At 33.8% G+C, this 72089-nt stretch overlaps 7 protein-coding genes, 2 long non-coding RNA genes and 1 pseudogene across 14 annotated transcripts in view; 1 reads left to right on the forward strand and 9 right to left on the reverse strand.

The window, feature by feature from the left end:
- Positions 1 to 4910: 4910 nt before the first annotated feature.
- On the reverse strand, positions 4911 to 12074 carry LOC131632399 (uncharacterized). Its single transcript, XR_009292997.1, has 3 exons — positions 10951 to 12074; positions 9059 to 10044; positions 4911 to 6507 (listed from the first exon to the last, which is right to left on the reverse strand). It is a non-coding gene; the product is annotated as an uncharacterized LOC131632399 (long non-coding RNA).
- A 1979-nt stretch (positions 12075 to 14053) lies between these two features.
- LOC131603469 (F-box/kelch-repeat protein At3g23880-like) lies at positions 14054 to 18213 on the reverse strand. The gene has a single exon (XM_058875785.1). It carries the CDS (start codon positions 18178 to 18180, stop codon positions 17071 to 17073), a length of 1110 nt encoding a protein of 369 aa, XP_058731768.1. The 5' UTR covers positions 18181 to 18213; the 3' UTR covers positions 14054 to 17070.
- Positions 18214 to 23628: 5415 nt separating this feature from the next.
- Positions 23629 to 25307, reverse strand: LOC131603478 (F-box/kelch-repeat protein At3g06240-like). The gene is made up of 2 exons (XM_058875796.1): positions 24081 to 25307; positions 23629 to 23999 (listed from the first exon to the last, which is right to left on the reverse strand). The coding sequence occupies exon 1, from the start codon at positions 25177 to 25179 to the stop codon at positions 24115 to 24117; it is 1065 nt and encodes a 354-aa protein (XP_058731779.1). The 5' UTR covers positions 25180 to 25307; the 3' UTR covers positions 23629 to 23999; positions 24081 to 24114.
- A 5584-nt stretch (positions 25308 to 30891) lies between these two features.
- On the reverse strand, positions 30892 to 36463 carry LOC131632406 (F-box/kelch-repeat protein At3g06240-like). Of its 6 annotated transcripts, none has more exons than XR_009293000.1 (4): positions 35192 to 36463; positions 34219 to 34366; positions 33508 to 33940; positions 30892 to 31994 (listed from the first exon to the last, which is right to left on the reverse strand). XR_009293000.1 is itself a non-coding variant. In XM_058903162.1 (2 exons), the coding sequence occupies exon 1, from the start codon at positions 36365 to 36367 to the stop codon at positions 35219 to 35221; it is 1149 nt and encodes a 382-aa protein (XP_058759145.1). In that variant the 5' UTR covers positions 36368 to 36463; the 3' UTR covers positions 33961 to 34366; positions 35192 to 35218. The 6 variants fall into 6 exon arrangements, 1 of the variants encoding a protein (XP_058759145.1); XR_009293005.1 differs by having other exon boundaries at positions 30895 to 31994; positions 33508 to 33586; XR_009293003.1 differs by lacking the exon at positions 30892 to 31994 and having other exon boundaries at positions 32017 to 33940; positions 34219 to 34342.
- Positions 36464 to 39209: 2746 nt separating this feature from the next.
- Positions 39210 to 40588, reverse strand: LOC131603489 (F-box/kelch-repeat protein At3g06240-like). The gene has a single exon (XM_058875807.1). The coding sequence runs from the start codon at positions 40544 to 40546 to the stop codon at positions 39458 to 39460; it is 1089 nt and encodes a 362-aa protein (XP_058731790.1). The 5' UTR covers positions 40547 to 40588; the 3' UTR covers positions 39210 to 39457.
- Positions 40589 to 51340: 10752 nt separating this feature from the next.
- On the reverse strand, positions 51341 to 56208 carry LOC131632428 (F-box/kelch-repeat protein At3g06240-like; annotated as a pseudogene).
- Positions 56209 to 56784: 576 nt separating this feature from the next.
- Positions 56785 to 57880, forward strand: LOC131603499 (uncharacterized). The gene is made up of 2 exons (XR_009284403.1): positions 56785 to 57559; positions 57638 to 57880. It is a non-coding gene; the product is annotated as an uncharacterized LOC131603499 (long non-coding RNA).
- A 4431-nt stretch (positions 57881 to 62311) lies between these two features.
- LOC131632435 (F-box/kelch-repeat protein At3g06240-like) lies at positions 62312 to 65637 on the reverse strand. The gene has a single exon (XM_058903181.1). The coding sequence runs from the start codon at positions 65512 to 65514 to the stop codon at positions 64357 to 64359; it is 1158 nt and encodes a 385-aa protein (XP_058759164.1). The 5' UTR covers positions 65515 to 65637; the 3' UTR covers positions 62312 to 64356.
- A 3256-nt stretch (positions 65638 to 68893) lies between these two features.
- On the reverse strand, positions 68894 to 71094 carry LOC131632441 (F-box/kelch-repeat protein At3g23880-like). Its single transcript, XM_058903191.1, has one exon. The coding sequence runs from the start codon at positions 70137 to 70139 to the stop codon at positions 69054 to 69056; it is 1086 nt and encodes a 361-aa protein (XP_058759174.1). The 5' UTR covers positions 70140 to 71094; the 3' UTR covers positions 68894 to 69053.
- Positions 71095 to 71213: 119 nt separating this feature from the next.
- Positions 71214 to 72089, reverse strand: part of LOC131632451 (F-box/kelch-repeat protein At3g06240-like) — a 1454-nt gene continuing 578 nt past the window's right edge. Inside the window, exon 1 of the mRNA XM_058903197.1 lies at positions 71214 to 72089. This exon is cut by the window's right edge and continues 578 nt beyond it. Within this exon, the coding sequence (XP_058759180.1) occupies positions 71432 to 72089 (658 nt within the window). The 3' untranslated portion in view covers positions 71214 to 71431.

The raw sequence follows: 72089 nt of genomic DNA on the forward strand, positions 1-72089 counted from the left end.
TAGGAAGTAAGGCTTGTAAACAAAAGGTCACGGGTTCAATTTCCGCTTGGTGCATTTGCTTTTATTTATTTAGTTTTTATCTTTTTTGCACTTGGACGTCCATGTTCTTAATCTTGGGGATCAAGAAGGTCCATGGGCTTTTGTATTGGATCATTTCCTTATCTGGGATTGGTCTTGACCTAATTCCACTCTAGAGAAATGCTAGCAACACTCTCTTTTGAACACTCTCTCAAACACTCACTTTTTTATTGGTTGAAACATGTGTAGGTCCTACTACTTTATGTGGGATCTATTTTTAAAATGAGGGGCCCACACATGTTTTAACCAATAAAAAAGTGAGTGCTTGAGAGAGTGTTCAAAAGAGAGTGTTGCTAGCACTCCTCTTCCACTCCATAAGTAGAGCACTCCACATTCACATTTGGCACCAACAATCACCCAACAATTCTCACAATTTTCAATTCACACTTCTACCAATATTTTTTCCAACTTTTTTTTTCAAAACTTTATTTACTACGCTTTGTCGATAACAATTTTTGGCCGATGATTAATATATGAGGCCCCAAATGTATTTTTTTATACTAACTTTGATTTTTGGCTTTTGGCCATTGGCCGATGATTTTCATATGAGACCCCCAATTTATTTTCAGTTTATTTTTTAAGCCATATGATGAATCGTGATGTTTTTTTTTAATTTATAAGTTTTCTTCTTATTAAATGTTATTCTATATTCCACGTACAAAAACCTGCGTTTTTTACGTTGTCAAAATAATAACAATTTTTGATTTTTTTTTGAATAACCACTTTTTAAAAAAAAATCAGAAATAACCAATATTTCAAAATAATTACACAAATAGCCACTTTTTAAAAAAAACACGTTGTCGCTAGGGGGTGGCGACAACACCTATTTTCCATTTATGTCGCCAATGGGCCTGGCGACTATGTACAAAAACTGAGTGTTGTCGCCACCCCCTGGTGACAACACCTCCCCTTTATTTTTTTTTCAAATTTTTTATATAATTTTTTTTACCTGCATGCAGTGGTCCCGGTCGCCTCCTTGGGTGACGACAACACTTATTTGTGTGCAAATTTTTGCCTATATATAGCAGCACATTCAGCAATCAAGAATCATTATTTTCTCCTCCAATTTTTCCATTTTCACTTCACATTATTGTTCATGTCTCGCATAAGGCCAGAGTCATGGCAACGAACATCATTCAGCCGTCCTGTGCCGGCACCGGAATACAAAAGATGTTATGGGCATGTTATTTTTTCTCCGGTCAAACCCCCTATGTCGGTTACGTTTTGGAACATCCGTACCTCTAACTACCTGAAGCGGACTCTGATGTCACTGTTAGAAGGGGAGTACAGTCCCAGGGAAGAAATCAAAAGGATCCAGAGGCTTAGAACAAGGGTGTCGCTTATGACCGGAGAGACGATACGTTGGTGGGTTGATGTGAAAACCGACCTTGATACTGAACAAATAATGGATGGAACAGATGACATTGTTTTAACCGTTGTAATTTCCTAGATTTTAATTGTTTGTTGTGTTGTTGTTTTAGTCATTGTGTTGTCTTTTCAAATGTTGCCTTTAGGTAAAATTTTATTTCTAGTCCTAGTTTATGTTGTTTGTCATGTGTGTTGTAACTCATCTGATTAATGAAAAAAAAGTCCATTTCATTGATAAAATAAATTACAAACATCATTGAACCTTGCAAGAGGTTTGTTTGTTTGAAGTCGGCCTATCAAGTTGTCAACAATGGGATCCAGGGAGATGGAAAAGCTACAATAATGTTGTTGTGTTTAAAGAAAATGAACTCCAAGTATGGTCGAGGTTTGCGGAAGTGCATATATGGTCTTGTTTTAGACCCACCATTACCTTGCAAGGGAAGTTTTTGGCATGTCATTGTTATATGTTGGACATTTTCTCATCTCAACCTTGAGGACAAGGTTGGATTTCTGATTGCCGGTAGTGTTAGGATATTGGGTTGGGCCTTAGTCCAAATCAAATAATTAGGAGTGGCTCTGTTAGTAAGTTTTTATTCTCCTAATAAATAGGAATTCTCCAAATAAATAGGAATTCTCCAAATAAATAGGAGTGGTCTCAGTTAGTATTCCCCTTAAAAATAGCAGTGTATAGGGCAGTAGCTGGTATGATTATTATTTTCTGTTTTCCCTATTAGGGTTTAGGCAGTGAGAGAATTGTTTCTCTGACCGAGGAGCAGCAACTCTGGAATTCTTTTCTATTTTCATATTCAGTAATAAAATAATTTTCTCCATTTTATTCTAGATCCACGATTGGGACATTTGTTCTTATTATGTCCTACCTCACGACATATACAACACTTTCTCTGCATTTTTTCAGTGGCATCCATTTCGGTTCTAATACGCTTGCTGCTGTTTGGTCGACCGCTTTTATTACGGCGCATTACCTCATTGTGCCAAACTGTTCCCCCCTCGTACACAGGCCAATATGCCTCCATCGCTACCACCGGAAAGTAATTGTCGTATACGTTGAGCAACATTTATACCTTGTAAATTTCTGATACCAATGATAATGCATCAAAGTGAGTATGTGAACATACTGCAATGACATGGGAGCAAGGCATGCGATAGGCTTGAAATTGGCCACAGTCGCACCAACGATTTGGGATTGAGACACGATACTATTGTCGTGGCAGCCCCTGGTTGTGGTCAATTGTTTCTTTGACACTGAAGGTGTGGCCATGACGGTCGAACTCTGTAACTCGATGAGTGTTCCCCTTGACAGATTCTTGTTGTACATATTTCATGCAGACATCGTTGTATACCTGTTGTGTTTGTAACACTGAATTCCACCGCTTACCTCTTGTGGCGAACAAAGTTGCCATCTGAAAATATGTTGCACTAACCAAAGCAGTTACAGGTAGGTTTCGTATGCCTTTGAAAATGATGTTCATTGATTCTACAAGATTTGTAGTCATGTGTCCCCACCTAGCCCCATCGTCGTATGACCTAGTCCATCTCGCTCTATCAATGCTGTCAATCCACCTCCTCGCATATGGATTTGACAACGCTATTTCACGGCGGTAGTATTAAAATCCAGGTTGGTTTAAGGCATACCCCGCGTTCACCAAATGGTTCTTCAAAAATTTATCTTTGATCTCTCGCATAAAATTGTGTGCGATATGCCTAATACAGTAGACATGCTTAGACGGGGGGTCGTGCCAACCATTTTCCGGATTGTTGTATGCGCTGTCAATAGAAGCGTGCCTGTCCGAAATCAAACAAAGATCAGATTGTGGAGCAACTCTAGCTCGGAGATTCTTCAGAAAGAAACTCCAAGCAGCAGCTGTTTCGCCTTCTACCAGAGCAAAGGCTATGGAAAAATATTATTGTTTCCATCTTGCGCGACCGCCATCAGCAATGTTCCTTTGTATTTCCCATACAACCAGGTTCCATCAATTTGAATAATCGGCTTGCAAAAACCAAATCCGATGATGCATGGTCGAAATGCCAAGAAAAGTCCAAGGAAGATTCCATTACCTTCGAGAGGGGTTCCGTCTTGGGATTGTGCCAGCAGTGTCTCCAATATAGTAACAATCCCAGGTGAATACAATTGAAGTGCATCCAGGTAGCGAGGAAGTTGTTGGTAGGATTTCTCCTAGTTGCCGTAGACTATTTCAATTGCCTTCTGCTTCACTAACCAAGCCTTTCTGTACGACGGTCTATATTTGAACACAGAAACGCAATGGGAAATAATCGTCTTCACCTTCAGTGATGGGTCAGCTTCGACGAGAAGTATTATGGTATGACATATCATGTCATGACTTAGTTTCCGACGATCTTGCGCCATATTTGTGTTAACGCAAGCGTGGGCTTGAGAAATCGAACGTATCACCCAAGCATTAACTTTCTTCCTAAATGATGCCTTCATATGTTGCAGCTCCAGTTGTTCGTCCACCTGTTGCAGCGCCGTTTGTTCCATCTGTTGCAACGCCGGTTGTTACTCCATCTGTTGTTGCGCCAGTTGCTTCCTCGAGTTCGGCTCCGATTTCCATCGAGAGCCTAACTGCCGAAGTTTAACAGAAGGCTACTCTAGAGTCGGCTCCGTCGTCCCAGAAAGCGGTTAGGTTCCCTAACCGACCTGATTACGGTCAATTGGGAAGGAAAATTCAAGTTCGTGCTAATCATTTTCAGTTGCGAGTGGCTGATAAGGATCTACACCACTATGATGTAAGTATAGTTTGCTCATAAGTTTTTTGAACTTTAAGTGTATAGTTTTCGTTGTTGTTTATTATGTTGGTAAGTTACAATGTGGTATCAGGACTTTCTAACCTGTTGCAGCGTCTCCTCCATCGTCTTTCTAACCTCATTCTTTTATCATCAAGATCAGGACTTTTCAAATTCCCACTTATATGAGAATCAATTGGGTTAAACTTGACTAAAGCACGCTTCATATATATGAATGTACTAGTACTCATTGACTGTGCTCATACAGTATCCTACAAGATATTGTACAACATGTTTAAATGATAACACCTATGTTAACAAATGGGCAATAATTTCTACACCTCTTGGAAAAAACATTGGATGAATAATCGAAACAAACCCTAAATTAGGTGTATTTTCCCATTAGGGTTTCATGATCATGAGAGTAATGTGAGTGGAATGTAATAACAGAAAAACAGTAAAAGTAAAGAAAGTGTAATTACCGGGAATATGAAAAGGAGGAGGTAGGTGAACAAGGGTTGGGTTTGGTTTAGTGATGTTGAGTTCACTCCGTTGAGTTCAAGAACGAAGAAGATTTAGCGGTTTTGTGGACAACTTTCGACCGATTTTCTTCGAAGGGTCCGATCGAGTTGGATGCAAAACTTCAAAGATCGGGGTTAACATCTTTGACTCATTTGCCAAGTGAAGTTCGCAACCTTTGACAGTATGAATTTATGCTACAACTTAACATTCCCAAGCATCATTAGTGGAGGTTAACATCTTATAAGATGATTTAACAATATAATAATTTGACAGATGTTTTGAACATAGAATAGCATCCTTCCGAAAAAAGGAAACCTTATTAAATTCTTCTTTCAAACATTGTTCCAATTCTAATTAGCAATTGTCTTCACTAGTCAAGATTCCAAACAGTGTTTTCTTCAATCTGGTTTCTTAATTTACCCATGTTTACATCCTCTCTAGTGTTGATAACGAGAAGAGTCTTTGATACAACACTGCAATAGCTATGATCATTTTCCATGCTTCTATTTCTGCATGCTCATGAATCATAACTCTTGCCTCTGCAGTGTCTAATTGATATCAAATCATTGTGACACTTGGCATTATTATCAATTAAACTGGCACTCATGATCAAACTATTATCACATAGCTAACACTTCACAGACATGTTTCTTCATTCAATCTATTATCAAACTATTGTTTTGCCTTGTTTTCACTGCGCAAATCACAGTTTCTTTAAAGTATGTATGCAAAGCTATCATGTATGCTTTGATTCTAGTTTTAAAAATAAAATGCTTCCAGTAGTAATTTTCCTTCTTATCGATGTAACTCATTAATTGGAGTTTTTATTTCTAGCTTGTAATAGATAAATGACAAGAGCCAAAGTTACTAGAGTCCACTGAAATTAGAGAACATAACCTTAGATTTCCTTCAAATACAAATGTGGCCATGATAAAATTTCTAATAAAGTGCTTTGAGTCAGAGTCATGTAATGCATAAACTCATCAAATAAATTATAAATACAATACAAAACCATTTTAAACATGGACCTCAACATACATTAGAACTTAATATGTTACACACATGCATAAATAACAAAAACAGTTAACCACACAAACAACACAGGCAATTAAAGGTTTCAACATTTTAAACAAACATATTACAAACAATTGACAAATAAATATTCCATGACATATTACATGAGCTCAGGTAGCATACTAGCTCATCATATTACCCTCCAATACCTTACTGATTGGAGCATTCCTATAGTTCATACTATAGTACAAGATAAATAAGATGAATATAGTATACCTCATTCTTCTTGATTGTGTCATCTTCTTAAGCTTGTTCTAACAGCTTGTTCATTGTTAGAAGGTAGTGAAAGCAGAGACTATATACACAACATGAGATCCTTCTCGGTCATTAGAATATGAACGATGCTCTAACAATTGTCCTTTGTCATCGTATTTAACCAATTCAGTACCACCATCTGTTCCAATAATTTCACTATTTCTTGTACAACATATTGGATAAAAGTACCGAGTCGGAACGACAACAATAGACAAAACAAAGAGTCTTAGTCCAGGACGAATGCAGTCCGTATTCTTTCATAACTCATATATTAACAAAAGAACGGTGCTCCATAGCCCCATAGATTAAGGAATTCACCAAATACCCACAAATCACAATTAGTTGATTCTTGGTCAAAAACATTTGGAAAATACATCTCAAAACTTCTCTTTCCATTAAAATGAAATGCAAAAATAACATAGTCGTTTAAACCATCATGACAAGTCCCTGTAAAACAATACAAACATAATACATTAATACAAGTCTCAAATAAAAGCACATGAACTATAAAAACACAATATAACAGGCTCTATATCTTTTGTTGGTCAGAGATGAAAACATATTGCCTATTATTTATGGCTTGCAAGTCCTTAATCAGAAGCTTTATGAACCACTCCCAAGATTCCTGTCTCAGCCTCTACAACAGCATAGGCAATTGGAAATATTTGATTATTCTCATCCCTTCTAACAACAACCACCAATTGTCCCCCATAGTCTCCTTTCAAAAAATATGCATCAAATCTTATTAATGGTCTACAACTTCTTACAAATCCAGCTTTACATGTTTGTCTATTATGTACAGTCTTTGACAAGCTCATCAAATAAAGTTGCAACTGGCCAATATTTGTTTTCAACCCTCTTATTGAACCTCATGTAAAACAACTTTGTGAAAAAGTTGAAGTCTTGGGATCCTACTTAAATTTTGGGAACCTCTTGTGAAATTATACCCGAGCCTACATAAGTAGTCTACATGATATAATTCTCACAGCTCCTATTTCTATAATATCCAACACTTGGGTACAATCTAGGGATGTCAACGGGGCAGATATTGTTCGGAGGATGTTTCTCCGCTCCCCGCCCCGCCCCCAAATTTAGTCCCCATCCCCATCTCCAATCCCCGCCACGGGGGAATATTTCCCCCCATCTCCATCCCCACAGATCCCCACAGATATCCACGGAGATCGAATCTTAAGAAAATTTCTACACTTTTTGATCAAAAATATGACACTAGTATTTTGTTATTTTTTTCCGTATTTTTTAAAACGCATATATTTGCATCTTTATTTTATAAAAAAAATAAAAATACATCTTGCATCAATAATAAATAAAAAAAAGCAAAAGAACTTGATGTTGCTAATATTTTTTATGTAAAAATAAATAAATAAATAGTAACATAACTTGCTACTGTGCTTCCACTAATTTACTACAACAATACCGATGTCGTCCAACGCAAGTGGTTGATTATTTGTGACAAATTTATAACTTCTAATGACTCTTCATTTTCTAATACATTGATATTTTTCATGTAAAATTATATAATTATATAATATATAAAATATATAAATTAAAATATATCGTCGGAGTCGGGGAATCCACGGGGACGGAGGATACTTTTCCAATCCCCGCCCCAAAGTGTTATTGGGGGAACTTTTCCCTCCATCCCCATCCCCACGGGGAAAAAAATCCCCAACTTCGGATCTCCGCACAGATATTCCCCACAGGATCCCCATTAACAGATGCAATTGACATCCCTAGTACAATCTACTATCATGAATCTCTTTCTCTTCACTTGTTTCTCGGCTTAGCTTCACTTTCTTCCCCAATCAAATTTAGATTTCACCTCTTCTTTATGAGGTTCATCCCTACTCCACTGAATTTCTTGTTCAAATTTCACACCCCTGCACATAGTATTTGCATTTGCGTGCATATAAAGCTTTGATATCACTGAATGATTGAGTCAATCAAATAGTTATCTCTATTGTTTTCTTTGAAGCATTCTCCTATGCAGTGGCGGAGCCAGAAAAATGCTTAAGCCCGGGCAAAAATTTAAAAATTAAAAGAAACATGTTGGTGATTCTGATTGTGGACAGTGTGTGAAAAACGTTGTTCAGAGAGCTCAAGATGAATATATGACAGGGAAGTAAAATAGTATTAACACAATTTTAAATTCCTTAAATTTTCACATCAACCTAAAACTCCCCTTTGTAACTTTTGAAAGTCACGCTAATTGAGTATTGAAAACGTTCCTGACATGCGTAATGACACACAACAAACACCTTCAGTTTAGTTTGGCCTCATTGAAGATAAAAAAGTTAGCTTCTAAAGTCACGTTATTATTTAACTAACACTCATTCTTGTACTTTTTAAAGCAAAACAGTAAAGAATTACAACTTTTTATGTACACACCATTTATAAAACCTAAACTTTTTCTATCTTCATCTGTACATTATTTGTTCTCATTCTAAATACACATAAATAGCACTCCTTACTATAGTGAGTATATGCAACTCATTCATCTCCACATCTACTCATGTTTTAAGGCAATCCACAAAAATTGCCATGATTTGGTCCATTAGTACTACACACAACCCAAATTGAAAAAAAGCTATAATTCTTTCTTTGAGTATATCTTTGTTTACAAATCTAAACACAACACATTTTGCAGAATTTTCGTCTAGTTACACTACATTGATCTATAAAGGTTGTTCAAAAGAAACTTTCACGGATCCAAGTGGATTATACTCCCAAACACTTTCCACTCTCTTTGGTCCACTAGTTTAACAATCTACCAAAACAAAATTCTACAAAACCATTTCTGGCAGTAGCCAAAACAGTATAACATGTTTGTTTCAATGTAGAGGAGATCTCAACAATTCAGAATGCTACAACTGTGCAAACAAGCTTCCAATTTTGTCCAACAAATCAAGGTTCAATTATAAAAAATCATGCAAAGCAAAAACAAAATAACGGAAGAAGAATCTCGGTTCAGAACTTTTACCGAACACTTGGTGGGCATAGCGCAAAACGACAAATTGTACCCCAATTCTTCATCAATTCGTCGACCACAGCCTGCAACAACAACAAATAACAACACCACAACAATGTTATAGTGAAAATTGAATTGAAACAGAAGAAAAAGAAGAAAGAGTGGAGTCGTGAAATTGAAAGAACAACTAAGTTCTTTGTTTCTAAGTGTGTAGTTTCATCTCCCTCCTTGTATCAATATGGAGCAGGTGGTCAGTTTATTAACGGCGAATTCAACATTACTCCTCTTTCTTTTTGAAACCGCCGACAACTTTCTCGTTTAGGGGACGGCGAGAATGGCAGATCTCCGGCATATGATGGTGAAGCATGGCCGGCGGAGCCTGGGCAGCTGCCCTACCTAGCCGGGCGCTGGCTCCGCCACTGCTCCTATGCAAAATTCAACCAATCATGAACGGTATAAAAAATGTTTGTTTTGACAATGGCATCTAAATAAGAAACAAAGCTATCACTGTAAATAAGCTTATTGCAAATAGTTAACCTATAACCATTTCATAACGATATGTTAACAATAAGCCGATTGCATATAGTTAACCAATAAACATTTCATAACATATTACGTTAGCTAGTGTGGCATTCTGACTCATAAAAAATGTCCTCAAACTCAGTAACCTACAAATCCATTCAAACTCATATTACTCTATCAGCACCTTACAAATGCATTCATACCATATGATTTCAGAACCTCATTCCTCTTGTTTGTGTCGATTATCTTCTTAAGCTTTTCTAACATTATCATGAACCTCATCAGTACAATCTACTCCATTCTCTTATTTCTACTATCATGAACCTCATCCCTCGTTTCACCACTTGCTTCACATTTTCCTCATTAAGTTCTACACAACTTTCATGACCACCCTAATCAATTTTAATTTCCACCTCTTCCTTATGACTTCTATTCTATCCCAATTCAACCAAGTTTCTTGTTTAAATTTCAAACCCCTGCACATATATTGGCAAGCATATAAAACTTCAATATCATTGTATAATACAGTCAATCAAATGGTTATCGCTTTTGGTTGTTATCTTTGAGGTATTTTCCTCTGTAAAATATGTAAATATTTTCACTTGTCTTTTTCAGACTTAAAATCAAATATGCATGCTTTGTGAAACAGAATTTCACTCAAACCGTGCAGGGGAAAAGCAACTACTTTGGATACAACGGCAAAGACAGTATAAAAATCCAATAAGAAATTTTCACTTCAAAATAAGTATACAACAACTCTAATCAAATTTCAATAAAAAAACTCCAAGTTGTAATTCTAGCACTACTTAGTGTGTGTTTGGAAACATGGTGGGCCACCACCGCCTCACGTTTCACACCCTTTCACCGTGATATTTAAGAAGCTACAAGTAGTATCTTTTACCAAACGTGCGGCTTTACCGTGATTTTACCATAATTCCAAACATAGGCTTAGGATCACGAGGTGGTTTACTTTTGATGATTCTTATGATCTAAAGTACTACAATTCACTTCAGCGGTCATGTATAGATCATTAGTTTGAAATTAGTTATTTTTTCTGGTTTGAAACACATAGAGGACAACCGTAATTAGAGAAGAAAACCTTCTATTCTATTCAAATACATATGTAGTTATGATCAAATTTTTAATGAATTGCTTTGGGTCAAAGTCATATAGTTGTGATCTTGATCAACATGCATAAACTCATTAGAATAATTTACCTTTAAGCATTAACAAAAACATATATTAGAATAAAATCCAACTACATACATAAATAACAGTGAATCATACATAGTCATTTAGGATCAACCTGCATTGTTACATTATGAACTATGCTCTAGTTCATTATAAATATCAAGAAAATAATGAAGGAGAATACTTCAAACCTTATTCTTCTTAATCTTGCTTGTTGTCACCATCACTCGGGAGTGAAAGTAGAGAATCTATATACATAATCACTTGCAATCTAAGATCATGATTAGAATAATAATGTTGCTCTATAAACTGTCCATTTTTCATAACACTTCACCAATCCAACGCCATCTTCAGTCCCAATCCCAATAATATCACCACTCTTTGTATAGCACAATAGGGAAAAGTCCTCGGTTGGGATGAGATCAATAGGAAGAACAAGAGTCATAATCCAAGAGGAATCCACTTTGTATTCTTTCATCACCCATATTTCAAGAGTATCATTAGAATAATTCATAATATATACACTGAGAAATTCTCCATATACCCACAAATCACAGTGGGAGGGATTAAAACATGGCAAATGCATATATGAAAGTTTCCTTTCCATTAAATTAAAGGCAACGATCACTTCACATGCATAATCATTATTAAAACCCAACCAATGAATAACTCCCTTATAGAGAGACCCGCCTTTGGACTCTTTGGGCTCATACTGGAAGGTACAAGGGAAATGAGGACCCTCAACTTGTTTCCATGTATTAGCTTTCAATGAGAAATACTCCAAGTGTAATGTTGGATCATCTAAATTATCATGCTGAGACAACGAAACAACCAAATAATCATCGGTCGAATCGTCATACGCAAAACCATATAAATATTTAGCATCTAAATTGAAACCAAAAGGAGATAAAGGTATTTGTTTGTGAACTCCAGTGGATGGATTCCATATGTAGATGTTAAAGATCCAACAGCAGATAAGTATGAAGCCTCTACACGACCCTTTAATTGCATAACTTGTAAAATCCTCTGGAAACATAAAATTAAGGTTGAGTGAAACAGAAGCACTGTCATCGTGAAGCGATGCTTCTATGGAACGAGCTTGGTGAGTTGATTTTGATATGAATAGAATTCTACGATTGGCAAATGTGAATTATGAGAGATAAGAGAAAACCACAACTTACAAACACACTTGAAACGTGTAAGAGACTTTACCGGCAACCTCAACAAGATTTCAATAATCAATTCATGTGGCAGAAACATGACTGACCCCTCTAGGTTAGAGATGAAAGAATAATTGACCTCCAAGCCTCCAACCCAAGAGCCGATTTATAATTTACTAACAAAATTTCTTCACCCACCTCCTAACCTTCTTGCCCATCCCTGGTGAATTTACTACAATATCCCTTGTTTCGGAAGTTCATTTTCGAAAAGGTACTTTTTTTTGTAAAAAAAAAGGTGTTTTCGGAAATGTATCTCCGAAAACGTGTTTTTTTTAATATAAAATATTGTCATCTCCGAAATAAAGTTACTTTTCAGAAAATATGGTGTTTTCGGAAGTTCATCTCCGAACGCACCCCCCTTGGAGGAATTCGGAAATGAACTTCCGAAATTATGTCTGGACAGAAGAAAAATGCAAAACAAGAACGATTCGCTTTATTTAATCGGGTGAAGATTACAACGATAATATTACATAAGATTAAAGTTACATATTGTTAAACACGGGTAGGTGGGGATGAGTCAACATTTTGATAACATCGTCCGCAGATCTTTGAAGTTTCGCGTCCAACTCGATCGGGCCCTTCGAAGAAAATCGGTCGAACGTTGTCCACAAAACCGCTAAATCTTCGTCGTTCTTGATCTCAAAAGGTGTGAACTTAATGCCTCTCTCGTCGTTAAGCGATGGCGAGCGGTACTCGAGCTTGACAACCTTTCGATTCTCGGGATAGTGCAAAAGCGTGTTGAGCGACGGTATCAACTCCGCAAACGGCGTATCGCGCGAGAAGCGAAATTGGAACGGCATCGGGTAGCCGGTTTCAAAGTACACGAATGCTAGGTGGGGGTAGGTTTGTGTCATTTGTGTTTTGTGGTGTGAAGAGGATGAAGAAGACTGTGTAGTATTTATAGACTTATTGGAGCAATGATGGTCCAACAAACCTTATCCTGCCTCAAGGGACTTTTCGGAAATGAATTTCCGAAAATGGGAGGCAGAGATGTATATTTCGGAAGTTCATTTCCGAATTATGCAGAAACAGACATAAATTTTGCATTTTGTTGATTGCTTAGTGTGTTGTGTAAATTGAACAAATGAAATTCACATTAACCATAAATTAGACAAAGATGACATAAAACATACTTATATTAATAGTGAAGGAGGGAAATTTGTATATGGAGATTGATTGGGTTTTGGAGAGGGTTTGGAAAAGTTTTGGAGAAAAATGATGAAATAGTGAAGGAGGGAAATTTGTATATGCAGAAATATTTTCGGAAATGAACTTCCGAAAATATTCACGGTTTTGAATTTTTTATGCCTTCGGAAATGCTTCTCCGAAAACACCACTTTTTTGGTGTTTTCGGAGATGCATTTCCGAAGTCAAAAAAAATTCAAAAAAAAAATAACTTCGGAAGTTCATTTCCGAAGCAGGGGTAGTTTTGGTTTTTCGCTGGGGGTGACCCCCATAGGGAGGTGGGTAAAGAAATTTTCTTTACTAATACATACATTATACACATACAATTCATTCGTTTTTTGAGCTATGCACAAATTTTAAGAATAAATTGATTTTAAAAACGTATTTCTGAAATAATTCCAAAAATACATTTTCTGAACTTATTGAATGAATGTTGTGCCTAACTCATCAAAAAAGTTAATTATTAAAATAAAAGTTAGTACAATAATATGGTTAATTATTAGTGTTAGAGTTAATCATCTAATTCGGGACAAATTTAACGCTATGTTAAACAATCGTAAGTGAACTTATATAGAAGTTGTTTCTATCGGAGACTGGTCAATAACAATTTATGTGTTTAAGAACAAGTTAGAGAAATGATATAGAAAATCATTCTCCTAAAACTTGCAACACATGTAAAACAAGTAAAGATAATCGAGACTAAGTCACCGAACTATGAGATCATTACATCAATCTAAACTTTCTTAGTGCTTAGGACAAACTTATCATCAATCCAAAGTACTTAATGTAATCTCATGATTACTTTAAAGTAGATTTGAAATGATAAAAGTTCATCAATACTAATCAAACCTTAATTGAACAAGATGAATTCTCAAGTCCAATTGATCAAAAGATAAAAATAGAAAGTTGAGTTGAAGAAGGATGAGGTTGAATAAGAGATGAAATCAAGGTAGATTTTGAAAAGGCATATGACATAGTGGATTGAAAATTTCTAGAGGATGTGATGGCTAAAATGGGATTTCATGAGAAATGGAGGAGATGGATTTTAGAATGTTTCCAATCTTCATCGGTTTCAGTTTTAGTGAATGGAGGCCCCACCAAAGAATTCAAGGTAGGTAGAGGGTCGAGGCAAGGGGATCCATTGCCCCCTTTCCTATTCTTATTAGTAGCAGAAGGTTTTAACAGACTCATGAAAAAAGCAGTTGAACAGGAAAAAATTTCAAGATATAAATTTGAAAAAGGAAAGGAAAGCTTATCTGATCTCCAATACGCAGATGACACAATAATTTTTTTCGAGAAAACTCAAAGGTGTATTCTGTGAAGGAGAATTATAAGGTGCGGCGAGCGGAAAATAGAATTGAGGCTTCTAAAGATTGGTTTGAGATTTGGCTTAAGTCGGTTTCGTCAAAAGTATTATGCCTATTCTGGCGATTATTTCACAATAGACTATCAACTAAAGATAATTTAGTTATAAGAGGCGTCATAGTCCAAGATAGTAGCAAGTGTAAGGGAGGTTGCGATGCGGTTGAAACGAGCTCTCACCTTTTCTTTGAGTGTCTTATTTTTGGAGGTTTATGGTATCATGCCATCAGGTGGTTTGGATTGTTAGTGGTTCTCCCAAATGATGGTTGGGAGCATTTTGATCAGTTTGGTGCACTCGTTGCAAATGTTAGAAGTACAGTTTTAAGAGTTAGAACAATATGGTTCGTCTGCATATGAATTATTTGGAAAGCAACAAATACATATATTTTCAAGAACAAGGCAACAATAGTGAATCAAATGTTTGAAGGAGTTCAAAGGTTGTCCTGGTTCTGGTTAAGCAACGAGCATAAATCTCTTCGATGCAATGTACAGTAGTGGCATTTGGATCCATTGAGAATTCTTATATCTTCTTATGTTATTGGATCCAAGGGTGGATGTAGTGTCTCAGGAGAATTTGTAGCAGGCATTATGTGAAAAGTAGTGTAATATAGTATGTTGCCTGGTGGATCTCTTGCAATGATGCATTTGAGACACATCGTTTCATGGCGGGTTTGGAGAATATGATTCGAGAAGAGTTGCTCTTTTGGTATTGCCCTTGGGATGCTGCTGCCAAAGTTGTGGTGTCGTGTTTTCGAAGTCTTTGGCTTGTGTGCATCAGAAATTTGCGGCAATATGAGAATTAAAGATATTTGTTTAGATTGTTTTAGTATGTAATCACGTGGTGTCAGTTAAGAGTGGAGATTTTTGCAGAATCATCATCTCGGCACCGGATTGAAGTTGTCAGGAAATTGTCAAAATGTTTCTGAAGTGAATGTTGTTCTTCAGGTAATCTCTGGATCTGGGATTGGCGGCTCTCGCTATTGAGGAGGTGAAGTATCCATATTTCTTTCTTGGATTTGCAGTTGTTTTTTGTTTGGTGTTAGTTTTGATATCAGTGGTATTGAAGGTGTGGATGCAATTCTGAAAATGCAATATAGAGTCATTGGTGTTGTCTGCATAATTTTGCTGTTGGTTTAATGCAGTGCTAGTTTTAAGGATTTCGATTTGAATGTGCCTTGTAATAGAAAAATGATCTGTAATAGACTTTTATGTAATAGTGGTGGTGGGTTTCTAAGAGAGAGTTTGTTTAGGGGGGATTTTCTTTTGTGGTGGCATATATATTGCCCTTTAATGGGAAGGGACAAACTCTAATGTTGTTGAATTACCTGTGCACAGCTTGTGCCGGGCTAATTCCTTTAATATAATTCCTTTAAATCTTTCACCCATTCAACTTTGGAGGTCTTGTAAAATAACTTTTGCCCAGCACCTATAATGGAATCACAGATAGATAATTTCCATCCATTTTAACATGTAACATGTAACTGTGATTTTGATCTTTATCGACATGCACAAACTCATCAGATTTATTGATTTCAATATGTGACTACTAGTACATTAGAACACAATCTATTTACACATGCATAAATAGCTGAAACAACAATCAAATAGCTATCACTCTTTGTTGTTTTCTTTGATACATTTTCCTCCATGAAGAACCAGTCATGAACAGATATAAAAATCGTTAAGTTAATTGTTTATTTTGTCAGTGACACCTAATAAGAAACAAGCCTTTAGTGCATTTTAAAGTTTTGATTTTCATTATTAGAACGGAAAATACTTTAAAAACATCTCTTGAACACAATATAATATCTCCCACATGCATGTTTACATAATTTCTGCTTTTCTTTCATCTTATCCCTAGTAAAAACAGGTAAGTTAAAATGAAATATACACTCTTTTTGTGAAACAGAATTTCAATCAAACCATGCAAGGAAAAGAAACTACTTCAATACAACAACGACAGAGACATTATAAAATTCCAATGGGAGGCCAAAGATATTTTCACTTCAAAAGAAGATATACAACAACTCTAATCAAACTTGATTAAAAAAACTCCAATTGTAAGCTAGCACTATTTAGGTTCACGAGGTCCTTTAGGTTTGATGTTTCTTATGATCTAAAAAATTAAAATTCATTAAAGTGGTCATGTATAGATCATTAGTTTGAAACACAAAGGACAACAACGAAAATTATTACTTTCCATTGAAATTAGCGACCAAAATCTTCAATATCATTCAAATACATATGTAGTTATGCTCAAATTTTTAATAAATTGCAGAGTCAAAATCATGGTTGTGATCTTGACACATATTAGAATAAATCCAACTACATACATAAATAACAGTGAATCACACAAAGCTGTCAATGTTACCAATAAACAAATAGTTACCCATTCAAACATATGATTTAGAAGAACTTCATTGCAAAGACTATACACACATAGCCATTATTACATTATCAATTATGCTCTAGTTCATTATAAATATCAAGAAAATAGTGAAGGAGAATATTTCAAACCTCATTCTTCTTGTTTGTGTCATCTTCTCAAGCTTGCTTGTTATCTCCATCACCAGGAAGTGAAAGCAGAGAATCTATATACACAGTCACTTTGCATCTAAGATCATAATTAGGATAAGAATGTAGATCTAGAAATTGTCCAATTTTATCATACTTGAACATTCCATCTTCTTCATCTACCCCAATAATATCACCACTTTTTGTACAGCACAATGGAAAAAAGAGCGCTTTTGGGCAAACGATGAGATCAACGGAAAGAACAAGAGCCATAGTCCAAGAGGAGCTCACTTTGTATTCTTTCATCACCCATATTTCAACTGTATGATTTCTAAAATCCGTAGTATATAAGCTGAGAAATTCTCCATATACCCACAAAACACCACATTGCAAAGGATGTGGCAAAGGCATATATGAAAGTTTCCTTTCAATTAAATCAAACGCAACAATAGCATTATTGCATAAATCATAACAATAAGCCAACCAATGAATAGCTCCCTTATAGAGAGACCCACCTCTGGGCTCATGCAGTAAATTATACCTATTGGCAAAAGGGAAGTGAGGAGCCTCAACTTGTTTCCAAGTATTAGCTTTCAATGAGAAGTACTCAAAGTGAGGATCTTCTAAATAATCATGCTGATACGTTGAAACAACCAAGTAATCATCTGTTGATTCGTCATACCCAAAACCAAAGGAATATTCGGCATCCAAATTGGAACCAAAAGGTGAAAAAGGTATTTGTTTGTGAAGTCCAGTGGATGGATTCCATAGGTAGATGTTTAAGGAACCGCATAAAAGTATAAAGCCTCTACATGAGCCGTTAATTTCATAACATGTAAAATCCTCTGGAAAGATAGAATCGAGGTTGAGTGAAACAGAAGCACTGTCATTGTGAAGCGATGCTTCACAATCGATGGATAGAGATTCATGAGTTGAGGTTGATATTAATAGAATTCTATGATTTTGTGTTTCAGAGTTAAGTTGAAAATGTGAATTAGCAAAGTGGGAATCATGAGAAATAAGAGAAAACCATAACTTACAAACAGATTTGAAACGAATAAGAGACTTTACTGGCGATCTCAGTAAGATTAGAATGATCAATTCGTGAGGCACAAACATGATTGGTTTTCTGAGTTGCATCGCTATTAGGTTAGAGATGAAATATAAAACAAGAATTGGGCTTTCACCAAAGAGCCCACTTATATTCTGGTGTAATAAACAATGTCTATTTTTAGGTAAAAAACTAAAAGAATATTTGTTGATTAATCTTAATAAAGGTTTAAATATATATACTGTCAAAATATATATATATATATATATATATATATATATATATATATATATATATATATATATATATATATATATATATATATATATATATATATATATATATATATATATATATATATATATATATATATATATATATATTTGACAATGGTTTAAATATATTTTTGAGCCATTTATTTTAATCAAATTTATTTTTCACATCTTATTTTTAAATTTGGTTTTCTGTTAGCTCTAGTAGAGCTGTCAAAATAGGTTAGCCTATAGGGGTCGGCCCGTCAAGCCTGAAAAATCACAGGGCTTGGATCTTAAAATTAGAGCACTTATTTTTCAGGGTCTTTTTAGTCCATCCCTAAAAACCCGCTACCCATTAGGGTTAGCGCATATGGGTCGTGGGTAGCCCATTAGGCCCGCATAATTATAAATTTTTAAAAAATATATTAATATTTATATTATCTTACTCCAAAATAGCATATCGATTTTTCTCACCTCACTAAATTTTATCTCTATTTTATCCAATCTTTCTCTTTTAAATATTATACATTAATATAATCAATATTTTTTCTTCGCATTATATTAGTTTTTCTCTTTTAATAAATATTCAAGTATTATTTTATACAATTTAGACATATATTGTATTTAGAAACACATTATAGTATTTATAAGAGATAATATAGTACTTAAAATTATTATGTTTAAAATAACATAATTTAAAATTTTATTTATAATAAATATTATGTATTTTTAATTTTTAATTTTTTTTAAATAAAAAAGCTCATTTAAGGCCGGGTAGCCCGAAGCCCATCTAGGGCCGGGCTCGGGTAGTAAATTTCGAGTCCATATTACATCAGACCTTTTTGGTCCAGCTCTAAAAAGCCCACGGTCCGTCAGGGCCGGCCCGTTTAGAGCCGGGTAGTTCATATTGGCAGCTCTAAGCTCTACGACACAATTGAAATCTGGAATTCCTCTATGTAATTAGTGAGTCGCACATTAATATATCTATGTTATTATATAATTTACATATCATATTTTTGCAATTATATTATGAAACTTTTTATTTATTTAATTTATTAAAAGTATATTTAAATAATAACATTAATAATTAATCGGTGGTAGACATTCTTCCTATAAATATTGTTGTTCACTAAAGTTTGTGTTTTTCTTTTAATTTTAAATGAGCTCTTAATTGATTTAAAAATGATATCGTCCTTTCTAATTAGCAGAAAAATATTCAAGAATTACACTAGTTTAATAGTTTGATAAAGAATCTCACACCATGTATATTAAACATCAATTTAGATTTTTTTTTTTTTAATTTTATTAAGTTACGATCATCTAAAAACAACTCATTTAATTTTAGCTTTAATGATATAATTCTAAAGAACTTATATTGAGTTTTCTTGCTCTTCAAATAATAAGGGTAAGAGAAATAATGAAAGAGAATTGAGAGATATCAAAGTGAGAATTATAGTCAATTATAATGAGTTGTTTGTACAAATATGAATTACATCACTTATATATGACCATATTATTATTTGACTAATTGAAGTTAGTAATAGAAAATCCGATAGAGAGATTATGGCTTCCTCACTATCAACAAGTTTCCACAGGCGATGAATTACTTCCGACTTCTTCGATTTATAGCCATACGGTATAGAGTGCAAAATACATTTGTTTGGGAGTAGCTAGATTAAGATAGTTGCCGAAAGGGACAGTCTTTACTATACTAGCTGTGATTTCTTTTCATATCCCGCTTTAAAGTAATTACACTCACTCGTTAGCCTGTTTGGCTCTCGACCTGCTTCAGTATCTAAAACACTTTTTCTTTTTACTCTTGCATTTGCTATAACACTTTTTCTTTTACTCTTGCATTTGCTATACTTCGTTCTGCTACCTTCCGATGTACTACCAAACCGACATAAAGTTAATAGTAGTGGTAATCACATGAACAACCAATAATAACCGTGTACATAACTATTGTTAATCACATATGAAGGTAGTTGTAACTACCTAACCACAGTATAACTAACTTCTAAAAAAGTCTAGGAATTATAAACTAACAATACATTTCTCTATTATCACTTGCCTTGATAAGTATGTGAAGAAGGATCTAGCACTGACCAAGAAAATGACACGTGAAAATTATTTTTATTAAGGATTAAATATGTTTTTGGTCCTTATAAAATTACTAAAATTTATTTTTGGTCCCTATTAAAAAATAACATATTTTGGTCTCTGTAAAATTATTATGCACGCAGTCAGTGGCGGAGCCAGCGCCCGGCGAGGTAGGGCAGCTGCCCAGGCTCCGCCGCCACACTTCAAGGTAGTAATTGCATTTCTGTCGAATCCGGTGAGTCAAGTATTGCATGTTTTTGTATTTCTCTTCTTCTCTTCTGTTTGATTCTGGTTGTTGAATGGTAGTTGTGCTATTGTTGAAGATTGATGCTTAGTTCTTGCTACCAAATGATTTCTGACTTAAGAGTTTTTCATCTTGCACACAAGGCGTTTGATGAAAAGTTTCAACCAAATTTTTTTCACTTTTTCTGTTTCAGTTTGTGGATACACAGTGTATCTTAATTTTGTTGTTATCGTGAAACCGAGAGCGTCGCGAGAGAGTAAATTCAGCGAGAGAGAGCTATCCGAGAGAGTTTGGTGAGAGATCGAGATTGAGAGTGAGGTTGGAGAGGAGATAATTTCAGTTTTGCTAGTGTTTTGTTTGTTCGATTGAAACAAGCTGCGAGAAAGATTAAGAACGGTTGAGAGAGTGAGGGAGCTCAAGCACAGAAGTTGAGTGTGAAACAGAGTATCAAGAAGAAGCAGAGAGAGTACCGAAGAAGCAGAGGATAACTTTGAGTGGGTAAGTGCTTCTGTGCTTGTGCTTTTCACGTGAAGAAACAAGGAAGGAACCGATTGTTGATGAAGATGGAGGCGGGTCGGTTTCATGTTGGTTTTAGGGTTTTAGTTGTTGTTTCAATATTGGGTTTAGATGGATTCAATAGGCCCAACGTGAGAGATTACCCGATCCACCCTTCTCTTACAGCCCAGTGAATTCTATTCACACCCACTGCCAGCCTTGTTCTTCAATTTGACCATGGGCCTTTCTCCTATCAGCCCAATATTTTCTTTTGTTTGATACTCCATTTGTTTTTATTTCTTTAGCCCATTTGTTTGTGTTTTTTTTTATATATATTTTAGTTTTAATATTTTGTTTATGTTTTTAATTATATTTTTGTTTCATTTCAAAAATACAAAAACATGTTTTTATTTTAAATTTAGGCCTTATTTTCATTTTCATATCAAAAATAAAAAACATGCTTTTGTCAAATGTTGTTTTGGTCGAAAATTATGAAGTCAGTGGCGGAACTAGTGAAAACTTGCCGGAACTAGTGAAAATTTGCCCAGGCTTCATAATTTTTCTGGCTCCGCCACTGCACGCAGTTTTAGTCTTTGTTGTTAAGTTAGTGTGTATTTTTGAATGATTATTTTACAGATATGTTGAGAACGTTTTAAAAAGTTCTTTGAAAAAAAACTCAAAATTTGATTTCTAAGTCGAGATTTTCATTACTTTTATCATTATCTTTTAAAATTTTAAAAATTCACATTTAAATCTTCTCATTTTAAAAAATTCTAAACTTTGGTAAATAAATATTTTACAGTATTTTAAACATGTACGAAAAAAATTATTCAAAAATTTAAAAATTAAAGGGTAATTGACTTTTTCAAAATTTTAGAAAATAGCAAGGACTAAAGCTACATGCATAAAAACTTTATAGAGACTAATATATATCATTTTTTTAATAGGGACTAAAAATAAAGTTTAAGATATTTATAAGGACCAAAAATATATTTGGTGTTATACCTCATTTTTGCCTCTTATATTTTTCATTCTCTTATATTTTTCATTCATCTGAAACATTTTAAAGTCAAATAAAAAGTCAACCGATTTATTTTGTTCCTCATCAACAAGTCAATACAAGGTCAAAGTTTGGATTTTCCTTTAAAAAGTCTTTTTTAAAATCAACTTTCAAATTTAAATAAATGGTTGATTCATTGTTTTCAAACTTTGTTAAAACTATTTTTTTATTGGATTTTTATTTTAAGACAAAATGACAAAATGACACTTTCATGTGAGTTTTTTTTAGCCATATATTCAAAAGCCATTTCAAATTCTTAGCCATTTTTCTTATAACAATCTCAAGTCAATTTTCAAGTGTTTTGTGAGCTAAACTCCTAAGCCAAAATTTTGAGCCTTTTTAGTCAAATTCAAGTACTCAAGTTCAAGACTTTTTAGTTATTTTGAGCCAAACCCTAAGCATTTGAGCCTTTTTAGTCAAAGTCAAGTACTCAAGTTCAAGACTTTTTAGTTATTTTGAAATGATTTTGAGCCAAACTCTAAGCATTTGAGCCATTTTAGTCAAAGTCAAGTACTCAAGTTCAAGACTTTTTAGTTATTTTGAAATGATTTTGAGCCAAGCTCTAAGCATTTGAGCCAAGTTTATTGGAACCACATTCATGCATCATCAGCCACGTTTTTCAACAAACCAAATTACACTTCCATTCATCTACATTCACAATAAGACAAAACTCATATGTGCACACACTAAACTCATTCAAATTACATTTCATTTGAATTTTCCTTTACATTACAACAAGCTCAAAATATGAATTGCAATTGAGATCAAATCCTAATCAATGGCTATAATACCAAGTTCACAACGATTATTCCACATCACAGTAAATACAAAATTGAGAAACACACGGTTTCACTGTCTCTTTTCTTCGATTAAACTGTGCATTCTAGTTTGATTAAGAAGAAAATTACGTCATCCTTGCAATCCTCTCTCACTAATGAAAAGAAGATTTTGGTTTTATTTATTCGAATGGAAAATGCTTTAAAACCATCTCATGAAAAATATAATATCTCCTATCTCTGCCTGTTTATATAGTTTATGCTTTCCTTTCATCCCTAATAGAAAGAGGCCAAAATTAAAATCAAATATGCACTCTTTTTGGACATCTATAAAAGCATTTTGGTTTGTGAAACAAAATGTCAATCAAACTATGCGGAGAAAATAAACAACTCTTTATACAACGGCAAAGACAGTATAAGGTTTCAATGGAAAGTATTAATAAAAAACTTTTTAAGTTGTAATTCTACCACTATTTAGGTTCAAGAGGTAGTTTACTTCTGATGTTTCTTATGATCTAAAGTATTAAAATTCATTTAATTGGTCATGTATAGATCATTATTTTGAAATTAGTTTTTTTCTTTCTTTCTGGTTTGAAACAGAGAAAGCATAACAATCAATATTATTACATTCCACTGAAATTAGAGAAGAAAACCTTCTATGTCATTCAAATACATATGTAGTTACTATGTCATATAGTTGTAATCTTGACCAACACGCTCATCAATGAATCCAGCATATTAGAATAAATACAGCTACATACAGTGAATCACACAACCAAAGGTGTGAATGTTACCAATAAGCATATCACAAATAGTTAACCAATAAACATTTCATGACATACTAGTATTAGATTAGCTAATGTGGCACACTTACTCATATTATCTTAACCATTTCTCACTTTACTGCAAGGATTCTACATACACAGTCAATTGGGATCAACCTGCAAAGATTCTACATACACAGTCAATTGGGATCAACCTGCATTGTTATAGTTATGTTAGGGGCTAGGATCTAGTTCAATAAATATCAAGAAAATAATGAGGCTGAATATTTCATAACCTCATTCTTCTTGCTTGTTGCTTGTTTCATCTTCTTAAGCTTGTTGGTTGTCATCATCACTAGGGAGTGAAAGCAGAGAATCTATATACACAGTCAAATCGCAGCTTAGATCGTAATTAGGATAAGAATGTTGCTCCAGACACTGTCCACTTTTATCATACTTCACCAATCCATCTTCACCGTCAGTCCCAATAATATCATCACTTTTTGTACAACACAAAGGAAAAAAGAAATGAATAGGAAGAACAAGAGTCATAGTCCAAGAGGAGTTCACTTTGTATTCTTTCATCACCCATATTTCAACCCTATCATTAAAGTGATACTTGGTATATACACTGAGAAATCCTCCATAAACCCATAAACAACACTCCAAACGACTACTGGGCAAAAGCATATATGAAAGTTTCCTTTCCATTAAATCAAATGCAACAATAACATAAGCTTGTAAATCATAACGAAAAGCCATCCAATGAATAGCTCCCTTATAGAGCAAACCACCTTTGGGCTCTTCCTCTCGAAATCCATAAGGGAAGTAAGGACCCTCAACTTCTTTCCATGTATTAGATTTCAATGAGAAGTACTCCAAGCGTATTGGAGGATCTCCTGAATCAATGCGAGACAATGAAACAACCAAATAATCATCGGTTGAATGGTCGTACCCAAAACCATAGAAATATTCAGCATCCAAATTGGAACCAAAAGGAGATAAAGGAATTTGTTTATGAAGTCCAGTGGATGGATTCCAAAGGTAGATGATGTTTAAGGAACTGCAGAAAAGTATGAAACCTCTGCATGACCCTCTAATTTCAAAATCTGTAAAATCCTCTGGAAAGATAGAATCAAGGTTGAGTGAAAAAGAAGCCTTGTCATCGTCAAGCGATGCTTCAAAATCTATGGATCGAGATTGATGAGTTGAAGTTGATACTAATAGAACTCTACGAGTGTGTGTTGCAGAGTTAAGATGAAAATGTGAATTAGCAAAGTGAGGATCATGAGAAATAAGAGAAAACCACAACTTACAAACAGACTTGAAACGTATAAGAGACTTTACCGGCAACCTCAGTAAGATTTGGATGGTCAATTCATGAGGAAGATACATGATCGATCTTCTTTTACGCAACTTTTCTTTTTGTGAGTTGCAGCGGCTCTATGTTAGGTTAGAGATGAAAGGTGAAAGAGGAATTGGGCTCCAACCCAACACTCCACTTATATTTTACTAATACAGCCCAAAGAAACATTTCATCACAAAACTAACATTCTCTTCTTGGTGGTAACTTAAACCATACAAACCTATTTTTAAATTTTTATTGAACTTCAGGAATTTCTTATAAAAATCTATTTTTAAATTTTTATTGAACTTCAGGAATTTCTTATAAAAATCTTATAAAATTTTTAAAAATACTTGTGTCTAAAAGTTATCTATTATCATCAATTATTGGTGAATGTTAACATGGTGAAGTTGATATATTAGTCCATCATGGTGAACTTGAAAAGTAACAATTGATTTAATAATAAAAAAGTACAATGATGAGTGACCTATTAAACAAGTGTGATATGTAAAGAAACATGTATTTACAATTATATCTCACCATATATTTTTATTAAAACAAGGTTATGCATGTAAAATTGCAATAAAATTGTAATTTAAGTTTTAAAATTGTAAGACAATAAAAATAAATAAGCATTATGAATATACATATAAATAATTTAAACACGTAGTTATTATAATAACTGCAGTTCAGTCGTTGTGGGCTTGTGACATTATTTATTTATTTGAGTGATTATATGTAATATAATAGTTAATTAAATTTGTAAATAATTTTTTATGATAAATTAAAATTTAAGAAGAAAGAATATGGTTTTTATGCTCCAAGTGTGTTGTCCATTTTGCTCTTCATTCATGCTTCTTATTCAAAATCAAATTCATTTTATTTTTGGAAGCTATAGACAATCCAATTTAATTTTAGAACAAAAAAAAAAATAATTAAGAAAAAGCAAAATACATTGAACAAAAATGTAAATCTTTTATAAATTTATCATTTTAATATTGCTCTGAATTGAGATATAATAAGCAATTCATTTATTTTTTAACTTTTTAGTTTAAAACAATTGTTCTCGATAAATTTATAACATTTTTTAATTATTAGTATTTCAATAATTTAGTTAGAAAAAGATAAGCAAACAAAGAATATGATAAACAAATAATTATTATATTTATTATGTTTATTTTTTTAATATCCAATGAATAATCGAAATACATTAACCATACCATAAGGTTAGGTGACTCAAAGTATTTTTAACAAAAATTATCTTTTAATGATTTATGATTTTATGACAACAATTAGTCATTTTGTATTTTAAAAGAATATTAATTTGGAAAAATAGGTCATTTGTAATTTGTTGAGAAAATATAAAAGTGATTAAATATTTTTATGAGTATTGGTACAAAATGTGAAAAACTTGTTTAACCCATGATAGCAGGTTATTCTTGAGTACACCATAATGGTCCAATATATCTACTTCACCATGTTATCCTCCACCTCAATTATTAATTTGATCTTACTCAATAAAAGTTAAAATGTATCCGAAAAATAACTTCAGAGTAATGTTCGAAAGTTATCTTTCGGACACACTCATTATCATATATTGCATATTTGGTATCCGTAGTAAAAGTTAAAGAAGTTCATCCAAATGGATAACTTTTGGATGCACCCATTACAATATATTGTGTAGTTGGCATTACTAAATAAAAGTAAAAGGAGTGTAGCATGAATATAAATGAAAAGTATACTTTACACGCGTTAATGCAAATAAAAGTGCAGACATATGGGCGCATGAGAAATTATGTATGTGTAGAGCACAAATTTTAATTATTGTTATAAATATATATTTTATACGGTTATATTAATTTTATACCACAATTACTACATGTTTTAGAAAATTTTAATATACATACAAATACATATCAAATGAATAAGAAAAGTGGAACTTGAAAGCGTGTGGATGAATGAATATTAGGGTGTTATCTAGAATCACACTTATATAGGGGTGACAGTAAGATCTATCACCAGTTGTTCCAGCACGAGACACCGGGAGTTGTTGGATGAATATTAATGGTTGAGATGGTGATGAGGTCATGCTTTTGTGCGATGCCTCCAAGCGGCTGCCCACTTGTTAACCAATTGAATGGATGTTTATGGATATATTGGGCCTTTAGACCGGGAAGGTCTTATCGATTCTTTAGCCATCGCAAAAAAATTTCCCCCAGGTCCTTACTATAAGCCATGAAGCAAGGAATTTTGATGTAAAATCCTCTCGATCGATCCTTGTGTGAGCCTCGTTGAAGTAGTATAATTTGTTGGAAGAATGCTCTAGGGAGAGGAAGAACTCCAATGAAAAGATAAGTGGGAGTTTATGGCATTAGAAACACACGCATTTAATGTCCATCGTGTCATGGAAACTTCACCCAGGAGAGAGCCAACACATATCTCCACACACCTAGGGTAGTGAATCAGTGCACCAAGATTACTTGAGTTAATTATGAGATTGTGGTTTCATCCTAAGCGATGATGGTGACTCTTTGAGCTCCTTTGAATCTCAGTCGTAAATCAAGTATACACGTGTGATCAGACCCCTTAGGGAAGAAACCAGCGGCAATGTCTGTCTGTGTCATGTCAAGTATCTCACGACAGCGAGGAAGGACATCGTCAGTGTGGTCCAACTGAGACTGATGAGTCTGCAAAATCTCCTTGTGGGCCGGTCTGGGTGGTGATCCCGGTATAGTGGGAATCATGTATGCGTGTGATACCCTACTGTAGTACCAGGTGATGTACCCGTCGACGCAGCTCCAGTCTACCTCTGATCTGGTCGCCCAAAGCCTCGTCAAGAACCATGTGATGCTCAAAGTCTGCAAATACATCATCTAGCTGCCGACGAGTCATGATGATATATGCGGAGACAGAAGGGTGGCGATGTATCATATGCTGGTAGCCGAACTGCTGCATGACGCATTCTCGAAGATAACGAACAATGATGGTTAAATTGGCAGCCAACCATCCTGAATATAGGGCAACGCCATTCCACGTAACCGTCTTACGGTGAACAACATTGAAGTCGTACTGGATGTCCCCTGCAGCCATGCAGTCAAGATAGCGCCTGTAAGGATCCGACACCTGGTTCCCTCTTAGGGGGACGAAGGCTCTAGCACGCGTCATGACCTCAATGTAGTTCGAAACCTCTCCCCAACCAAAAATATCAGGGAAGTGCTGTAATATCCAACCTGAAAAAAAAAGAATTGGGATCAAACATATTATCACAAATATATAATAAACTTTGAGAAAAAATAGAATGATATAAAACTGTTACCACTAAGAGGGTATATATGCCAGCCACAGTCCTTGCCTTCTACAGGCATCCCTCCTCGAGCTCCTCAATCAGCATCTCTCTCGCTTCCTCCTTCGTCAGCCTACCGTGACCAAGAACCCCTATTAGGTATACACAGGAGGCATACGATGTCGTTAAGAGTGATGGTAACCTCACCATGAGGAAGATGTATCGTGTGGAATCCAAGCTGACAGAGGTCCTTTAGCCCAGAAGTTGAGAGGAAATCCTAGAGCCACGCCTCGTCAGGCTTCACTAGAGCGGCAATCTTTTGGCCATGGTTGTATGAAATTTTTCAAAAAAAACACGGTTAATAATAACCAAAGTTAGAAATAATTAATAAGAAAAGTCTACGAGTTTTTACCTCCCTGTCCCAGATATGTCTGGATGAATGATTTGCATACCCTGTCAGCAGGGAAACATCTATAGGACCCCCTCGGGTAGAAGACAGACCCCTCAGTCGCACTCGCATCAACCTCCTCGTGCAGCTCAGGAGGTGGCACCGGAGAATCATCATCGACCATCACTAGCACAAGAGTAGAAGAACTGGCCCGACAATGTCTGCGGGCGGAGGACGTCTGTGAGGAACCCTCACCATTATCACGAGGTCTCCAGGATGAGGTAGTAGATGTGGAAGCCCCTCGCCTGGAACGGATGGAGAAGGCTCTGCTGGAACGGATGGAGAAGGCCCTGCTGGAATGGGTGTAGTAGGTATATCTATTGGAACCACATCTCCACCAGTCACTTGTGACATTACCTGCATCCGTTCACGCCGCACGGAGGCATGTTGTGCAACCCTCCCACGTATAAGTCTGTCTGGATGGTCGGCCATAATGTCTGCATTTAAATAAAATCGAGTTAAATTCAATTTATCTATAACAATAAAATGAAAAAAAACAAATTTACTTCCGTATGTGCACATGCGGAACTCTTCTATAGATGCATCTACGAAAGTACCTTGCATTTCAAAAAAATGATATTATTCTGTAGATGCATCTACAGAAAGACCTAACGTTTTATATGTTCCGTAGTTGCATTTACGGAACATTCTGAAACCTTTAAAACGCAACAATGGTGTCTGATCACTATTGTAGAGGGTTAAAACCCCCATTTTGGTGGCTTAATTGTCCATTTAACATATCAAACAATATCTACATTGTCTCTAAACTATGTTTCTAAAAGTAAATAATGATTTTTACACCTAAAAATCGATTCAAACTCTACTACGGGAAATACTCTAAAATAACTCGAAAACTTACCAATTAAATTGAGTATTGAAGTTGTTGGAATGTGTTGATCGTTGATGTTGACGTTAACAACCGAACTCGAGAGGAAAAAATAACTTCGGTTGAAGTTTGATTTTTAAGGTTGAGAGAGTTTTGAAATGAGAAATGTGAAGAATGAGGGAGGAGAAGAATCTGACGCGAATATAACATAAAATGCTTCCATATATACATCTACGAAAGCTTCTGTATGTGCATCTACGGATCAAAACAAAATTTAAACAAAAAAGTGTGCTTTCGGAGGTACACCTACAAAAGCAGATGCATTTTAGACAACTCGCATGGTGCATAAGAGACCCATGGGATGAAGTAAGATATACTCTTTATTTGGCCGCTCCATATTAATATCTTCAAACAAGAATGCAAATTTGACAAATAGTCTATTTGATATAATTTTCGTTTATATATATATATATATATATATATATATATATATATATATATATATATATATATATATATATATATATATATATATATATATATATATATATATATATATATATATATATATATATATATATATATATATATATATATATATATATATATATATATATATATATATCAAGTGAAAGTATTTTATAATGTATCTCAAGTGAAAGTATTTTACAATGTTCAGCTTCCTTTCATCGTCAAATAAATAACATTGCATTGTGGTTTGTGAAACAAAATTTTGACCAACAAAATCATTAGAGTTCAAATACATATGTAGTTATGATCAATTTTTTAATGAATTACTTTGAGTCAAAGTCATGTAGTTGTGATCTTGTTCAACATGACTCATAAGAATAATTTACCTTATAGAACAATTTCAAGCAGTGAACATTGTCCAAAACATATATCACAATAAAATCCAATTACTTACATAAATAATAGTGAATCACACAAACAACCAATAAACATTAGCTCATGTGGCACACTTACTCATATTACAAATTGATAGAAGGGTATTATAGAATTTATAATATTAGTATTGTTATTGATAGGGGTGATTATAGAACTTATATTATTAGTATGATATTGGACTTTTGTGTATTTGGGCTTTTAATTGAACATCTATTATGGGAACTATATATTGAGTGTCTTTGACACAATTAAGGGTATAAAAGAAATCAAAGTTATCTTTTTATCTCTATTTTCTTAACTTAGTTTTAATGACTTTCTCTTTAATTGTTGAAACTTTAATTTGATAGTTTTGATAGGAAACTTCCTATCACAATTGCATTCAAACACATGATTCAGAATGTCATTCTTCAAGTTTGCATCCGCCATCTTCTTAAGCTTTCTCACTTCACCATGAATGCAAGACTCTACATACATAGCCATTTCGGGGAAACATGCATCGTTAGAGTAAGAGTTTACGCTCCTACTTCAACACAAATATCAACAAAATAGTGAAGCAGAATATTTCATAATGCCATTCTTGTTGTTTGTGTCACCATCACCAGGGAGTGAAAGCAGAGAATCTATATACATAGTCACTTTGCAAATATGAGCATTAGAACAAGGTTGCTCTAGATACTGTCCATTTTTATCGTACTTCACCATTGCACAACTATCTGCCCCAATAATATCACCACTTCTGTACAGCAAAATGGACGACAAAGACATTCCTCGTCTGGATCAACCGGAAGAACAAGAGTCATAGTCCAAGAGGAGTTAATTTTGTATTCTTTCATCAACCATATTTCAACTGTATCATTATTATAATTCCAAGTATATACACTGAGCAATTCTCCATATATCCACAAACCACTATCCAAAGGATTACCATAACAATCACCCGACAAAAGCATATATGAAAGTTTCCTTTCCATTAAATTAAAGGCAACAATAACTTCAAGATTATTGTTGAATAATGAATAGTTCCTGCAAGATGAGCGACATGGAGATTGAGACGAGAAGTTGAGAAAGAACAGTTGTTGGTGTGACCATCAGTGGATTTGAAGTAACATGTAGAATGAAAATTCGAAGAATACCAAAGGCCACAACGAAGATTTGCGAGAAGAGGAAGTTGAGGCCATAACTGAGAGATTTCAGAGACAAAAACTGAGTCTTGGTAGATAGATCTGAGTGCGTTGTATAAACTGTTGTCTCTCTTTTTTTTATAGTTCTAGCTGCTTTGTATATGCTTAGCTTCGACCATTCACCTTCTTCTACCTCCATTGATATCTCTCTCTAGAAAGCTTGGTTTGGTATTGATACGAATCATGCGCCGTCAGAATGGTTCACACGAGGAGAACAAAACCTAGGAACAATATGTGTGGCCACGTCATCATGGTTTTTGAAAATACAATGTTGTTGAGTTAAAAAAACATATCCAATAGTAGAAATATGGAAAATGTTTAATGTTAAGAAAATATTAAAACAAAAAAGGCAAGAATAAATCTCAACCATTCAATATCAAATACCACCCCATAATTCCTATTAAAAAGGAAATTAAATTAAAAATAATTTTAAAAATATCAACTATATTAATGACACAGGTACATTCTTGTGTTTCTTATTCAAATACTTTCGTACTAAATAGCATTATTCTAAAAATATAGATCTTCCACAGTTTAAAAAGTCAGAGATAGTAAAATATAAACCCCATGTTATGTCGATTGCTTGCTTTTTCAACAATTGAAACAAGTCCTTAAAACCTCCGCTACCATTCTGGCTGAGTCTTTGAAAATCAGGTTTAAAAGTGATTTTGGTGTTTTGACCATCAAACTATAAATCACTATTGCTATTTTTAGCTGGTGCATCTACTGAGAGTTTCTTCTTCATATTTATCTTGAAAATCTTGATAAAATTAAGTATATAAAGTGTAAACCAATGATAACAAAACATTAGAACTTGATGAAACTTAAATGTAGAAACATAAATTAAAACAACAAACCACTAAATTGTGATCCATCTTGTTTCATCTCCTAAGGAAACCCTAACTTCCAATTTTGAAATTTCCGGTACGAAATACTAGAAATTTCTGTGAAAAAAGTCTGAGTAATGATCAATTTGTTTTGGCCCCTACTTATCAATTTGTTTTGGCCCCTAAAGTAGTAAACTCATCCGACAAGCACGCTTAAAATTATAATGAAGTGATTTCTACACTTTAAAAAAAAACAGAACATTCGAAAAATCAGTAACACGATGTCTCTTCCACTCCACAACCTCCAACGCAATTTATATCATCTCTATTATCTACCAATAAATTCTCTAATGAACAACTTATCCTTCAACATAATCCTATCTTGACTCAGTTGCTAAGCGAAGATCACCTACTTTGATGGAGTGAAATTATTCCACATCTTAATATTTAACACCTCATTCCCAAGCATTGTTAGCGGAGAAAAACAAATGGGTTACTAATATATTGTTTTCCAATAAAAAACACAATTCCTCAATAGAGATACATATACTTGGTGATGCAGACTGATAAACCAAATTCACAAACTGCAAAATAGTAATGAATTTCCATCATAGATTATAAAAAGTGTAGTTCAATCAAGAACAGGAACATAACTGCATTCTTCATAGGAGAAGCTTTTAGATGACTGCTAGCAATGTAATTTCCATATAAGGTGCACAGTGAGATGACTACTATTTTGCTCTCTTTTCGTTGTGCAAGTAACAGCTTCTATAAAGCATGTATGCAAAGGTCTAATATAAATGTGTATTCTAGTTCTCAAGAATTCTCCTCCTAGTAGTATTTCCACGTAACATAAAAGACATGAAGTATGTTCAATTTTAACTAAAATATATCTTGTTTTTCTTACGTGTTAATCCCCAGTCACATAATGCCTTCAGTAGCTTGTAGACTTTGTGCTCACTACCTTTCTTCACATAATTCTTTGGCTGCTCCACATAAATATTGTTAGTCTGTGTTCGATACAACAGTGAAATAGCTATGTTCATTTCCCATACTTCTATTTCTGCATGCTCATGAAACACAACTCTTACCTCTGCAGTGTCTAATTGATGAAAGAGCAAAGTTTTAATTATAGAACAGAAGTAACGGCTATTGAAAATGGATGAAGAATTGACTGATTATATTGGAAATAGATGTAAGGAATGGAATACAAACTACCAGAGCCAAAGCTTCTCAGTTGAGAGAAAACAATTCTCTCTACTGCCTATCGAAACAAGGGTTCTAACAGAATGATGAATGCATTAATGTGTCAATTCTCATGCTCACAAGCAAAAGTACATCTACAAAAGAAAAAAATATTTATTACTCAATCTATAACTTTTACAAAGACAAAAGTATGGCTAAAAAACTATAAGCTAACAAGGACAAAACCAAAATAAATTTAGCACATGAAGCAAAATGAAATCATTTAGCAAGGATAACATAACCATACTAAGAGGTTTACTTCACTCCAATCCACTTTTGGAGTTTGATTCTTGTCTGCTAAGGTTGGTGATCAGTGTAAAACATAAAACATAAGAATAAGAATTGCAGGAAGAAGAGAAGACAGGAATCTTACCTGTGAACTATGTTTTGAAGGTCCAAGAATTTCCTCTGCTTCAACCAAAACAAGAAGGTACCGTTGAATATCAATATCATCCATTGGTCGTAATACGACGAACTTCAGCTTGCCTATCAACATTCTGCAGAAGAGGAGAAGATCTCCCCTTAATATATGAATTAGTTTCACCGTTATATGGCTGTCATGGTATATGTCTGCTGCAGAATGTATGCGTCAAAGTAGCTTGAATGGATATGAATTTACTTTTAACTTTATGTAAACTCCTAATCTTCTCAACTCTCAAATTATCTTTGCCTAATTTAATTTCTTCTTTAATCAAGAAAAAAAAACAAGTTTACTATTGTTGCATTCTCTTCATTGAAAAGGTTTTTTGACGACTGCTTGCAATATGTTTTTCATTCTTTATAGTTTCTTTCTTCATTCTTTTTTATTCTTTTTACAATAACAAAAATTGAGGTATAAGAGAATTATTATTAATTAAAGTGGCACTCATGATCAAACTATTATAGCATAGCTAACACTTCGTTGACATGTTTATTCATTCAATCTCTTAGGAAAATACTGTTATGCCTTGTCTTCATTGTGTAAATCTCAGTTTATCAAAAAGAATGCTTCCACTAGATTTCCTTCAAATACATGTGACCATGATAGAATTTCTAATAAATTGCTTTGAGAATTGAGACAGAGTCATGTAATGCATAAACTCATCAAATAAATTACAATTACAATTATAAGACCATCTTAAACAGTAACCTCAACATACATTAGAACTCAGTCCATTACACTTACACAAACAATTAAAGCTTTCAACATTTAAAACAAATATATTCCACATAGTTGACCAATAAATATTCTATAACATATTTCTTCAGCTCAGGTGGTGGCATACCGGCTCATCATATTACCCTACAAAGCCTTACTGATTGCAGCATCTCAATAGATCACAATAGCACAAGATAAATATGGTTACCTCATTCTTCTTGTTCGTGTCGTCTTCTTAAGCCTGTTCATTGTTAGAAGGGAGTGAAAGCAGAGACTCTATATACACGGCGACTTGAGATCCCTCCGGATCATTAGAATATGAACGATGCTCTAGCAATTGTCCTTTGTCATCATACTTAACCAATCCAGTACCACCATCGGTTCCAATAATTTCACCATTTCTTGTATAACATATTGGATAAAAGTACCGAGTCGGAATGGCAACAATAGACAAAACAAGAGTCTTAGTCCAAGACGAATGCACTCCGTATTCTTTCATAATCCATATATTAACAAGAGTACGTTCCTCCATAGCCCATAGACTGAGAAATTCTCCAAATACCCACAAATCACAATCAGTAGGTTCTTGGTCAAAATCATGGTCAAAATCATCCGGAAAGGACATCTCTAAAAGTTCTCTTTCCACTAAATCAAAAGCAAAAATAACATAAACGTTTAAATCATCACGAGAAGCCAACCAATGTAGAGCCCCATTACAGAGAAACCCTACTCCGTGATCATAACCAGAGTCGTCCATGTAATGAAATTGACTATAGTTCAACAATCCAGTATACTCAATTTCTTTCCATGTATTAGCTCTCAATGAAAAAATATTCAAACGGGATGAAATGTTAAGGAAGACACTACTTGAATCACATGACATGGAAACCACCAAGTAATCATCGGTTGACTCGTCATATCCAAAACCATATAGATAAAAGATATCATCAGGGTCTAAATTGGAAACAATTGAAGGTATGTGTTTGTGCACTCCGGTGGATGGATTCCATAGAGAGATGCTTGAAGTAGAGAAATTCCAAGAACAGTACAAAAGTATAAAGCCTCTACATGAACTTTTCATTTCAATATGAAAATTAGATTGGGAATGGGGACGCAAGAAATCAAGGCTGGGTGAAGTAGAAAAATGGTTAAGTGATGTTTCAAAATCTATAGATCGAGATTCATGAAAGAGAGTTGATATTAACATAATTCTACGGTCGTGTGTTGCGGCTGTGAGTTCAAAATGTGAATTTGCAAAACAAGAATCAGAGATAAGAGAAAACCACAACTTACAAACGCATTTGAAACGAACAAGAGACTTAACTGGTAACCTTAGTAGGATTTGAATGATCAATTCATGAGGAAGATACACAGATTTCTTCATGTTGAGTACTCTTCCTGCATGCACTGCGATTGTCTAAAGAAATAAGAACGAGTAAACCTACTTTCTTTTATAACCCTAATTTCATATTATAAAACCTTTTACAAGTTTTACTAATGTCAAGGAAAATAAAATTGTAAAACATAATACCTTTATTATCAAGTGTGTAGTTTCCCGTAATTTTTAAAATTTTTAAAGGGGGGCTGAACACTTTATAAATGAGATTAGCTAAACATATTATTTATTTGGGTGAGTCTTTGACCTTTTCTAAAGTGTTTGATTAAAGGTCCATCAAAATTTTGTAAGTGTGAGTCACACACACTAAGATCATCAAAATTTTGTAAGTGTGAGTCACACACACTAAGATCATCAAAACTATCTATGTGTGGATTTGGTGCAAATTTTGCATGGTGTGAAGCCCAACTGGCTAACTCTATCAGTTTGTTTGGTGGAGGGATAAGTTTGGTTTTTCGGTAAAAAATCTTATAAGAGAATTTATGAGTCTTACATTTCGGTGCTTTTTTTCTCCTTTAAAGGTTAATGCTTTAGCTTGCTTATGGAAGTCTGAAGTTCCTAAAAAAGATCCTTATTTTGGATATGTAATGGATTGTCCCCAATTGTCTCTTATACAAGAAAATAGGTGTCATAATAATCCATCAACGCCTGGAATTAGTGTGCTAAGGATTCCTCCAATAAATTACCGTGGCAAACCGAAATTAAAAAAAAAAAAAGTTGCTCATGACACAAGAAAAGATAGACCACATTTGGTGGGATTGATAAAAAAACTCTGTCTTGAGGTTAAGATAAATTTGGCTAAAACTTTGATGGAAACACTGATGCATCTATGGAAGTTAGTGAATTCTTTGAAATGTTGTGCCTTTGATTGGAACAAACCATACTATATAATATTTGTCATCACCATGAACAATAGACTGTGGCTTAATATAACAAACTTATATCTTCTGTAAATTGATTTTGTTATATAACTTTATGTTTGTACTCTTTTGGTCCTGGCAGATCTTGTTTTGGGGTGAGTTTATAGCTATTAATAAATTTCTTTTTCCTTTGCACAAAAAATTAAGTAAGTGAACTCTTTGGCAATCTAAGGTTCTCTTCTCCATGATGACTAAAACTGTCATCATTAAGCTTGACTTATAAATGGAGGCCACAGAGAATGTAGTGTATGCCTCAAAGTTGCAGGGATGAAAATTAAGTTGTATGTGTCTTATCTTATGATTTGAAAAACCTTATGAATTCATGTATTAATTTTAAATTAGTTTATTATTTTGGTTTGAAACAGAGAAATGTGGCCAAAGTTTTTAGAGTCCTGTGAAACTAGAGAACAAAACCTTCTGTTTCCATCAAATAAATATGTGGCCACTATCAAAGTTCTAATGAAGTACTTTGAGTTAGAGTTGTGTAATTGTGATTTAGATCTTGATTAACATGCATAAACTTATCAAATAAATTACTATATAAAACAATTGCAAGCAGTACATTAGAACTCAATCAAGTTACAAATGCATGAATAATGGTGATTCACCAAGCAAAATTAATGACATTTTCAATAAACATATTATAAATGTTTGACCAATTAGTATTTCATGACCTATTACATTAGCCCATTTGGCATACTGAGTCATTTTACATATGCAACGATATCGCCTCCTGTAGTCCATAGACCGATAAATTCTCCGAATATCCACAAATCACTATAGATAGGATCATGATCAAAATCATCAGGCAACTGCATCTCTAAAAGTTTCCTTTCCATAAATCAAAAGAAATAATAACATTTATTGATAAATCACTACGATTAGCCAACCAATGAACAACCTCGTAAAAGAGTATTCTTTCTCTAGGATCATTACAGACATTCATGTAAGTGAGGTAATCACCGTCGATTTCTATCCATGTATTAGCTCTCAATGATAAAATTTCCAATTTTGAAGAATTTACATCTGCATTTGCATTAGCATCATAGGACATTGAAACCACCAAGTAGTTATCCATTGAATGGTCATATACCCAAAACCATATAGAAAACAAATATAATTGACATCTAAATCAATAGGGGACAAAGGTATTTGTTTGTGAAATCCAGTGGATGGATTACAAAGATACATGTTTGAAAAACAGTGCAAAAACATAAACCCTCTACATGAACTTTTTAATTTCAATAAAAATAAAAGAACGAGAATGCATAAAATTAAGATTGAGTGAAGTAGAAGCAGAATCGTCGTTTAGGGATGTTCCAAAATTTATAGATCTAGCTTCATGAGTTGAAGTTTCTATTAATAGAATTCTACTACTGTGGGTTACAAAGTTAAGTTGTAAATAGGAATTCGCAGAGTGGGGATCATGAGATATAAGAGAAAACCATGACTTACAAACACACTTGGAAGGTCTTGTAAAATTTCCATAGATTATATGATGAAAGCAAAGAACACTTTTGCACAGCATATATAATAGGATTACAAATAGGTAACTTCAAGTGGAATATATGTGTTGTAATTTTGATTTTGATATTTCTCAACATGTATAAACTCATCAGATATTTAATTATATTAAACAATTCCTAGCAGCCACTACAATATTAATTAGAACTCAAATCATTTTTATTAGCTCTTTTGGAAGCCTTCACTAGTTTATTAGGACTCAGTTCAGCCAAGTCATGCTGTTGGAGTTTGTGCTCACTAACTCTTTGGATGCTCCACATAATTTTTTCCATCAGGGTCTAATACAAGAATGCAGACAGCTATAAAAATTCAAACAGTATACAATCTGCTAAACTCATTGGAATAATTTACCTTATAAGACAATTTCAAGCAATAATCAAAACATATATTAGAATAAAATCCAGCTACATACATAAATAACAGTAACAGTGAATCACACAAACAAAACTGTCAATTTGTTACCATTCAAACATATGATTCAGAAGAACCTCATCTACTTAAACACTTCACTGCAAAGACTATACATACATAGCCATTGTTACATTATGAGTTATGATCTAGTTCATTATAAATATCAAGAAAATAGTGAAGGGGAATATTTCATAACCTCATTCTTCTTGTTTGTGTCATCTTCTCAAGCTTGCTTGTTATCACCATCACTTGGGAGTGAAAGCAGAGAATCTATATACATAGTCATTTTGCATATAAGATCGTATTTAGGATAAGAATGTTGCTCTAGAAATTGTCCATTTTTATCATACTTCACCAATCTATCGCGTTCACCTGCCCCAATAATATCACCACTTTTTGTACAGCACAATGGAGAAAAGGCCACATTTGGGCAAACAGTGAGATCAACGGGAAGAACAAGAGTCCAAGAGGAGTTCACTTTGTATTCTTTCATCACCCATATTTCAACTGTATCATCAGTATCATTCATAGTATATAAGCTGAGATGTTCTCCATATACCCACAAACCCCCACATTGCAAAGGATCATGTGGCAAAGGCATATATGAAAGTTTCTTTTCCATTAAATCAAATGCAACAATAACATCAGTTTGTAAATCATAACGATAAGCCATCCAATGAATAGCTCCCTTATAGAGCAAACCACCTTTGGGCTCAATCTCGGAGCTATAAGGGAAGTGAGGACCCTTAACTTCTTTCCATGTATTAGCTTTCAATGAGAAGTACTCCAAGTGTAATGTAGGATCATCCGAATAATGATAGGACATTAAAACAACCAAGTAATCTTCGGTTGAATGGTCGTACCCAAAACCATAGAAATATTCATTGTCTAAATTGGAATCAACATTGGAACCAAAAGGAGATAAAGGTATTTGTTTGTGAACTCCAGTGGTTGGATTCCATATATAGATGTTTAAGGAACTGCATATAAGTATGAAACCTCTACATGACCCTTTAACTTCAAAATCTGTAAAGTCCTCTAGAAACATATAATCAAGGCTGAGTGAAACAGAAGCGCTGTCATAGCCAACCGATGCTTCAAAATCGATGGATAGAGATTCATGAGTTTTATATGATATTAATAGAATTCTACGATTAGGTGTTGTAGAGTTAAGTTGAAAATGTGAATTAGCAAAGTGAGGATCATGAGAGATGAGAGAAAACCATAACTTACAAACAGACTTGAAACGTAAAAGAGACTTTACCGGCAACCTCAGTAAGATTTCGATAATCAATTCATGAGGCAGAAACATTTTCTTAGATAAATGTTGTTTGCAAGTTTTCTTCCCAACTTCTGTATTGTCCTTTTACTGAGTTGCAGACAATGCCTCTAGGTTAGAGATGACGGATTAGAGTAATTGGGCTCCAACGCAAGAGCCCAGTTATATTTTACTAATATAGGCCCAATTTCTTTTCCATTGTTCTTCCTAATCTCTTACTTTCTAAAACATTCTAAAAATCATATTTGTAAGACTTTCCACAATACTAATTAATTGACAATAAGAATCATGATTCATAAAATTAAGGTTGAGTGAAATAGAAGCAGAATCATCCTCGTGGGATGGTTCAAAATCTGTAGATTAAGCTTCATGAGCTGAAGGTGATATAAACAGAATTTTATGATTGTGTGTTGCGGCTGTAAGTTTAAAATGTGAATTTGCAAAGTGAAGATCACATGAGGTTTTTTTCCCTTAGCTTTATGACTATTGGGTAAGATTTCAATGTCTGATGAAATAATTTTTTATTATAAAAAACTCATGCATTACTTAACCCAAATTTTTATTAAATGTAAATATTCAATCCAAAAATTAAATATAAATGAATTGTAATGATGCAATTAATTTTTTTAAGGCAACAAATTGAAATTTTTTTAAAATTTCTAAAAAAAATGTATTTGATATATGCAGAGAAAACAATGCCACTACCTAATATTAGTTTTTGTAAAATATAGTTTATGCAGAGGATGCAACAATGCCACCAGTGGCGGAGTCAGAAATTTTAAGAAATCTAGGAAAAAAATTTCATCTTGTTTTTACTAATTTTACACCTTGTTTCTACTAATTTTGCCATTGATTTTGTCAAAAAAATTTGTCCTTGATTTTTTTCAAAAATTTCACACTCTACTTTTACAAATTTCCCTTAATATAGTGATTCATGGGATGTAGCTCCGCCCATGAATCACTACAAGAAAAGCTTGAATTTGCCAGGGGCAAAACACCTAACAAAAAAATAATGTTGTTTGGGGTAAAGTCCCTCGCAACGTGCAATTCAGGAAAACAGAAAGAATAAAAATATAGCTTGGGGTAACCCCTCGAAAAGAAGAAAGAGGGAAAATTTGAATTTTGAAAAAAAACATTTTTCGAGGGGCAACCCCAGGCAATTGGAAATGGCGCTTAAAAGTCAAATCAGAGATAGGTTTTTGACAGAGTTTTGCGAGGGGAAACCCCTCCCAATAAACCACTAGGATATTAGCGAGGGGCTGCCCCACGCAAATTTACCAACTCCTGCTCTTGCAGACTGCGCGTGCAGTTTGTGTTCCCCATGCTGCATTTTAACGAGGGGGTGCCCCACGCAACATTTGACCGTTTTATTAGCGAGGGGATGGCCCTCAGAAATTTCGAGACCATTAATTCGCGCACCAAACTCCACCGCTTAAGCATAATATTTATCTCTTCTTCTTCCCTTCACATACTCTCATTCCCAACCAGAAAAATCCTTCTTCTTCTTTTGTGTTATCTTTCTCCTAAAAAATGATCTTTCTTCTTCTTCCTCTCAACCATACTCTTTTTCAGGTGAATAAATTTAATTATTTTGTCATATGATAATTTTATTTTTAGAGTTAATTTGTAATCTAAATTTTACTTTTATTTCCTGTTTTTCATGTATCAACTGGTTTATTTAAAGGGAACAAGATTTTGGAATTAAAAGCTTCAAGAAATACAACAATTTGTTCATCAATTCCAGGTACACATTAATAAACTTTTTATATATTTTGTGTATGTATTTAAAAGGAGCAGTAGATATATTTGGTGTTTATAAATTTGATTTTGTGTTTTTTTTGTTTGTATAATAATATAAACTATTATTTAAAAAAAATCAAAATAATTATTAGATATTTATATATTATTAACTGTATAACGTGTGTGTGTATATATATATATATATATATATATATATATATATATATATATATATATATATATATATATATATATATATATATATATATATATATATATATATATATATATATATAAATTTATCGTGTTTATGTTAGAGATTTATTGTGTTAATTTTAAAGAGTGTATACTTATGTGTGTTTATGTTAGAGATTAAATTATTTTTTTAAGTAACTATAAAGATTGTATATTTATTAATTTCAAAAAATGATATTTTTATATTTTAGAAAAAAGATGTATTTTTATATACTGTAAAAACATTTATTTATATAAAACAATTTTTTTATATTACTTAATCAAAACAAGAAACAAGTATATAATTTATAGTTTATATAAAACAGTTTATTTAATGCTTAAAACAATATTTTATATTTTAATGTTAAAAAAAATTAAAAGCAGTATATAAAAATAGTATGTTTTAAAAAAGAGTATATAAAAATATCATATATATTTTGAATATTTAAAGTAATATGTAAAAAACAGTGTATAAAAACAAACTATGTGTTTTTAAAACTTAAAATAGAATATTTATTTTGTATAGTTTATAGTATATATATAAAAAATTAAATAAAAATAAAATGTTTAAAAAAATAATATCGGTGGTGGATTCGAAGGAACTAGTGGATATGGAGGAGTTGTTGAAGAAGAGGAACAAGATGAAGAGAATAATTAAATTTGAATATTTAAGTTTATTTTAATTTGTATAGAACAATTTGTGTTAACAACTATTTTGAACTTATTTTTAAGTATTATTGTAATTTTGTATGGAGTTTTATTTTTACTATATTTGCTTAAATATTAATTATTTATATTAATTTTGTTTTAATTTAAATTATATATATATATATATATTAATTTAATTTAAATTATATTATAATTTTATTTTTATTTTTATTATTAGGTATGATTTTATAAATTATATTATTTTTCAAATGGAAAACAATTTGCCATGGGTTTATCCCGATGCAACGTGAAAAGTACTGCATTTTGCGAGGGGCTTTTCCCCAAGCAAAATATCTGATGCATTCTGCCCCCTTCTGACTGCTAGCTGGTGCCTACGTCTGCATGTTGCAGAGAACAAAGTTGGTATTACATTTAGCGAGGGGATATGCCCCTGGCAATTTAGCGAAGTGTGTCACCCCTCGGTAATTAATTTGCGATCTCCTGTTTTGCTAGGGGAGCTGTCCCCTCGCAAATTTTGTATTTGTGAGGAGTTCTTGTCTCTAGTGAGAGGTTTAGCCCCTGGAAAATTTGATTTATTCTTGTAGTGAATGCCACTACCTCATATTAGTGTTGCACACTTCTGCTATCTTTACTCTAGTGTTTATCAGTTGGACCTGTCACCAAAGCCCATAAGTTTCCCCACTTTCTCGTAAATCCAATGATACGGAAATTTTACTTTGTACCCATACATTTATTCTCATACCCATATATTTTATGTAAAATGTCAATTTTACCGTGTATTTAAATTTATTTTTTATTATTTATTTTTTTTTAATTTTTATTCTACATATCGGAAGACTTTGTAAAAGATTTCTAGTAGTCATTTTTTTTACATTTTTCAAGTTTTATTTTGTGTTTGGAAGACTTTGCAAAAGAGTTTTGGTAGTCATTTTTAACTTTTATTTTGCATACGGGAAGACTTTGAAAAAGAGTTCCGATAGTCAATTTTTTAATTTGTTTACCGGAAGACTTTGCAATAGAGTTTCGGTAGTCAATTTTAACTTTTATTTTGCATACCGGAAGACTTTGACAAAGAGTTTCGGAATAAAAAATAATTTTGCAAGAAAAATGAAAATTTCGACGAATTAACTATTTTTTCATACCGGAACACTTTTAAAGGGGTAACAAGTTAATTTCTCTTTTGAATAAATAGTGTAAGAGGCATTTTGGAAATAACGTAAAATGGGGGGTGGCAAATATAAAAAAGCGATAACAAGTTAATTTCTCTTAAATTTGTGACAATCACAATTCGTAAGCCCTCTCCAAAGCTTTTGAAGTTTGAGAGTAACAAGATCAACGATTTTTCACAAGACTTCAATCAACGATTTCCAAAGAAATTTTATGTCGCGTCATAGGATGCAAGAATTCATAGTAACCATGGGATAAGATCCATGCATATTTCAACAGTATGTTATTATCAAACTAAGCCTACTTTGCTTTGAACTAAAAAAGACGAGGTTTGTAAGTGGCTCAATCTCTGAGTTCCTCAAAATTGATTCCACTGTATTGTCAAGTCTTGGCGTTTTTATTTTTGAATTTTATCTGTATGTTAATGGTCATCTTGAAACCAATAAGGTAGAGGATTCATTGACAAAGAAACAAATATGATTCATGCTGGTAGGAGGTTGACTGTCTTTGATTTTTGGTGAACATCAAATGAATGACGCTTGGTTAACATCAAATTATGCAGGTAGGATAGAAAGAATTGATGGCCTCATGTAATGGCATTATTGAGTCTTGTTTTCATTGAGCTAGTCACAGTGTGTTAGGAAGCTACTTTAGAACTCTAACAACTCAAAAAAATCTAAGAGAAATAAAAGAGACAAATAAAATAAACTAAGAAAATTAAAGACTTTTCATTTCATTTGATATCCCAAAATGTGTCAAAGACACTACATTATATAATATCTCAAATGGATACTCAAACAAATCTAAACAATAAAAGCCAAATAAATAACTGTGAGATTTTGGATCGAACTCTAGTATGGCCGAAGGATAGCTTCTTGGTTCGACAGGGTTAAACATGAAGTCGAAGGTTGTTCACATGCTTGTGTCGAAGATGCTAGGGTTGTTAGCATGTTAAATTAGGTTTTAGTGTTTAAACCCTAATTTGTTAAGTTAGCTTGTTTATTAAGTTGACTTGTGTAATGGGCCTTGTGGAAAAAGCCCATTAGTTAGTATGTTAGGTTTTATTATAAATAGCATACTAGTCTCTCATCATTGCTAAGCTGCAAATCCTAATTTAGGGTGAGAGAGGTTATTTGTTATTCTTGTAAACTTGTAATCTTGTTTTAAGAGAAAGTGAAAGAATAGCAGTTATAACCAATTCTTGTGTTCTTATTCTCTTCCCTAATTCCCTATTATACTTTGTTATTGGTATCGTTTTTCACAACAAATTGGTGCGGTGAGCGTGGAGAAGATGCCGTCAACAAAGTATGAGATTGAAAAGTTCACCGGAGTGAATGATTTCGGTCTGTGGCGCTTGAAGATGAAAGCCCTACTGGTTCAGCAGGGTTGTTTGGAAGCGTTGAAGGGAGAGGCAGCCATGAATGCTGCATTAACGGCAGCGGAGAAGACGACTATGATTGAGAAGGCACACAGCGCAATTTTGTTGAGCCTTGGTGATAAGGTTCTCAGGCAGGTATCAAAGGAGACGACGACATCAGGGTTATGGGTGAAACTTGAAAGTTTGTATATGACCAAATCGCTGGTAAATCGACTCTACCTGAAGCAAGCTTTGTATTCATTCAAGATGATTGAAGACAAAGTATTGGCTGAGCAGTTGGATATGTTCAACAAGCTGATTCTTGATCTTGAAAATATTGATGTGAAGATCGATGATGAAGATCAAGCGCTGTTACTATTGTGTTCTTTGCCTCGATCACATGCTCACTTCAAAGAAACTCTCTTGTATGGAAGGGAGTCCCTGACGTTTGAAGAAGTTCAATCAGCCTTGTACTCTAAGGACTTGAATGAACGAAAGGAGCATAAACCTTCGACTGTTGGCGAAGGTTTGGCCGTTAAAGGAAAACTCTTACGAAAGGATGGTAAGTTCGACAAGAAGAAAGGCAAAAGCCAGTCGAAGACTTACAGTGGCGAAGCATCTGGCATTCGATGCTACCATTGTAAGAAGGAGGGTCACACAAGAAAGGTGTGCCCTGAACGCTTGAAATATCATGGAGGTAAGGATAATGGCAACGCTGCCATTGTTCAAGATGATTTCGAATCATCTGATGTTCTTGTGGTTTCAAGCAGTGACTCTAAGAAGGAGTGGATTATGGATTCAGGTTGCACTTGGCACATGACTCCAAACAAAGACTTGTTCGAGGAATTATGTGATCAAGATGGTGGATCAGTATTGCTGGGAAACAACAAGGCTTGCAAGATTGCAGGTGTTGGATCTGTGAGATTCAAGCTCCATGATGAGTCAATAAGGTTGTTGACTGAAGTCAGGTATGTTCCTGATTTGAAGAGAAATCTGCTTTCTCTTGGTGAATTCGACAAGAAAGGATGTGTTTTCCAAGGAGAGAAAAGTATCCTAAGAGTCATGAAGGGTTCGAAGGAAGTCTTGAGAGGCGTGAAGAAACAAGGCTTGTATACCCTTGAGGCTGAAGTTGTAAGTGGTTCGACAAATGTTGCATCCACGAAACCTTTGTCGAAAACAGAAATCTGGCACATGAGATTGGGCCATGTCAGTGAAAGGGGTCTGGTCGAATTAGGGAAACAAAATCTGCTTGGTGGAGACAAAGTCGAAAAGCTGAAGTTTTGTGAACCCTGTGTACTTGGAAAATCTTGCAGAGTGAAGTTCAACAAAGGAAAACAAAGAACACATGGATCCCTTGATTACATCCATGCTGATCTTTGGGGGCCTGCAGGGTGTCCATCACATTCAGGAGCAAGGTATTTTCTATCCATAGTAGATGATTATTCCAGAAAATTATGGGTATTCATCCAGAAGACTAAGGATGAAACTTTTGAGAATTTCAAAAGTTGGAAGACTCTGGTTGAAAATCAGACTGACAGAAAGGTCAAGAGGTTGAGAACCGACAATGGCCTTGAATTTTGCAATGAGGCATTCGACAGTTTTTGTGCTGCCTCTGGTATTGCAAGGCATAGAACTACTGCAGGTACTCCACAGCAAAATGGTTTGGCTGAAAGGTTTAATCGAACTATTTTGGAGAGAGTCAGATGCATGTTGACTAGTGCGGGGTTAACAAAGGTGTTCTGGGCTGAGGCTGTTTCGACAGCAACATATCTGATAAACAGATGTCCTTCGACAGCGTTAGATATGAAGACACCTGAAGAAGTTTGGTCGGGACATCCACCAGATCTCGACAAACTGAGAGTATTTGGCTGCGTAGCCTATGCTCACATTAGACAAGACAAGGTCGAACCTAGAGCTCTGAAATGCATGTTCATGGGATACCCTGAAGGAGTCAAAGCTTATAGGCTATGGTGCCTAGAGCCAGGTCACAGGAGGTGTATCACCAGTCGAGATGTAGTTTTCAATGAAGCTGAAATGGCTTTTAAGAAAACTGATGATGTTGGTCGAAGTACAGAAACATCTGACGAAGAGCTGGAACAGGTAGAGATTCCTGTTGAGGTGGAGCATGTTGATGCTGAATTGCATATCCCAGATGAAGTCGAAGAAGAAGCAGAAGATGCTGAAGTTGAGGAAACTGACGATGACTACCTATTGTCGAGAGATAGGTCGAGAAGAGTCATCAAGCCACCTCAGAGACTTGGATATGCAGATCTTATAGCTTATGCCTTAATCTCTGCAAGTGAGGTTCTAGACGAAGAACCTAGAGACTATAAGGAAGTTATGAGGAGTCGAAATAAGACTGAATGGCTGAAGGCCATGGATGATGAGATGAAATCTCTTCATGATAATCATACTTGGGAACTGATCAAGAAACCTGTTGGGGCAAGGTTAGTCAGCTGTAAATGGATTTTCAAAGTTAAGGAAGGAATTGAAGGAGTGACGTCGAAAAGATACAAGGCAAGGTTAGTTGCAAGGGGTTTCACTCAGAAAGAAGGTGTCGACTTCAATGATGTGTTTTCTCCTGTTGTGAAGCATAGGTCCATTCGAATGTTGCTTGCCATGGTGGCACAGTTCGATCTTGAACTGGAACAGATGGATGTGAAGACTGCGTTCTTGTATGGTGATTTAGATGAAACGATCCTGATGAGGCAACCTGAAGGGTATGTCGAAAAGGGGAAGGAAGATTATGTGTGCAAGTTAAAGAGATCTTTGTATGGGCTGAAACAATCTCCTCGACAGTGGAATAGGAGATTCGACAAGTTCATGGCACGCATAAGTTTCATTAGAAGTCAGTTCGACCACTGTGTTTACTTCAGATTTCGACCTGGTAATTCATTTGTTATTTTGTTGCTTTATGTGGATGATATTCTCATAGCAAGCAACAGTGTCGAAGATGTGATGAGGGTAAAGGCTGAACTCAATAAGGAGTTCGATATGAAGGATCTGGGAGCTGCTTCCAGGATTCTTGGAATTGACATTCGAAGAGATAGAAAGAAGTCGAAGTTATGCCTATCTCAAGAGGCATATCTACGGAAGATTCTTGAAAAGTTTGGTATGTCGAATTTGAAGCCAGTTGTGACTCCAACAAACCCTCAATTCAAGCTGAGTATTGATCAGTGTCCCAGTACTGATGTGGAAAGAGCCTATATGAATAGCATCCCATATGCTAATATAGTTGGTTCTTTGATGTATGCTATGGTTTGTACTAGACCCGACATAGCATACGCAGTAAGTCTTGTAAGCAGGTACATGGCGAATCCTGGAAAGGCTCACTGGCAAGCATTGAAGTGGATTTTAAGGTACATAAATGGGTCTCTGAATAGAGTCCTAATTTATGGTGGAGCCTTGGGTGAAGATGGTAAAGCAGTAATCGAAGGATATGTCGACTCTGATTATGCAGGTTGTATGGATTCCAAGAAATCTATTTCTGGATATGTTTTCACTATGTTTGGCACAGCAATTAGTTGGAAAGCAACACTTCAGAAGGTTGTTGCTCTATCAACCACTGAAGCGGAGTACATTGCATTAACTGAAGTTGTGAAAGAAGCATTGTGGCTTGAAGGTTTTGCGAAGGAGCTGAAACTTCAAGGTCGAGGTATCACTGTTAAATGTGATAGTCAAAGTGCAATACACCTGTCGAAGAATTCAGCCTATCATGAGCGAACTAAGCACATTGATGTGAGGATGCATTTCGTCAGAGGAGTAATCGAGCGTGGAGAAGTCCAAGTGCTGAAGGTTTCGACTGAAGACAATGCTGCTGATATGATCACCAAAACATTGCCGAGTTGCAAGTTTTTCCACTGTATGCAGTTGATAAAGCTGCATGAAGAAAGCTAGTTTGTTCCCTTGATGTTGTAGAGTTAGATCCAAGGTGGAGATTTGTGAGATTTTGGATCGAACTCTAGTATGGCCGAAGGGTAGCTTCTTGGTTCGACAGGGTTAAGCATGAAGTCGAAGGTTGTTCACATGCTTGTGTCGAAGATGCTAGGGTTGTTAGCATGTTAAATTAGGTTTTAGTGTTTAAACCCTAATTTGTTAAGTTAGCTTGTTTATTAAGTTGACTTGTGTAATGGGCCTTGTGGAAAAAGCCCATTAGTTAGTATGTTAGGTTTTATTATAAATAGCATACTAGTCTCTCATCATTGCTAAGCTGCAAATCCTAATTTAGGGTGAGAGAGGTTATTTGTTATTCTTGTAAACTTGTAATCTTGTTTTAAGAGAAAGTGAAAGAATAGCAGTTATAACCAATTCTTGTGTTCTTATTCTCTTCCCTAATTCCCTATTATACTTTGTTATTGGTATCGTTTTTCACAACAATAACAATATGAAAAGCCCAATTAAATCCAACTAATAATATTAACTCTCTATCACAGTTTCTATACAACAAGTAGACAATACTATAACATAGATTTTATACTAGTTTTAAAAGATTCCATCCCGCAGTAGTATTTCTTGCTGATATAAGACTCAGCAGACTTAAGTAGAGAAAAGGACCAGCCCTGAGTACTACAAAAAAGCATGCTAATGCAATCTACTATCTATCTAGCTATCATGCTAATGCAATCTACTATCTATCTAGCTACTACAAAAAAGCATGCTAATTACCCTTCTCACTGAAAAACATTACACTACAAATTAGACAAAATAGTAACTAACAAAATCACCCAACCACTTTTCTATTGTCCAATGAAAATCAACTTTTTTGCCAAGTGTCAATTGCATATTTATGATTCAACTTTTTCTCCCAAACACACATTTTCTCTCTCTTACTTAAAATTTCAAATTTCTTTTACATTTCATTTTCCCACACTTTCTTACTTTCATTTTAACTTTTCTTAATTTATTTATTATCACAAAAAATATTAATAATCTATTTTTAAATTTTAATCTTACTAAAAATTTCAAATTTCTTTCACATTTCATTTTTCCATACTTTCTTACTTTCATTTTAATTTTTCTACATTTATTTATTATCACAAAAAATATTTATAATCGATCATTTAATTATTATCCCCAAAAATATTTAATTATTTCACGGGTCACTATTAACTCAATATTTAATTATTTTAATCGATCATTACACATGTTCTCTATCTTAATTAAAATTTCAAATTTCTCTCACATTTTTTTCACACTTTCTTACTTTCATTTTAATTTTTTTCTCTATTTATTTATTATCTCATGGGTCACTATCAACATAATGTCTATTTTATTTTAATCAATCATTGTCTTTATTTGTGAGATAATATCTTTATTTTTATTTTTTTCTCCATCTCACGATTTTTCATTATTATTTAATACAATTAAATTTTCATGATTATTGTTTATTTTACATTTGTATTTAAATATATTTTATATCGCATCAAATAATTTTTTTTTTATTTTACGGGTCATTATCAACATAATAGCTATTTTATTTTAATCAACAATTACTATTAATTGAGAGATAATTTTTATTTTTAAATGTTAATATTTCATTTTTATTATCTCCATCTTATAGTATCTTTTTTTATATGATTATTTAATATAATTGAATTTATATGATCATTTTTCATTTATAATTAAACCATTCATTTTAAATTTATACATATCTAATTAAATTTTATACAATATTAAATAAATTTACCCGTGCTTCGGCACGGGTATCTTACTAGTATTTATTTATAAGAAACAAGCCTTCCATGCACTTTAAAGTTTTTATTTTTGAGTTATTAGATTTGTGAAATGCTTTAAAGAAATTCCATGAACACAATATATATTCCTGACCTGCCTATTTAGATAATGTTTGCTTTCATTTCATGATCACATCTCTTCCTTGATAAAAACAAACACGTCAAGTTACTTCTCATATAAAATCATTTTTGTTTGTGAAACTACTTTTGAACCAAACAAGGTAGACATAATTTGAACATCAAGGTAAGAGAAACTAGTCTTGAATCCAACAATGGCAAAAACAATAGGCTAGTAATTGAGAGTAACAGAGAAAGGGCAAGACCTCAGTTTTCCTTCACAGTCGCATATAGTATATAACTGCTTTAAGAAGTTACCACAAAAAACATTATAACTCAATGCAATTACACATACATAACAATGAAACACAAGCTTTCAACATTTTCAACAAAGCTATTACAAATCTTTGACCAATAAATATCCCATGAAATTTTACATCAGCTCAAGTAGCATACTGGCTCATCATACCACTCTCCGAAACCTTATTGATTGCAGCAGTCCAATAGTTCATAATATAAGATATAATGTATTACCTCATTCTTCTTGTTTGTGTCGTCTTCTTAAGCTTGCTCATGACCACAAGGGAGTGAAAGTAGAGACTCTGTATACACAGCAACTTGCGATTGACATGGATAGTTACAATATGAACGATGCTCTAGCAACTGTCCTTTGTCGTCATACTTCACCAATCCACTACCACCATTTGTTCCAATAGTTTCGCCCCTTTTTGTACAACATATCGGAGAAAAGTACTGAGTGGAAATGGCATCAATAGATAGAACAAGAATCTTAGTCCAAGACAAATGCACCGTGTATTCTTTCATAATCCATATTTCAACTTTATCATCTTCCATAGCCCACAGACTAAGAAATTCTCCAAATACCCACAAATCACAATCTATAGGTTCGTGGTAAAAACATCTGGAAAATCTATCTCTAAAAGTTTTGTTTCCACTAAATGAAAGGCAACAATAACATCCATGGATGAATCATGACGAAAAGTCAACCAATGAATAGCCCCGTTAAAGAGCAGCTTCAGGAGCATTCATAGAAACATAGTGAGTATAGTTCAGCAATCCGGGACACTCAATTTCTTTCCATGAATTAGTTCTCAATGAGAAAAACTCCAAATTTGATGAAATATTAGCTAAGGTTTTACTTTTATCATGTGAGAATGAAACCACCAAGTAATCTGTTGACGAATCATATCCAAAACCATATACTAAAGAGGAATATTTGGAATCCAAGTTGGAATCAATAGGGGACAAAGGTATTTGTTTGTGAACTCCGGTGGATGGATTCCATATATAAATAATTGTAAAACAGTGTAAAATCTATAGAATCATTAAGGTTGAGTGAAGCAGAAGCAGAATCATCATGAAGAGATGCTTCTAAATCTATAGAATGAGATTCATGGGGCGAAGTTGATATGAACATAATTTTATGATTGTGTGTTGCGGCTATGAGTTGAAAATGTGAATTTGCAAAGTGGGAATCATGAGAGATAAGAGAGAACCATAACTTACAAACGCACTTGAAACACATGAGAGATTTCACTGGTAACCTTAGCAGGATTTGGATGATCAATTCATGAGGCATATGCATGATTCTCTTCATTTTGTTTCTATTGATTTAGTTCATGAAGCACAAACATGATTTAAATTTTTAATCCTTCTTCTGTAATCTTCACAAATTTCTTCATGGGGTGCGATAGTATCACTCAATCCTTTGACCGAACATTGCAATTTGTATATAACAACAGAAAAGAAAATCTATAAAACTAGAGAGATAGTGATGGATAGATCTGATATTGTTTAAAAACTAATTTGATATACTTTATAGGTTAAACTAATAATTAATTTAAAGAAACATTATTTTGATATGAGGTGATTTTTTTTTAAATGACTAAGAGCTAATGTTTTAGAAACCAGTTTAGAAATTAAATTGGTGAGACATCCAATAAATATTTGGTGAATCTTGAGGCCCTTGACCATATCAACGAGCCTAAGAGGCCATCAGACAAGCCCCTTCCTTTACCCCTTCAGGATGTCTACAAGATTGGAGGAATTGGAACTGTGACTGTGGGACATGTTGAGACTGGTGTCATCAAACCTGGAACGGTGGTGACTTTTGCTCCAACCGGACTACAAACTGAGGTCAAGTCTGTGGAGATGCACCACGAAGCTCTCACTAAGGCTCTTCCCGGTGACAATGTTGGATCAATGTTAAGAATGTCGTTGTTAAGGATCTCATGCATGGTTTTGTTGCCTCAAACTCAAAGGATGACCCAGCCAAGGACGCTGCTCAACAATATTAACCGTAATAACTGGCTTATCAAGATTTTTGCATTTCTCGCTTTTCACATACTCCACAAACATGCCAATAAAATCGTGCCTAGCATCAACTTGATCCCTTTTCTACCTTTTACCGGATATAAAAATAATATAAAGTGTTCACTGCAATTATTTTGATACACAGTGCTAACTCCATGTCAACGCAATAAACCTGCTAACACTTTCGAAAAAATAGGAAATTCGAAAAAATAAGTGACACGATGTCTCTTCCACTCCACAACCTCCAACACAATTTATATCATCTCTACTTAACTCAGTTGCCAAGCAAAGATCGCCACCACCTTTGACAATATGAATTTATTCCACATCTTAATGTTTAACACCTCGTTCCCAAGCATCGTTAGCAGACAAAAACAAATAGGTTACTAATATATCCAATAATATACAAAATTCCTCAATAGAGATACATACACTTAATGATGTAGACAGAAACCAAATTCACAAACTGCAAAAAAGTAATGAATTTCCATCCCAACTAGTTTCAGCTTCAATATGACATAGCTAAAACAAACCGTTAGTCAGCTGATATACAAAGTCCTCGATCAAAGCATTTCATGAAATTGAGACAAGGTTCATTCTCAGTTGTGATAACAATAGACTTGTGTATGGAGTAATTTGGAGGAGTAGCACGTGTGGAGTTTAGTGGTGGTTGACAAAGTGTAGTTTAATTTGAATTTGGTTCAATCAAGAACAGGAACCTAATTGCATTCTTCTTAGGAAAAGCTTTTAGATGACTGATAGCAATGTAGTTGACAGGTTTACTTCACTCCAATCCACTTTTGGAGTTTGATCTTGCCTGTCAAGGTTGGTGATCAATGTAAAACATAAATTGTCTTCGGTTTACTCTTTTAGGCTAAAAAGGAAAAATAGGAATCTATTTCGTTGACAGTAGTATTCTGGCGGTGTTTATTACTTTTATGTTTTCCTTTTTTCCACCCACTTTGTTGAAAAGCATAAGTTGTGGTTAACTTCCTTTTGATTCCAATTTTGTTGACAAAAATTGGTTTCTTTCTCTTCATTGTTCTTAAAGGGTATAAAACAGCGTAATACTAGTTTTTTCCTACAAAAAATAGATCTATGTTTTCTGAAAATCTTTGAAACTCAAAATTACCCCCTTTTGATGGTCGGATGCAGGCGTATAAGACCAGATAGATATGTTAGCATGAATCAGTTCAAGCCTCTTAATTAGAGATCAAAGTTCAATTTTGCTAAAACTTTGATGGAAATATTAGATCCATCTGTGGAAGTGAGTAAGCTCTTTGAAATGAGCACATTAAAGATGCCAACAGGAAGGAAACTACAAATTTTGTGTCATTGACTGGATATGAAAATTCATAAAAGTTCATGAAATAATGCAACTCTGTCAACTTATCCACGCGTCTAGGTAGCATTGTACCACTAACGATTTCTTACGAGCAACATAAGGATCAAGTAAATTTTGATGATAAATATTACTGTTAAAAGGAATATAATAGGGAGCCTCATGAAGCAACGAACATCCCTTTGGTGGGAAAACGAATCTCTTTTGTTCCTCTTCCTTAGTCAAACCAAAAGAACAAGGAAGCAAGAATTGCCACTTTTGATACAAACAATGACAAAGAAGCAAGCTATTGTAGTTGATCAATCTCACATAAAAATTATGTGTCTTGTTGATGCTGGTACTATTATTATTAGTGTTATTATAATTAGTTGATAAACATTTTATTATTTTTAAACATAAAACATAAGAATAAGAATTGCAGGAAAAAGAGAAGAAGACAAAGACATAGGAACCTTACCTGTGAACTAAGTTTTGAAGGTCCAAGAATATCATCTGTGCTTGAAACAAGACAAGAAGGTACCAGTGAATATCAATAGCATCAATTGGTCGTAATACGATGTACGAACTTCAGCTTGCCTATCACCTTGAACAGAGGCCCCTGCTGCCACTTTCTCACTGTTATGTCGCCGAATCCTTACCAAAATGGAAAGCTGAGGAGGAGGATGAGATCTCCCTAGTTCTAATGGTTTGGACTTGAGTAGACAGGAAAAAAGTCTATTTCGTAACCTAATAATCGTTCTTTGAAGAAATTGCATTCTGTGATGGTGACGGGTGATTTGTTTCAAAAAAATCCATACATTATATCATATTGAAAATGAAATAGTGTTATCCAATTCTCTTATAATCTAAACAATTTTTAAATTCTAATATTCTCTCATACTTATTGCAGCTTATAAGAAAATACAACGTGATCTTTGATGATTGGTAACAACATATGAATATTGTGAGAAATAAAAAACAAGTAACAATTGTTATGATTTTGCGTGCTGCACTGCGGCTGAAGCAATTATCAACAAAAAAAATAGATATAAAAGAACAGTTTTATCGGTTCAAGATATTTACAATCACCTGTTAAAAGACTAGGAAGATAAAAACAGACACCCTAATATATTGTCTTTTTTTTATCTTTCTCATCTTTTAGCAGGTGATTGTAAATATCTTGTACTGACAAAACAAAAAAGTTCTTTTATATTTTTTTTTTTGATAATTGCTTCAGCCCTAGCACGCAAAAGCATAACAATTGCTTACCTGTTTTTGATTTCACAACATTTAATGTTGTTTCCAATCATCATAGATATTTGATTTCACCCACTTCCAATACACCATTTTGAACATGCTTAACAATATTAACCGTAGCAATCGGTTTATCAAAGAAGATTTTTGTATTTCTCACTTTTATTTCTTAAAAATAAAATGTTTTCGAAAGTGCATTTTCGAAATCAAATTTTTTTCAAAAAAAATTAATTTTAGAGATGCATTTCTGAAATATAGAGACATTTTAGAATTTTTACCGCAGGTGATCAAGAAAGTTAGGGTGTACAGAGAAATTTTTCCAATGGGAAGGCCATCTTAAAATGGAAGATTAATGTTTGAATTAAAAAACAGAAAAAAAGAAATAAAACAAAATGTTATACTCTCTCTTCACCTCTCTTGAAACCCAACGTGACCAACTTAAAAAATCAAATTAAGACCAGAAATTATTTCTCTCTCAAAACGTGTATGACCAGTTATCATTAATTCCCATTTCAATTAAATCTCATAATTGCTTTTATAATTAATTAAATTTTATTTAATTGGAAAGGAAAAGAAAATGAATCCCAAGACTTTCTCTTTCAGAACCGATGGCCCTCACGCTCTCTCCTTTTTTGAACAGAGGAACTATCTTCTTAAAAAAAAACAAAAACAGAGGAAATAGTGCTCTCTTCTCTCCTCAAAGCTTCTCCTTCTCTATTATGGCCGCTAGTACCGAATCCGGCCTCGATTTAACCTGAATCCTCCTCAAATGGCCGAATCGGAGATCGCAGAATCCAAACTCAAACGAAATGGAACAAACACGCATATGAAAAAGAAACAACACACCATATCGAACAAAACGGCAAGGATACATCAGGTGTGAGTAGATCGGAGCAACAAAGAACTTACCTCTTGAAGACTCCTTCAAGTAAGGATACTATTAAGCTTCCACGAATTTCTTCTTCTCCTTATGTTTGAAAATATCTGTGTATTGTGTTTAGAGAGATAGGTTTAGCTCGACTACTTCAGAACTTCAGTGTGAACTTCTCAAGAGTTTCAAGATTTGTGAGCTTTCAGTGTTTTGGTTGTTGGTTTGAGTCTTGCAGAGTAACAGTAACAGTAGGGTTTTTCGGCTAACTCCTCTCCTTTTTGCTTTGTTCTTTTGTTCTGATTTATAGCAGGTGAGAGGTGGAATTGGAGCCAAGATTTTTGAAATGAAAATAAATTTTAGTGTCCTAATTCATGCTTTCTGATTTCAGATTACTATCTTACCGTTTTTGTGCAAGGTGTAAGGCAGGTCTGACAGCAGGATTGAGCAGCATTTTTGGACTGTTTTTGCTGCACTTTTTGGACAGCAAAAGTAACGGGAACCAATGCTTAAGAGTAGTCAATTATCTTGCCTTAGGAGGTTTAGGATACATTTTCTTGTAATTCATATTGAATGCCAATGTAAACTTGAAATCTTATAAGCTTGAATGAGAATGGTCAACATGACTTCTTGAGATTTTGAGTGTTCTTGAATTTCCTTGTGAATTTAATTTGAGGTGAAGGATAACATGGTGAAGTTGAGTTATGGTGAACTATTAAAACAACCATTAATTTAATATTAAACAAATTCAATGGACATGATTGATGGTGTATGACCTACTAATCAAGTAATATATAAAGAAACAAATATTTACATTCATACCCAAAATCTATTATTTAACTGGACCCCACAATTTATGACAAATTTCACTAATAATTTTAAACTTATTTATATCAATTAACAATAAATTATTTATTGAATCTTTGATATTTTAAAGTTATTTACAATAATTGATCAATATTTAATTGTTAAATATTATAAAATCTGTATTTTATTTTTCATAAAACAAATAGAATTTTTTTTGCAACAATAAAAAAAAAATCCATTTTGATAACTTGATTGTTTTTCCATTCATCACTTACCTTCAGAAGTTTGGAGCACTTTAACGTCTCCCTATGTGTTTATGTCAAAGTCGTGTTTCTGTCAAAGTCCTCCATTGTATTTTCTTTTATAATATATTATTTCAATTATTTTTTTCTTTTCTATTTTCTTTTTCTATGGCATATGACAACAATTTTTTTATCACAACTCATTTTTTTTCCTGTTGGGAATTCTAATAGTTTGCTAATAATATGATTTTTATTTTTATTGGCAAATGAGACATATAATGGAAGGTAGAAAGAACATGTGAAATAGTAGTTGTTTTATGGTTTTAGTGTTTCAGCAATACAGTGAGAAGGCGGTCAAACGATAAGATAAAGAAAAACTAGATTTTAGGCGTTGAAGATGTTGAGGAAAATAGTAGTTGTTTTATGATTTTATTATTTCATCAATACAAATGAAGGATTTTTAGTTGTTTATGGTCTCAGTGATAAAGATGAAGAAATATATTATCAAGGTGAATATTTTTTTACAAAAACTAAAATTCTTATTTGTTGTATTAAAATATAAATTTTATAACTTTGAAAATATATATTTTAAAATTATTTATAAAAAAAGTGTCCAAAATAAATGATATAAATAATCTATAAGCTAGATGCAAAATATTAATGCACAAAATTAGATAAACTTTTTATCCGAATTATCTATATTTTATTAGAATCAATAATACTTTGATCAATGTATTTACAAATTAGTTAATACTAATTTTTTTTAGAATTATATAAATTATGTTGTTTTTTTAATGAGAACTGATAATGGTTGTTATTTTTTAATGTGTATAATTTCTAACATATTTTTTCTAGTTTTCATGTTTTTAGTAATTTTCTATTTCTAAAAAAAAAAACAAATAATTTATATTAAAAATATTTATTTTGGCTATGAAGTAATTTTATAATTAATTGAGTTTCTATATAAATTATAAAAATACAAAAGTAATTAAAGAGTTTATTGGGCCATTGTATAAATAGTTAAAAAACTTGTTTGACCTATCATAATATATATTTTAGTAGTTCACTATGATGGACCAAAAATTTAACTTCACCGTACTATCCTTCACCTTAATTTGATGAACTTGTATCTTAAAGTTTGTATCAAATTCTTGAATTGAATAAGAACCTTTTCCTTAGAAATGGTCCTTGTAGAAATGTATGAACATCCTTGACAATATCAATTAATTTTTCCTTTTGAATCTTGAATCAAAACTTGTCATTTGAATGCTTAGATAAAATATAAAATTTGAAACTTTATGACAACAAGAATCATGCAATTCTTAAGGAATATCTTTGATTCTTGGATCTTGAATGAGAATCACATTATTTGCCAATCTTTGAACAATTTGAATGAATAAGTTCATAACCAATTGCATCTTGAATCAAAGGACGAACAAACTTGACAAACCAAACCTCAATTTTTCCAAACAAAGCAATGACTTTATCAAGGAAAAAAATCAATGATCATCTAAAAGATAATGAATGGATAGGTGATGACCAAAGGACTCATGAATACACGATAAGCAAAAACTTGATGAGCAAAACCTTAATCCTCAAAGATAACTTTAGTTTTTTAGCCATCAAAGCTATGAATCACAAGGAAACCACCTTAAATGCATATGGGAAATATCTTGATGGAAGGACTTGAATTGTCTTGATCAAATGAAGAACAAAGATTAGGTCAACAAAAGTTCATGATCTTATGTAATATCTTATTCTTCAATGAAACTAAGGTTCGATTTAACTACCAACATCAAAACCCTAAACTTGATGCACAACCACAATTGAATGATGATCATTAGAGAGAAACCCTAATCTTGACTGAGAATTATATGGCTTGAGCCTCATGGGGAAAACCACTCCAATCTCTCCAAGACCAATGATGAATGAACTTCTAACTTCAGAATGCAAAACAAATGCTTCCAGATATACCAAACCATAGCTTCAAATTCTTGTTGAGACAATCTTGGCCATAATTTGTTGCACTTATCGATACTTTTTGTTAATATCGTTTGAATAATTCCTCGTTTTGTTTGTAAATCTGTATACTTTGTGAATAGTTGTATTTTCATATGTTTTTATACTGTTTGATAGTTTGTGTCTTCTTGTAGGTATTGATGCATATTTGGAGCACGAGCAATAAAGTGTCGTAGACACAACTTCAAACGCGCGATTTTGAGCAGCTCATCAACGGATAAGGCTCAAAACAAATATGAGAAAAATCATAAATTTTGTTGATATTTATTCATCATTAGATAGGAAATTGAATAAGTTTTCCAACACTTCAAACCAAGCGCAAATCGGAGTTACAGTTCTCAAGTTATGCCCAAAATAAGATTTCAAGTTCCGGTGTAACGCGTTAAACGGGCTTAGCGCGCGACACGCGCTCTAGGCGGTTTGGAAAGTCAATAAATAGGAAAAAAAATATTTTTTAGGGTTATCCTTTGGGGTATTTGTTTCTAAAGTCATCACAACCATTTGAGTAGGGAGAGCTTGAAAACAACAATGGCGCACTCATCTTGATGATCCGGAGTCGGATTGCTCATCAATCGGAGTTGACAAACCGGGAGATTTGTGATTCTTCTTCTTTTATCTCTATGTATTCTCTATTTGTTGGGTTTGTTGGTAAGTTTACTCTAAACGTATGTATATTTGTTACTATATTGTTGTATAAAGTTTGCTTTACAAATCTTAATCGGTGTTTCCTTGATCTTTTTGCTTAAATGCTTTGGATTTGTGTTGTTGTAGAAATAGACATCACAAATTTTGATTAGGGAGATATCTGTTAGCTTTAGATTCTAGAGATAGGATTGGGGTTAACATCCATATAATATCTAAGTTTAATGCCTTTGTGTTGTTCGACCGGTTGAGACATCGTCGAAAGAGCAACATAGTTGAACTCTCGTCGGTGTTGCAGAAATGGACATTGATGTGAGAGATATGTGGTGATTCGGATGAGTATTGTAGATTGAGTGCGGCGGAGTGCTAAATCTAAGTTTGTGAGGAGTAGTTTGGATTCGAACCAGATAAGTTATTCTTTATCAAGAATGTATTTATTTTATGTTCATATGTTATATTTTCCGTTTTTACTTAAAACCCATTTAACCCAAACTCAAGAGCTAAGAATCTGTCGAACAGCAATTCAGTAGCACTAATCTCTATGGACACGATAATTTCTCGGATAAATACTTCCAAAACTTTTGTTATTCTACCGCTCCAACAAACACAAGCCAACAGTAATGAACTATTCTCCATGATTTGTAAAGTGTCTTAAGGAGCACAAAGCCTTAGCAATGGAACACTAATACCTTCAATCAAGCCACCGTGCTTATGCTTTGGGCCATACCTAAAATTTATCAAAGCAGCAAACCCATTGGGCAAGGACATTAGCAAAATCCAAACGCAAAACTGGGGTATGACAATTCCATTTCATTCCGCTCCATTCTATTACGTTTCGCTCCGTTTCGTTCCGTTAATTTTAAATTATCCAAACAAACCATTAGGCTACTTAGTTGATGTTATTATTTAGATTTTTCTATTACTATATTAAATTAATTTAATAATATGAGAAGTTTTCTTTAGCTTAAAAGTAGTGCACTGTCATTGTAAAATATTTTACAAGTTCAGTGCATCACAATCCTTAAAAAGAAATATTTTATGTGATTTAAAGAAAAAGTCAAACTTCTACAAAAATTAACGGTTATGATTTTACTAATAGTGTAAAACTATTTTACACTGCCAGTGTATTTCCATTAAATTCAAAATTTTATTATACTTAATTAATTGAAAAAATGATACAATATGTATATTAATCTCAAATTAATTTAATAATATTATTCATTAACTATTTAATTAATAAACACAAGAAAAAATATTTTTATGCTACAATTATGAATTGGTTTATTTTTAACAATTAAAATTTACTAATGATAACTTTGTAAAATAAATCAAAAAGTTAAGAAAAACCTCCTACATGCTAACGGATTGGACCACCATTGAGAACTTGAGTAAGAAAAAACTAGTATACTTCAACTTCACCTTCACCCACTTCCAACCCACCATTACTTCAACTTCACCTTCACCCACTTCCAATACACCATTTGAACATGCTTAACAATATTAACCGTAGCAACCGGTTTATCAAGGAAGATTTTTGCATTTCTCACTTTTCACATATTTTTGCATTGCTCACTGCAGTTATTTTGATATACAGTACCAACTCCAAGTCATCTGCCCACACTTTTGAAAAAGTGGGACATTTAAAAAATAAGTAACACGCAAAAGATCACTTTGTGGAAAAACCAATCTCTTTTTTCCTCTTCCTCATTAAACAAAAACTTTGATTCCGTAAAACCAAAAGATCAAAGAAGCAAGCATCGAGACTTCTCACAAACAATGGCAAACAAGCAGGCTATTATAGTTGATCACTCCCACTTCAAACTTAAGTGTCTTGTTGGTGCTGCTACTATTATGGTTAGTATAATCATTATTAAACATAAAATAAATAAGAATTGCAGGAAGAAGAGAAGACAGCATAATCTTACCTGTGAACTAAGTTTTGGAGGTCCAAGAATTTCCTCTGTGCTTGAACCAAAGGTACCACCAGTGAATATCAACAGCATCATTTGATACGACAAACTTCAGCTTACCTTTTATCATGAACAGAGCCCGTCCTCCCTTTTTCTTACTGTTATGTTGCCAAATTCATACCAAAATTGAAAACCAGCCCTAATGGTTAGGACTTCAGTAGACTGGAAAAAAGGCATACAGCCTTGGCAAGAATGTCGTTCCAGGGAAGATGAGAAGATCTTCCCTTAGAAATTTATGAAAAAGTTTCACCATTATATTTTGCAATCAAAATGCATACTATAAAAAGAAAGATACAAATGATCGCTGTATATTGCAAATGGAGTGAGGCAGAGGAAATGAGGAATCAATAATAAAGAAATACTTTTAACAAATTCTACTCAGTTCATGCTGGTGGGAGGTAATCTATCTTTGATTTCCGGCTGATATCAAATCATCTTGGCACTTGAAATTATAGGCGAGGGCAGCAGTTCTTTAGACAAGGTTCAATCTCAGTTGTGATAACAATAGACCGGTGTGTGAAGTAATTTGGAGGAGTACAATGTGGGAAGTTTATTGGTGGCTGAGAAAGTGTAGTTTAAATGTTTAATTGGAAAATGGTTCAATCAAGGACAATGGTGCCATGGTATATGGCTGCTGCAGAATTATGTAGGTTGATAGAATAGAAGGAATTGATGGACTCATGTCAGGGTATTATTGAGTCTCTGTTAGTTTATATAAAGCTGTAATTTGATTCAGATATATAGCTTTATGTTTGTACTCTTCCATTGGAAAGGTTGTTTTATGATTTCTTGCAATATATTTTTCACATAAGGTGTTCAATAAGAGAATGAGCTCTTTATGCAATGTTTCTTCATTCTTTTTACAATAACAAAACTTGAGGTAGAAGAGAATGATTATTAACTAAAATGGCACTCATGATCAAATTATTATCGCATAGCTAACACTTCATTGACATGTTTATTCATTCGATCTCTTATCAAACTACTGTTTTGCCTTGTCTTCATTGTGTAAATCTCAGTTTCTCTAAAACAATGCTTCCACTAGATTTCCTTCAAATACATGTGGCCATGATAAAATTTCTAATAAAGTGCTTTGAGAATTGAGACAGAGTCATGTATTGCATAAACTCATCAAATAAATTACAATTACAATATAAGACCATTTTAAATAGTAACCTCGACATACATTAGAACTCACTCCATTACACATGCATAAATAACCACAAACAATTAAAGCTTTCAACATTTAAAACAAATATATTACACATAGTTGACCAATAAATATTCCATAACATATTTCTTCAGCTCAGGTGGTGGCATACCTGCTCATCATATTACCCTACAAAGCCTTACTAATTGCAGCATCTCAATAGATCATACTAGCACAAGATAAATATGATTACCTCATTCTTCTTGTTTGTGTCATCTTCTTAAGCTTGTTCATTGTCAGAAGGGAGTGAAAGCAGAGACTCTATATACACAACAACTTGAGATCCTTCCCGATCATTAGAATATGAACGATGCTCTAGCAGTTGTCCTTTGTCATCATACTTAACCAATCCAGTATGACCATCTGTTCCAATAATTTCACCACTTCTTGTATAACATATCGGATGAAAATACCGAGTCGGAATGTCAACAGTAGACAAAACAAGAGTTTTAGTCCAAGACGAATGCACTCCGTATTCTATCATAACCCATATATTAACAACAGTGCGATCCTCTATAGCCCATAGACTAAGAAATTCTCCAAATACCCACAAATCACAATCAGTAGGGTCTTGGTTAAAATCATGGTCAAAATCATTTGGAAAATACATCTCTAAGAGTTGTCTTTCCATTAAATGAAAGGCAAAAATAACATCCTTATTTAAATCCTCATGAACAGCCAACCAATGCAGAGCCCCATTACAGAGAAACCCTAGTCTCTGTTCATAAAAAGAGTCGTCCAAGTAAGGAAAGTGTCTATAGTTCAACAATGCAGTAAACTCAATTTGTTTCCATGTATTAGCTCTGAGTGAAAAAATGTTAAAAGTCGATGAAATGTCAGCTACGTCGGTACTTGAATCACATGACATAGAAACCACCAAGTAATCATCTGTTGAGTGGTCATACCCAAAACCATATAGATTAAAGATATCATCAGGGTCTATACAGGAAACAACAGGAGGTAAAGGTATCTGTTTGTGAACTCCTGTGGATGGATTCCATAGAAAGATTTTTGAAGAACAGTTCAAAAATATAAAGCCTCTACATGAACTTTTCATTTCAATAATAAAATCAGATCGGAAATGGGGACGCAAAAAATCAAGGCTGAGTGAAGTAGAAAAATGGTTAAGTGATGTTTCAAAATCTATAGATCGAGATTCATGAAAGATAGTTGATATGAACATAATTCTACGGTCGTGTGTTACGGCAGTGAGTTCAAAATGTAAATTTGCAAAAGAGGGATCAGAGATAAGAGAAAGCCATGACTTACAAACACATTTGAAACATGCAAGAGATTTAACGGGTAACCTTAATAAGATATGAATGATCAATTCATGAGGAAGATACAGAGTCTTCTTCATTTTTGAGGTTTCTTCCATCTGTATGCACTGCGATTGTCAAAAGCTATATGAACGAGCAAACCTACCTTATATACAACCCTAATTTCAGATATAAAATCTTCTGCAAATTTTACTAATCTTTCCGTCTAAAAAAAGGGGAGAGAGAGAGTTAACAACTAATTTTTTTTTTTAATAGAATTTCTCAACCAAACCCATGTACGCATTACCAAATTGTTCATTTTGTCCTCGTGCTTTTGTAGATGTATCTCTGGAAGTATTTTTTTTTTGTTAAACATTATTTTGTTCCGTAGATGAACCTACGGAAGTCTTCCGCATGTGCATCTACGGAAAAGTTTTGATGTTATATCTCGCGTCAGACATTTCCTCTCTCTCATTTTTCACATTTTCAAACTCAACTCTATCACCCTCGTACTCTCTCAACCCCAAACTCTCTCTCCCCTACCTCAAAATCGATATCAAGTTCGGATACGTTGTCAACACCAACTTCAACTATCTATCAAGTTCAAAGCGATATTTTAATCGGTAAGTTTTTGAAATTTTTAGTTATTTTAGAGTAGTTTTGAAATTGAATTAGAATGTGTTATTTAGGTGCAGAAATGAATTGATAGGTTTAACAATAGTGTTTAGAGACAATGTAGGGGTTGTTTGAGGTTTTAAAAGGACGATGAAGCCACAAAAATTGAGTTTGTAGTTGTTGGAACTGTACTCAGACGCCATTTCAGTTGCTTCCGTAGATCCATCTACGGAAGAGATAGGCGTTGGGGATTTCCGTAGGTCCATCTACGGAAGCACCCAATGTATTGACAAGTAACATGCTTCCGTAGGTCTATCTACGGAAGTATCAAATGTTTTTGAAACTAACATACTTCCGTAGGTGCATCTACGGAAAAAATATATTTTTTTTTAATTTCTTGTTTATTAATATTTCGTTGTTCATGTACGATTACTTATGCAGACATTATGACTTACGGGTCAGATAGAGATATACATGGGAGGACTGCGCAACACGCATTTGTGCGTCGCGAACGGGCGCTTGTTATATCTTAGGTGACTGATGGAGCTGCTGTTTCACCTGATACACCCGCTCTAACCGGGACTTTTACATCTGTCCCCGTTGAGGGGGTCTCAACTGCTATTCTAGTTCATACACCCGCTACAGTCGGGCATTCTACAGTTGTCCTAGTTGAGAGGCCTTCCCCGTCTACTACTACTTATGGAGGCCCCGAAATGATGCAGAGGGTTCTTCACAAATGCCACCACCCCACAGACGTCGTCGTGGCACTACTTCTACTTCTACTCCTGTGTATGTGGCAGTGACGGACGATCCAGAATCATTATAATGCTGATCTAGGATCACATTAACATGATCAGATTTTTTTAAAAATAATTATTTAATGAATAGTTATTATAATTTAAGTCACAAAACAAAACCTAGTGTTAAAAGCGAATTATTTCCTACCAATCGTTAGTTGGTCTAGTTGTGATTGGCGCTGGACTTGGTAGGAAGAACTACGGTTCGATCCCCCGCAACTGCGATCGGGAGGGGGCTAGAACCACTTGATGCCAGAACTGACCCCTGAACTGGACTAAATCGGTGGTGATAAACCAAAAAAAAAAGCAAATTATTTCCTAAGTTCTATCTATAATTAGCTAAAATATGAAGAAAAAAAATTAAATATAAAAATTAACTTAATAAACTACATTTTCATATGGATAAGAGAAAATTCATAAATCTCATTATTTAATTAAATCTAAAAGAGTTATCTGGTGTACTAATCTAAGGTACTCATAATTAATACAAACATTGTTCTAGAATGTATAAATTCATCGAAGATGAAATAAAACCTTCAATCGAGTTGATTTAATGGGACATAAAATATTCAATCTGTATTTAAAAAAAAAAAAATCAATTCTAATAGCAAAATGTCTTCAAATTCACTAGAAAAACCTTCAAAGCTGAGTAGTTACAATAGAAAGATAGATCCAAATGAGTATGTGCAGTATGTTAATAATCGCCTGAACTACTACTATCACACGGATGATGAGGCAAAGTACAAGCTCTTTGCACTAACTCTGATTGGATCGGCTATGTTCAAATCTTTGTCCAACGGAACCCTTGATTTGTGGACTGACTTGTGTGAGAATTTCATTGCTCACTTCACATTCTGAAAGAGGCAACCAACGACAATAGACACCCTCAATAGAATTACTCAGGGCAAGATCGAAAGTTTGTAATCATATATTGATCGCTTTACATAAGCATATGTAGAAGTGGGAGATTCCGAAGAGAGTTTCAAATGCTGGATTTTGTAAATGATTTAAAATTGGATAACTTTTGACCCCGAAAGTAAATGCCATCTTAGACTGTCATCTAATTGGTTCAATAAACAGCCATCTCAAGTTTTGTCTAAACCATATTAGAGATTTAAAGCTTGAGCAATTTGGTAAGAAACAAAATCTTATCTCATCTTAGTTCTGTCTAAATTGTCACTTAGGCTTCCTAATCTTTTTTGCCAAATTTGAGCTTAAAAATACAAATCAAATTTGAGCCTACATGTATCTAAATTGATAACAAACTTGTTTAACTATCACTTTCTGCATAAATATGCAGCCCTAAAATGCCATATGTAAGCCATAATTACAAACTTGAATTAGTTCCTGAATTCAATGCCTAAGTATTACAGTGTCTAGGTCATCCATTATGCTTCTTCTCCATCCTATCACATTTACTCCTAGCTTCCTATTAACATAAAAACAAGTTATAAGCCAAAGAATTAGATTTTAAACTGATTAATAACAAAAAAACAGTTGGTTTCAGTTCATACGCGTAGCAGTTCAGCTCATTTTGGTTCATAGTTCGGTTCATACATGTGAATTCGGTTGAAACCTGCTCAGTTAGAAAGTTTGAATCATGATGCAGTTCTAATAAATCACAGTTTGCCTCCTTTTAATTGCAAGTCACACTTTCTATAAGGCATGTATGCAAAACTATTATACACACATTTATTAGTTTATAAAAACTGCTGCTACCTCTAGAAGTAGTTCCTACCGATACGAGTCAGCAAACTTGAATCAAGAAAAAGGTGTGTAGGTGTGTTAAATTTTAGGAAAAACCTATTGTTTCTGTTATGCCTTGAACTTGTATACCTAAAGAATGGTTCTTCCTCCTGTAATGCATTTTTTGCAGCTAATGACACAATATGAATACATGTGGCTATGATCAAGTTTTTATGAATTGCTTTGAGTTAAGTCATGCAATTGTGATTATGATATTGATCTTGATCAAGACGTATAAACTCTCGAAACAAATTTATTATATAAAACCATTTCAAGCAAGCAGTAACCATATTATAAATAAGAACTCAAATTAATTACACATGCATGCATAAAATCACACAAACAAATAACACTTTCAATAAACATATTACAAAAAATAAACCAAGCAATATTTCATGATGCAGAGACTATTTCATAATACATTATAATCATAAATATAATAAAATGGTGAAGGCCGACGAATACATAAGTACTTCATTCTTATTGTTTGTGTCATTTTCTTAATCTTGCTCATTGTCGAGTGAGAGCAGAGATTCTATGTACATAGCAAATTGAGATCCACATGCATCGTTACAGTATGAATGATGATCTAGCAATTTTCCTTTGTCATTGTACCTCACTAAACCAGTACCACCGTCTGTTCCAATAATATTACCATTTGAAGAGTATATAGGGGAAAAGTAGTGAATGGGAATGCCATCCATAGGAAGAACTAGAGTTTTAATCCAAGACGAATGCACATTGTATTCTTTCATAACCCATACCTCAACTATATCATCTTCCATAGCCCGTAGACTGAGAAATTCTCTAAATACCCACAACTCACAATCGGTCGGTTCATGATCAAAATCATCTGGCAAATGAATATCGAAAAGTTTTCTTTCCAATAAATGAAAGGCAACAATAACATTCATTGGTATGTCATTACGAAAAGCCAACCAATGAATAGCATCATTGAAGAGGGAACCTACTCTTGGATCATCACATGCATTCATGTAAGGGAAGTGAGTACCTGTAGTACACTCAATTTCTTTCCATGTATTAGCTCTCAATGAAAAAAACTCCAAGTGTGAGTAAAAATTAGCTGAATTTGAATCATCTGACATTGAAACAACCAAGTAATCATCTGTAGACTGGTCATACCCAAAACCATAGAAATAAGTTGCATCTAAATTGGAACCAAAAGGAGGAAAAGGTATTTGCTTGTGAACTCCAGTGGATGGATTCCACAAATAGATGTTTGAGGAACACCACAAAACTAAGAAGCCTCTACATGAACCTTTAATTTGAAGATCTAAATAAGATTGGGGAAGCATAAAATTAATGTTGAGTGAAGCAGTATCATCAAGCGATGCTTCAAAATCTATAGATCGAATTTGAGAAGTTGAAGTTGATATGAACAGAATTCTACGAGTGTGTATTACAGTTGTGAGTTGAAAATGTGAATTTGCAAAGTGGGAATCATAAGAGATAAGAGAAAACCATAACTTACAAACGCATTTGAAACGAATAAGAGACTTTACCGGCAACCTCAACAGGATTTGGAGGATCAATTCATGAGGTAGATACATGGTCTTCTTCTCCATACCCTTAGCAAAGTCGTTTTGGTCAACTAATACATCTTCCTAAATTCTAGCTAGAGCATATGTATTTTGGTGTAGTCTTATTATATTTTACTCTCTTTTTATCATGCTTAGATGTTTAGACTCGAGCACGTTCCAGGCTTAATAATTTATTTCTTTCCATATGGACTATTAACTAATTTACTTCTCAATTGTTGATTTTGATGATGAAGACTTTTTTTTTATTGAGAAAATTACTATTTTATTCTTTATGAATAAAGTTATAGTATAGATTATAATGATTCTTCTATTATTAAGATTAATATAATTATAACTAATGATATATGTGGCCTTAATTTTGGTATCGAAGTCAATGTTCATTCTCTGTGATAAACAAAATCACAAGACGTGTAGAAATAATTTCCACCTACAACTAAGACAAGTAGAAATCATTTATCCTAAGTGGTGATTACAGTAGGCCTGTGTATTGGATGAATTTTACAACAATTATATTGTTGACATATAAAACATCAGACACAATGTATTTGTTGGTTCAGTGTCTTTGATGCATGCTTTGATACAAGTATCACGCAATCAGTCTCAGTGGTGATAAGATAAGAGTAGGCCTGTGTATTGGAGGTTGAAAAGTGTAGTTTAATTTGAAGTTGGTTCAATTATGCAGGTAGCGTAGGATAGTGGATAGAATGAATTGATGGCCTTGTGTCATGAAATTATTGTGCCAATCACAGTTTCTACACAGGAAGTAATTCTTGCTGATATAATATCAGCAAACTTCATGAGTAGAGAAAAGGACATTAACTTGTAATTGTTGTTTATTTGGGATGTAGCTCAATAATTTGAATTTAGTTTTCTTTTCCTGGTTTGAAACATAGAAATGGCAACAACCAGAGTTAATAGAGGCCACTTAAAGTAGAGAACCAAACATTATTTTTCTTCCAAATACATATATGGCCATGATTGAAAAAAACTAATGAAGTGCTTTGAGTAAAACTCATGTGATTGTTATTTTGATCTTCATCAGCATGCATAAGTTCATCAAATAAATTACACTACAATTTATATTAAAAACACACAAACTAAACTGTCAACATTTTCAATAAACATATTACAAATGTTTCACCAATAACTTAGGTGGCATTCTGACTCCTATTACAAATGCCCTCAAACACATATCCAAATTAAATTTCTTGAAACACAGTATTTGTAGCTACCATAGAGTTCATAATACAATATAAATAAGAAAATAGTGAAGGAGAATATTTCACGACCTCATTCTTTTTGCTTGTATCTTCTTTTTATGAATGCAAACTGTCGACAGGGAGTGAAAGCAGTGACTCTACATACACGGCCACTTGGGATCCATATTGAGCGACACCATAGGAGAGATGCTCTAGCAACTGCCCTTTGTCATCATATTTCACCAATCCTGTACTACCATAGGTTCCAATAATATCACCTCTGTTTGTACAGCATATGGGGGAAAAGTAACGAGTGGGAATGGCATGAATTGGAAGAACAAGTGTCATAGTCCATGACGAACGGACTTTGTATTCTTTCATAACCCATATTTCAACAATATCTTTCCCCATAGACCATAGGCTGAGAAATTCTCCAAATACCCACAAATCACAATAGCTAGGACCAGTGTTAAAATCATCAGGCAAAGACATCTCTAGAAGTTTCCTTTCGGTTAAATCAAAGGCAACAATAACATTCATTGGTATATCACGACGAAAAGCCAACCAATGCATAACCCCGCCAAGGAGAGACCCTACTCTGTGATTGTGAGAGGCATTCATATAAGGGAAGTAAGTAGCCTCAAGTTTTTTCCATGTATTAGCTCTGAATGAGAAAAATTGTAAATGCGATGAAATATGAGGTAAGGCTGGATTATAGCACATTGAAACAATCAAGTAGTCATCTGTTGAGTGGTCATACCCAAAACCATCCAGA

The sequence above is a fragment of the Vicia villosa genome, linkage group LG1 (assembly GCF_029867415.1).
Source record: "Vicia villosa cultivar HV-30 ecotype Madison, WI linkage group LG1, Vvil1.0, whole genome shotgun sequence".
Taxonomy (NCBI): domain Eukaryota; kingdom Viridiplantae; phylum Streptophyta; class Magnoliopsida; order Fabales; family Fabaceae; genus Vicia; species Vicia villosa.

Coding starts and splice junctions, on each gene's coding strand:
- LOC131603469 (XM_058875785.1), bottom strand. CDS start 18,180: ATGCAACTCAGAAAACCAATCATGTTTGTGCCTCACGAATTGATCATT.
- LOC131603478 (XM_058875796.1), bottom strand. CDS start 25,179: ATGTATCTTCCTCATGAATTGACCATCCAAATCTTACTGAGGTTGCCG.
- LOC131632406 (XM_058903162.1), bottom strand. CDS start 36,367: ATGAAGAAATCTGTGTATCTTCCTCATGAATTGATCATTCAAATCCTA.
- LOC131603489 (XM_058875807.1), bottom strand. CDS start 40,546: ATGTTTCTGCCTCATGAATTGATTATCGAAATCTTACTGAGGTTGCCG.
- LOC131632435 (XM_058903181.1), bottom strand. CDS start 65,514: ATGGAAGAAACCTCAAAAATGAAGAAGACTCTGTATCTTCCTCATGAA.
- LOC131632441 (XM_058903191.1), bottom strand. CDS start 70,139: ATGGAGAAGAAGACCATGTATCTACCTCATGAATTGATCCTCCAAATC.